This window comes from Labeo rohita, chromosome 19, assembly GCF_022985175.1.
Source record: "Labeo rohita strain BAU-BD-2019 chromosome 19, IGBB_LRoh.1.0, whole genome shotgun sequence".
NCBI classification, from domain to species: domain Eukaryota; kingdom Metazoa; phylum Chordata; class Actinopteri; order Cypriniformes; family Cyprinidae; genus Labeo; species Labeo rohita.
In genome coordinates this window covers 12,294,100-12,366,188 of record NC_066887.1, presented here as the reverse complement: position 1 = coordinate 12,366,188, position 72,089 = coordinate 12,294,100, and the positions used below count along the sequence as shown (strand labels likewise).

At 35.6% G+C, this 72,089-nt stretch overlaps 4 protein-coding genes across 11 annotated transcripts in view; 1 reads left to right on the top strand and 3 right to left on the bottom strand.

Moving 5' to 3' along the window:
* Positions 1–7,422: 7,422 nt before the first annotated feature.
* lratd2a (LRAT domain containing 2a) lies at positions 7,423–9,971 on the bottom strand. The gene has a single exon (XM_051137413.1). It carries the CDS (start codon positions 9,379–9,381, stop codon positions 8,572–8,574), a length of 810 nt encoding a protein of 269 aa, XP_050993370.1. The 5' UTR covers positions 9,382–9,971; the 3' UTR covers positions 7,423–8,571.
* A 2,389-nt stretch (positions 9,972–12,360) lies between these two features.
* Positions 12,361–46,966, bottom strand: fam91a1 (family with sequence similarity 91 member A1). Its single transcript, XM_051137389.1, has 24 exons — positions 46,696–46,966; positions 43,732–43,816; positions 43,358–43,509; positions 41,361–41,418; positions 35,887–35,954; positions 35,549–35,662; positions 35,095–35,185; positions 31,874–31,936; positions 31,563–31,669; positions 31,413–31,451; positions 27,875–27,987; positions 26,762–26,871; positions 26,481–26,590; positions 23,029–23,115; positions 22,582–22,711; positions 20,647–20,795; positions 20,115–20,249; positions 18,459–18,572; positions 18,286–18,358; positions 18,039–18,176; positions 17,638–17,745; positions 17,394–17,517; positions 14,202–14,271; positions 12,361–13,841 (listed from the first exon to the last, which is right to left on the bottom strand). The coding sequence occupies exons 1-24, from the start codon at positions 46,765–46,767 to the stop codon at positions 13,656–13,658; spliced, it is 2,496 nt and encodes an 831-aa protein (XP_050993346.1). The 5' UTR covers positions 46,768–46,966; the 3' UTR covers positions 12,361–13,655.
* A 1,857-nt stretch (positions 46,967–48,823) lies between these two features.
* klhl38a (kelch-like family member 38a) lies at positions 48,824–56,466 on the top strand. Its single transcript, XM_051137399.1, has 4 exons — positions 48,824–49,106; positions 49,826–51,182; positions 51,259–51,364; positions 52,865–56,466. Exons 2-4 carry the CDS (start codon positions 49,827–49,829, stop codon positions 53,152–53,154), a joined length of 1,752 nt encoding a protein of 583 aa, XP_050993356.1. The 5' UTR covers positions 48,824–49,106; position 49,826; the 3' UTR covers positions 53,155–56,466.
* A 4,592-nt stretch (positions 56,467–61,058) lies between these two features.
* Positions 61,059–72,089, bottom strand: part of spire1a (spire-type actin nucleation factor 1a) — a 60,607-nt gene continuing 49,576 nt past the window's right edge. For 3 of the 8 annotated variants that reach the window (XM_051137390.1, XM_051137393.1, XM_051137397.1), the window contains 10 exons: positions 70,512–70,681; positions 69,556–69,649; positions 69,298–69,440; positions 68,350–68,367; positions 66,987–67,013; positions 66,307–66,444; positions 66,084–66,154; positions 65,961–65,988; positions 65,487–65,632; positions 61,059–62,718 (listed from right to left, as the gene is read on the bottom strand). In XM_051137390.1, coding sequence (XP_050993347.1) covers positions 62,466–62,718; positions 65,487–65,632; positions 65,961–65,988; positions 66,084–66,154; positions 66,307–66,444; positions 66,987–67,013; positions 68,350–68,367; positions 69,298–69,440; positions 69,556–69,649; positions 70,512–70,681 — 1,088 coding nt within the window. In that variant the 3' untranslated portion in view covers positions 61,059–62,465. The remainder of the gene's footprint in view (positions 62,719–65,486; positions 65,633–65,960; positions 65,989–66,083; positions 66,155–66,306; positions 66,445–66,986; positions 67,014–68,349; positions 68,368–69,297; positions 69,441–69,555; positions 69,650–70,511; positions 70,682–72,089) is intronic. The other 5 variants (XM_051137391.1, XM_051137395.1, XM_051137394.1 and 2 more) reach the window with 3 other exon arrangements.

Sequence of the window (72,089 nt, the reverse complement as noted above, 5' to 3'; positions counted from 1 at the left end):
TGATTGAGCCAGCAGGTACTCAAGCTAAGAGTGATCCAAATACACCCATCTGAGTTCATTATAATACATATCCAGAATGAAAAAATAACTCATGGAGTCTGGATGATTGATAGGTGTGTTTGGCATTTTTATGTCACCTTATTACGCTCCGGGCCGTTTGTTAATTATCACCAGCTTTAGAAGTAATTTAATTCTTTAAATTCAGTGTCATTACACTGTTTAAACAGCAGTTCTGAAGGACAAACTCTAAAACCTTTAAAAGCTTTCTAGAACATATAGGCACTTTTTCATATGTCTACGATGTAGGCCCAAATTCAATCTACCTTTATAAAAAATGGATTGATGTGGTTTTTCTAAGACGGGGGAAAACAATATTTTATAAGTCCAGCAGTTGTTTCCATGTTCTTCTATGATAGCTTTTATGTTGCCGATCAAATAGGTTTTTCTTCTGGAGAAATAAGATAAATAATCAAACAGGCTTTCCCCTTTCTAGGATGTTCAAAGCAGAACACAGACAGTGGGTAAAAGTTAATTTTACTACATAGGCTGACAAAAATTACTTCATGACGTGTGTCTTTCATGTGGAAGAACAGTGGTAATTAAATACAAGATAAAATAAGCACTGAATTAATTAGTTTATATTCAGCCACTTTTTTGCATGTTATAATTATAGATTTAAATAATATAGTGCACACGCAAAATAAAAGTTTTTGTTTACATAATATATGAGTGTATACTGTGTATATTTGTTTGTATGTATATATAGACCCACATGCATGTATATATTTAAGAAAAATACTGTTTATATATTAAATATATTTATATATAATATAAATTATATGAATATAAATATATACATGTAAATACATGCAAATATTTTCAAAATATATACCGTATATGTGTGTACTTATATATACATAGTAAATATACACAGTACACACACACATTACGTAAATAAAAAAATATATTTTAGATGTGATTAATCGCGATTAATTGCTTGACAGCTCTAATAAAATAATAATAATAATAATAATAATCAAATATAAGATAAAATAAGCACTAAATTAACTAAAGTTTAGATTCAGACACTATATTTTTATTTTATTATAATAGATTTATAATAATAAAAAAATGTCAGATAAAATAAACACTAAATTAATTAAACAAGTTTAGATTCAGCCACTATATTCTGTATTTTATAATAATAGATTTATAATAATAATAAAAATGCAAGATAAAATATGCACTAAATTAACTATACAAGTTTATATTCAGCCACTACATTTTGCATTTTATAATAACAGATTTATAATAATAATAATAATAATAATAATAATACAAGATATAATAAACACTGAAGTAATCAAAGTTTATATTCAGCCACTACATTTTGCACTTTTTAATAGATTTATAATAATAATAATAAAATAGAAGATAAATAAGCACTAAATTAACTAAACAAATTTATATTCAGCCACTTCATCTTATAATAATAATAATAATAATAATAAGCCACTTTTTATAATGGTAGATTTATGTTGCTATTATTATTATTAACTACACATATTTCACCTGGAAGTGGTGCATTTTATGCACCACTTAACTCAAATCTTTTTAATTATTTCATTAGTTTAAATAAAATATATATTTAATTTATAATATAAAAATTTTAATAAAATATTTAAAGCACAAATCTTTATATTAAATTAGTCAGTCAGTGATTATTTTCACATAGTATGTCTAGTTGCAATAGCTAGTTCTTACAGAAATGCTTGATGGATCTTTATGTATTTCAAGGCAACTTGCCTCTAGATCCAACAGAGGTTTCATATTGACTGTCTCTTTTAGGACATAGTAAGGACAGATTAAAACATTCTGAAAGGTCTTGCCTTATTTTCCTGATAAGAGGCATTTTTAAAGTACAAAGCCTTTTAAATGAAGAAACAATGTGTGCACCCGTAATATTACAAGATGTTACTGTACTTAAAGTGTTTTGGCTGAGGGGGTTTTAAATTAATCTATTAGGTGAACGAATTGTTCTCATTCACTTCCAATGGCTTCATTCACTGAACAAGAGGCAGATGACAAATGTGCAAAAATTAGTGGTGACCGTACACAGTGCAATGCCATAAGGACATTACTGAATGTTACTCATAAAGACACTTACTTGTTCCTTTTCCAGAAAGAATCAGTATTTTTGAACAAACCGACTGAGCGAATGATTTAAATCAGTGGTTCTCAACTGCAGTCCTCGGGGCCCACTCCTCTGCACATTTTGTATGTTTCTGAATCTGACACACTCAGTTCAGTTCATGGATCTTTCTCCTAACGAGCTGATGATCTAAATCAGGTGCGTTAAATGAGGGAGACATACAAAATGTGCAGAGCAGTGGGGCCTCGAGGACTGGAGTTGAGAACCACTGATTTAAAAGTCTACAGAAAAGTTTCACAATTACACAATATTCACAAATGCTGCTGCCTATATGAGTTGTTTAAAAAAGTGTTTCAATTTAACTTGGAGACGAAGTTGGAGAAGTCTGTCAAAGCTTTGAAGCATGATACAGCAAGACTGTCAAACTGAGAACAAGAGCAGCTTTCAGAGAAATGACCAAGAGGCAGGTTACAACCCCCAGAAGAGCTGGAGGGTCTTTTTGGCAGAAATAGTAGAAACAGCCCAGATATCGACACACACTACAGCACTTCACAGATCAGGACTCTGAGAGTGGCTAGAAGGAAGACAATTCTGAGACCAACATTAAATCATGCCTGGAGTTTGAGAACATCTGACACCTTTTGAAGAAAAATTGTGGACTGATGAGACCAAAATTGAGCTCTTTGGCCTGAGCGTGAGGTGTTATATTTGGCACAAACCAAATACACTTCACAGGATCATGCTGTGGAGAGTTTCACCAGTATATGATCTTTGGAGAACCTGTTTCAGAGAGCCAGAGATTCACATGGTGAAGATTTTCCATCAGGACAATGACAAAAAAGCACAAAACAAAAAGTATAGAAGGATGGAACTGACTCGAAAATTCTCAAGAAGATCCACATCCAACTGGGAGTGGAAATGTACTTTTGTAAGTGGGAAATATGTTTTTCATTTCAGAGAAATCACTGTACTTCAATAAAAATTTATTTTTATGAGGAAGGGGCACATATTCTGTCAAAACACTGTATTTAAACACCTTTAATAACCTTGCACTTCCCAAATCATATTTGGCACATGAAATAAAACTCCCCCAAATATGACGTATGCTGAAACACACTGCAGCCTCTTGCAACAGGAAGATTCGTAAGTACAAGAAGTGAGAAAGCAAACTGACAGCAAGTAACTTCCTTCCTGCTTGTTATTTCAGTTAAAACTGAACTTACTGTAGCCTTTGAAGGAGAGGCCTTGTATAGTGTTACTACTGCAGGTGTTAAAAAGATGGTTGAGGCTTAATCTCGTACACTGAAATATTAGCATAATTTAAACATGGCTTAAAAAGGCATTTTGTAAAGCCCTAAGGATATCAGAGGTATATCATTAAAGGACACGCTCTTAGCTTGCATGGTAATTTGCAAGAAAACTGTGACTACATTTATAATATTAATTAAGTGTTATTATGAAAGGATATCGAATGCTGCAGACATTACAGCATAAAGTGGATTTACATAATGACTCAGGTATGAAGAGTATGATAATGAGATAATGAAAAGCAAGGAAAAGATTTTGCTGTGGTTAAATAAGCATGTTTGACAAAGTTGATAAGCTATTTAGACACCGACAAATGAGCTTCACGAGTTCACCTCAACCCAGGTCATGTGGAGTAAAGGTCTGCCAGATACCATGCAGCTATGATAAGGACACTGGGATTTTTGACACTGGACTACACTTTTTTTTTCGTGGGTGGAAACGTTTAGATTAAAGGAGAAGTCCACTTCCAAAACAAAGATTCACATATAATGTACTCGCCTCCTTGTCATCCAAGATGTTCATGTCTTTCTTTCTTCAATCGTAAAGAAATTATGTTTTTTTTTGAGGAACACTGGGATTTGATGAATGTCACTTTTTCAAATTATTTCAGTTTTTCATTTATTTATTTTAGATAATCTGCAGCAAAAGGACACTGGAATTTGATGAATGTGGACTACTCTTTTTAAATATTTGAATTATTATGTTTTTATTTATTAGGAAATCTATGCAGCTACAACAAGGACTTGATGAATGTAACATGATTACTCATTTTTAATTATTTTGTTTGAATGAACTACCCACGAACTACTTACTTTTATTTTTATTACTTATTTAATTTGCATTTTGTGCTATTGTGTAAATAGCAAGAGGCTACTTACAATAAGTACAAATAGCAATTAGATGTTATTCACACTAAGTGAAAATAGCATGTTTTCGTACCGACAGATGCTATTTACACTAAGTGCAAATGGCAATGGATTTACACTAAGTGAAAATAGCAGTATTTTTTTTAAGCCATATGTTACTTACAAGTGCAAATAGCTATAGATTTTTTACATGTTGTTAAAATAGCAGGTTTGTCTGCTATTTATATTACTTATTGCAAATAGTGGCAACTATCTGCACCTCAGTATTGTAGTACATTATAAAACAGTATGCATAACGTATTAAGTGTAAATTATAATTTAAATTCAAATTATTAAATGGATGCCATCTTTTTGGAAATAAAGCCCTCCCTTCACCTACCCTAACCCTACTTTATTTCCAACTTTTTGATTATTTCCTTTTTATTAAAAATAAATTCTTTTCTGATGTGATATCAGAAAAAAACAACTTGGCAAAAGATGGATTTGAACCTGGGCTTTACCATCTACACCACTGGAGCTGGTGACTGACATCTGTCTTTTGTAATGTTGACTAGCCCAATCACATGTCTGGTGGGTGGAGTTAGTGTAAATAGCTTCTGCCAACAAGGCGGGCTATTTGCACTTAGTGTAAATAGGCACTCCATAATTTTTTTATCTATACATGAAAAAGATAAGTGAATTAGATTAACGTCGTTGGTTAGAACCTTTTAAAAAATTGCTATAATTTTCAAATATGTTAAAGATCTTATTTAAATGTGAAAGTTCTCTTTAATACCCAAGGTCTATTATTATACTTGCGTAGCCCAAACCAACAGAACTGTTTAATTAAGAGGTCAATGTGTTGGCCAACCCTGGAGGTTGCCATGGGTTCCCTCAGGAATTTCTCATACTAATTCTATTCAGAGTTTTTGTACAACAAACCCAAAACAGCTCTACGGCGGAAACTGCTAACTATACACAGCTCAGCTGAAGGAAAAGGGCAGAGACCCGCACTCCCAGCACAAAGAGCAGTGTCACTGAGTCAGATCACATTCAAAACATCAACGACTAAGTGCTCATTAGGGGGCTGTTGTCTCAAGCTGGCAATAGTGTTGGCTTTCCAATGATTCACAAAGACTGTCTTGTTGCCTTTGTGGGCAGCCATTACTCACTCACAGTATGGCAGTTGTAATTACTTCCCTGTTTCCCAGCATCCCGTGTTTACTCAGAGTGGCCCTGTGGCAGTGCGATTGGGCTCGAATCATAAAACACCCTTTCCTCCTGTAACAAAACACGTCATATGCGGCGTATCTCAAAGGCAGGGCTCCTGTTCGGAGAGATAAGTCACACTGAGTTTCTGTGACATTGTGTTTCGACCCTTCAGATTGTCCATGCATTTCATGTCTGACCACCTGATGTTTTCCCATGAGCGAAGTTTGAGGTCAAAGTCTAGTTTGGATGAAGCATTTGCTTCATGATCTCATGACTGAACGGCTGTGAATTACCGCCTGTGGCATTTGTTAGGGCTCTTATTAGTTTCAAACCAAAGATATAAATTATTACCTACGTGGCATTTTATGCTTTGGCCTTTGCTATATTTTTTTTTAACCCAGCGATAGCAAACTGTTGCTTTCAGCTTCTTTTTCACAGCCTCACATCATCAAATTCAATTCACACACTCAGAGAAAATTGTATTAAAATTCACAAGTGGGAGGACAATTAGAGGGTAAGCCAACTTTGGCAGCCTTGCAAATGAAAGTCATGGAGAACTTGCAGGGTATTGAAGAGGCTCAGGATTAAAGCATATTCTGAATATTAAAACACTACATCAAATTATTCTTAAAACAAGCTCATGTTTTCACCTGTAGCTTTCTAACTCCACCATATTAAGTGGCCTCTGGTAATAAAGAAAAAGTTAAACATGACAACCAGGTGAAAAAAGGATAACTGTATCCATCTTTTTCCTGAGTAACCAATGAGCGCCGTCATGATGGATTCTAACTTCTGTTTGGATGTTGGCATGTTAAAACAAGGTTAAAAGATGAACTAAATTCGTTAAACCAAAACAGTTTCAATAATATAACTTCCAGACGCCTCATGTCATTTACCCACTCAGTAAAATTGCTTAAAGACGGTCACTGTGACACTGTAAATTAATGAAACTATGGAGAAACTATGTGCATTTTAAAAACCACTTTAGGTTTAACGTTACACTATCAGTTCAAAAATATGTTAATTTGACTAGAAACACCAGAAACCGGAAATGTTTGCACTTTAGGTATGAATCAGGGGCAACTTCGCGCATTCAGAAAGAATTACTAATATCAAAAGTAAAATGAATGTTCAGTTACATAGCAATTGTGTGTACGTTTTTTTACCTTAAAGTATCAGTTTCAAAATCATTCTGATGATATCCTGTCTTCTAATAAATAAAGAAACTTCTGTTTCTTTCCCCGACTTCCCGCCAAACTGTCTGGAAATAAGTAGCTTGATGTGAGTGTATTGAAATTGCGCAAAAAGGGCGGATCGCTTTACGGCAGCAACAAATGCAAACTTACAGCTATACTGTTAAATTTACGACAGTGAATTTCACTCTCTTAACTTTGGGGGGGGGGCTCCAAAGTCGCAATAATACACAAAACTATATACACTGTAAAAAACAATTTGTTGAATCAACTTAAAATAATTTGTAACCTGGCTGCCTTCAAATAAAAAAAAAGTTCAGTCAACTCAAAAAAAGTTTATTTAACTTGAAATGTTAAATTATACTAAGTGACAACTTAGATATTTGAGTTGAATCAACTTCAAATTTTAAGGCAGCTGGGTTACTTACCCATCTGTTAAGTTTAGCAAACACAAATATCTAAGTTGTTACTTAGTACAACTTAACATTTCAAGTTGAATAAACTTATTTTAGTTGACTGAACTTAAAATTTTAAGGCAGCAGGGTAACAAATTATTTTAAGCTGACTCAACAAATTGTGTTTTTTATTTTTTACAGTGTAGTTGCGTTAGAAATGCACCATAATGACGGTTTGTGCTGGAAGGGGAACAGCTATGACGAGATGGGCACATCAGCATCGCGTCATTTTTACGGACCCAATGAAAGAGCTAGATGTGAGGTCATGTTCTCAGAGCACTGTGTAATGATAAAATATGTTTTCAAAGCACTGTGTAATGATAAAAGCCAGAATAACAGAGAGAGAGAGAGAGAGAGAGAGGAGGGTAAACAGGTGGATTCAGTCACTGTTTACTTGCTGTAATTTAATGTGTGCCAAAACTTTTAGAAAGCAAGGTCCACATATGATGATTTATGGCTATTTTGCAACTCACAGAGAGCCTGATTATACATTACAGAGAACAGCTTACAACTTGAGAGGCAATCTATTAGAAAAACAATACCACCCAACTTAAAAAAATTTAATAACTGAGAAATTATTTCAATTTCAGAAGGAAAATTAACATAATTTGTCATCATAATATGTGATGTCAGATACCAACATATAGATGAATCTCACGAAGCCCGAAATTAAGAAAAAAAATATTTTTGCTAAAAGTAAATGATTCCTGCATTTATGCCCATTAAGATGTTTTTCATTGTAACATTATTTTTAAGACAATTTAGCAAGTTTAACACAGTTTCCCATGACTATAATTCAGCCTGCTTCTTTCTATTTTCATTATTTTCAATGCATTTTATTTTATTGAAAATAACAAATTAAAGATGTAATACTAGCCAACTGTATATGCAATGCATTTTATTTTATTGAAATCAACATAAATTAAAGATGGTAATACTAGCCGATATATATGTTCAAAACACTGCTGTAATGAGTCTTTAAGAACATATTTTTTACAGTGATCACAATAAGTTACAATGCTAAACATCTTAACCAATAAACCAATCGTGTGCTCTAAAAATGTAAATACGGGGACACCACAGCTGATCCGTTTAGCCATTACTAATATTAATAAAATTAATAATATTAAGGACACATTTTTGTTGAAACTTTTTATTAATTAAATGTATTCAGTGATATCCTTACGCTAAAAGATATAGTCCCTGATATGACATAACATCTGCTATGGGAGCGGCGCAGTGATATGATGAAGAGCTGATACTGTATCATAGAGTTGACCAGTCAGAATCTGTCCCAGTTCTGTCATTTTCTTTCAACAAAAAAATAATTTATGTTACGAACGGGTTTCGTGAGAATCACGCACGTGTTATGTTGGGATACATTTCTCTCTGCTACCTGTTGCACGTCAATGAACGTTCGCTTCACTTCCGCTATTGCTCAAATGATGCGCTAACTCCTGTATAACAGCCGCTTTACCGATCTGATCATTTCTTCTCTTTTCCATGATCAAATCCTCCAAACTCTGAAACTCCAGCACATGAAACTGTTTGTCAGGCAAGAAGAGCTTTAATCTGTACGGCTGTTTTCCTATCCGTATCTCCCCTCCCATTTTGAACTCCCGTTTGCCGAATTTGCACCAAGCGGCAAAACACTCCGAATTTCTCCAACTTAACTCTCTGTCTTTCGCGCCCACCTGCTCCATCGCGTTCTGCACCACCATGTCAGGACCGAGGGGCTTGAATTTGTACAGCTCGTTCACGATCCTGCCCCGCCTGCCCTGACTAGCATCGGTCAGGAAACTGTTCTTGACCTCCGCCCGGTGCAGGTGCACCACCTGGAAGTCCCCGACGTACACAGCCCAGTGCGGGTACTGACCGGCGGACACGAACTCCAGCACGTCCCCGGGCTTACATTTGTTCAGTAAATTCTCCGGGCTGAACGTCTCCAGTTCCGTAGTGTTGCTACTTCTCTCATAAATGCACTCGTCTCGGTGGTAAACCGCGCAGTCCAGCTCGTTGTGGTGCTTCTCTTCCTCCTTCTGCTCCGATCCATCGACATGCTGATGATGATTATCATCCAGTTCGTCGTCGTCGGTGGCGAAAATGTACGAGACCCCGATCCGCGGGCCGTCTTCCTCTGTGTCGAGTCCGTTAGGGTCAGTCGTGGGAACTTCGGCGTAACTTAGGTGTGACAGTTTGTCAACCTGGTTGCCCATATATGCCACTTCAGCAGCGGACAGATGGAGTGAAAGTAGCTCCACCTGTTACGAGCAGAGAGAGATGGACATCTGGAAGTAGATGCACTGCGATGCTCCGTCTGCGCAGAGAGTTGCTTACTAAAGCTGCATATGCCGGATCCCCGCGCATCACAATTACAGATCAAAACAAAGCACTTTATATAAGCAGAGTTACGTGTTTGGGACAAGTCAGAGGTTACATCCAGTCTGTATATCCAGTGATTCGTGTTGCTGCTCCAGGCAGTTAGTTAGCAGTCCTATCACACCTGAGGTTTCCAAGCAGAAAGTTCTTCAGATCTTCACTGACATACTGATGAAATGAACACAATGTTGCTCCGGCGTTCGAATAGAACGACAAGCACGTTATTTGCGTATTTACAGAAACGAGCGCTTTGTTTGTTTGTCAGAATTCTCTCTGTTTTGAACTGCACCTGTTTTGAACTGCGTGTTGCTCTGGTCCATCAGATGTTATGCGAACTAACAGGCAGAGCTGAAGAAAACCAACCACAGTCACACTTACGCTCCCTCATTTAAAGAGACATCGCTGGAAAAGCACAGCACAATGCAAAGCAGTTTAGACAGACATCAAGAATGTTTAATATCATACAGTGGCTCACTCACGGCTGTCCTTTTAACAGTGCTGGACCAGAACTGTAACTACAACAAACAAAAACATGCAACTTATGTAATAGGCTAATTATAAGAAGTAAAATTCATAATTACATATACATTTTGTTCAAAAACAGGAGTGTTGCTAGACCGTTTTACTGATAAAATGCAGAGATTACCATATATGAGATTCACGTAATAAGTACCGTAATATTTCATCAGTCAAGACCAGTGTTGGGCACGTACCTTTAAAAAAGTAATTAGTTATAGTTACTAGTTACTTCTCACAAATAGTAACTGAGTTAGTAACTGAGTTAGATCATTATGAAAGTAACTAATTACCAGGCAAAGTAACTATTGTGTTGCTTTTAAAAAAAAAAAAATAAAAATTACATATATTAAATAACTTGGATGACCCCAATATTAAATGTTAAATGAATGAAATTTTAATGAAATTAATTACAGTTTTAGTTTACTCACCAGACTAATATTAAATATCTGATATAATAATTATAATAAGCATTCAACTTTAGCCATTAGAACTTTAGTAATTAGAATAACCATGTATGAATGCATGTTTGTCATGTTGACTGAATTTAGGACTGGTGGTGATATTGTTTGTAATTTAGTGTTTCTATGAACGTCTTGTTACTACCACGAATTCTACTATTAATAACAATATTAAACACACTAAGGTTTAATGAGCTGCTGGGTTCATGAATATTAATCACGTTGTCTGCGTTCGCTCGAACTGATTTGCTGTAATCAAAACAGGGACGATAATATGTGAGCACCAGCCAATGAGATTGCTGTTTGCACATTAGTTCCGCCTACTACCGGAGAAACCGGCAGCTCTTAAAAGCTGAAGTATTCCAAAGGAGTTCCGTTGTTTTGAGAGGAAAATACAACAAAGAATATCGTTTACACGTAGCGCGTCAATTCTGCATGGTATAAGACTCTGTCGCTCTGTATGTTTCTTTGCGTGTGTGTGAGACAAAGTGACGGCTAGTCGTGTGCCTTCACACTAGAGTTTACAGCTCGTCAAATACAGGTACGCTGCGCATCCACTCAGATGAACTGAAAAATAAAATTATAAAAATATTATAATAAATAATAGTAACGCTGTATTTTATTCTCAGTAATGGTAACGGCGTTGTAATGTAGGAAACAGTAATTCGTTTGATTACTCATTACTGAAAAAATAACGCCGTTAGTAACTTGTAAAGTAAATTGATCAGAAGTAATGATAAAGCCATTTATGATGTTACAAAAGATTTCTATTTCATATAAATACTGTCATTTTCGTCTACAATTCAGCTTTAAAAACACAGGAATAAATTACATTTTAAAATATATTCAAACAGAAAACAGTTATTTTAAATAGTAAAAATATTTCAAAATTTTACACTTTTTGCTGGACTCTGGATCAAATAAATGCAGGTTTGGTGAGCAGAAGAGACTTCTTTAAAAACATTAAAAATCCAAAACTGGTAGTGTATATAGAATATAGAATTCGCCATCTGCGTACAGATTGTGAATGCCTCTGTATGTAAAGACAATTTATATCTATATATCCATAACAGTATCACAAAAGTATCACAAAAATCACATTTTTAAATGGAGGGGCTTATGCTCCAGTACTGATAAACAAATGCTCTGTTCACAATTGAGCTCTATAAATTTAATAATTCAGAATAAGAATTTTGTAAATAACAGTATTTAACCTTTTTCCAAATAAGTGACAAATTACATCAAGATATAGTTAAGTAATGCCAGTTTTGTTTTTCTACATGCACTGCTTAGAAACACAAAAGGCAACACAGAGAGACTAAAGTAGAAGGTTATATTCCTTTTGTACAATTTTATATTTCTCAGTGTAAAACTTTCATAGGCTGCAGTACATCTACAATAAAAATGGATAGGGTAGCCACCCGCTGTGTCAAATTTCCTCCCATACACACATTTCTTGAAATATTGAAAGTTCTGACTATAGTCACTGACCTAGTTTTAAAGAGCAAGTCTCCAGATAAAACCACTTTTAATTATTAAGCTACAAGAAGATTAATTATAAAATTAATGACAAAAAGTCAAACCACTACATACGCTGGCTTCACACATATTGTAGGACAGAAAACAGAGAACATCTCAACACGAATTGTTGACAGACATCATCAGATGCTTTTTTTCCCCTATGATGACATGCCCCATTTCAGGGCCTCACTGCCCCCTGGTGACACCCTGAATTTGTGTTGCTATAGTAATTACAGTCACCGGGGAGCCAGCCTGTCTGTAGCCGAACCATCAACAACCTGAAGAAAACCGCTTTTAAATGACAAACTCCATGCTGTGTGTGTTTTGTAACATATTTATTAGTACTTTCATATACTTTTTACATATTCGTTATGACATATACTTTGGAGAACGGGATGGCGTGAGGGGAAAATGTAACTTCTGTACTCATTTAATTACAAGAGCATGTTCACAGTCCCATCAAGTACACTACAACAGAGAATGCCTAAAATGCAGGGTGACTTTATAAAACTATCGTTTTTTTTTTTCTTTTTCCCTAACACTGTGACAGGGTCAGGCACAGAGCCTTGTTTCGGATCGTATCGATGCAGGAAGGAATGGAATGGGGAAATAAAGAGATGACGGCGCACAATACACACAACGAATCTACACACTCATCATGCAGCACCAAGATCTCTAACCGGTCTTCATACACCACTACCATAAGGTTTGTTTGGGGAAACACTGGCAGCACCCTCAGTAAAGGCGTGAGGGAAAAAATCAGGCCACTGAGGGGGATTTTAATGCTGTATTACTGCATATTCGCACAATAAACTCTAAACTGATATTCAACACATATATGATGACCTTGTTATCACTACTTGAATGTTGGTGGACTAAAGCAGATCGTTAGCCCAAGTGGGAATATGTTCAAACTGGCCTAGTGGAATAAATGCATTCAGTCATACAGCAGTCTAATGGGCACAAAGCAAATAAGGCAACAAAAACGTAAAATAATGGTAAAAATCAACATAAAACAAGTTGGTCTTTGGTCTCAGTGAAGCCGAAATGCTCCAGATTTGAGACGGACGAGATTTCCAGCTGGAATACTACCTAATAACCAAATAAACCATAATCAAGCTCCAACGAAGGTCTTGATTTCCAAAAAAAAAGAGAAAATCGAATAAACCTGAATGTCTTCCACAGGCTTTGTGCAAAACGTAAACCTCAACTCTGTGTTTTCAAACCCTGCTGATTCAGTCAAGTAGTTTTTGAGATTTTGTGCAGTGATATCATGCATCAGGTCACAAAACATGATAATACGAGTAGGGTGATTTCATCCAACCCCTGGATTGGTCCTATGTTTTCCAAGCAAAGTCTATATACACATTAAAAGGTCAATATAGGATCATTTGTAAATAGATTTTCTATTTTTGTAATTGGGTGAATGGGACTTGTGATTGAACCCGTCGGGACTTTGCTCTGGACGCTCGCATCCAGACGCGACGGGTGGCGGCGGCAGCGCTCGATGGCTGTGTGTGATTGAGTACCACAGGTAACGTGGTAACTCATGACATAAGCGATCAGAAGTGAGTGGAGTATGGTGTGGATCTGGGTTATTTTGAGCTGGTATTTTATGTGGGCTGATCTCTCTGTAGGGCAGAGATGTGCAGGGAGGGTGGCGCTCGGCCGCTCCACTCCTTCAGCTCGCCGTCCTTGAAGAGCAGGTTGATTGCGGGGAGGGGGACGCCAGACTCTGCCGGGGGCTGACTCAGGGGTCCCGAGACCCCGCTGTCAGGGTCCGCGGGCTGTTTTCCATCCTGTGAGGCACGGTGAAAAATAGTCAACTCGACACACACAGAGAACACCTGACAGTGAAAAAATACCACTTCTCGCCCAAGTTTATAGAGATTGCACTCTCAAACAGCAATTTCTAGCTGATGAAATATTTTACACCAGAACATAACTGTAAAAAAATTTCCTTTAGAAATTTCCATGACTTCGTAAGATTTCATTATGTTCTTGAAGGAAAGTGCCATTTTAAAACTTGCTGATGCTTTCTGGTTTTCCATGACTGGATAATACAGCTGAATGAAATCTTTGAAGTAAGACATTAGTACTGCTACTATGAACAAAATCCACATTATATTAGGAACAATATAAAATTGGTGAAGATTTACCTGGAATGAATGAACAAAACTGAGGACTTTTAACGCCAGTTTTCGACTGGAATGTAGCAACTCTTGAAGACTGCAAAAGAAACAGAGTGTGTTCTTTATTCATTAGTTAAATTTTAACATATTTTGTAATTAAGACTGTCAAAATGAACATGATTAAATATGTATAACGCTGATTAAATATGCTCAAATTTTCTGTTAATGACTTATAATTCAATAGGTCATTATGGAAGCCCGTTTCCATCACTGAATAAAAAAAAAAGGTAATTACCACTTTTCTCACAATTCTGACTTTTTCTCGCAATTGCGAGTTTACATCTTTTCTTTTTTCTTAGAATTGCGTCATACAAACTCACAGTTTCGACTTTTTCTTACAATTGTGAGATATAAACTTGCTATTCTGAGAAATTAAGTCAGAACTGAGTGATATAAACACAATTGTGAGTTGTAAAGTCAGAATTGCATAATGTAAACCTTATTGTGAGTTATGAAGTCAGAATTGTGTAATATACTCACAGTTGTGAGTTATTAATTCAGAATTGCGTAATACAGTCATGGTCAAAAATATTAGCACCCTTGCAATTCTGTCAGAAAATGCAACCCTTCTCTCAGAAAATTGTTGCAGTTGCAAATGTTTCGGCAGTCACGTTTATTTTTTTTGTTTGCATTGGAACAACACAAAAAAACAAAGAAAAGTAAAATCTGATACAATTCCACACAGAACCCAGAAAATGCACTGGACAAAATTATTGGCACCCTTAACTTAATTATTCGTAGCACCCCTGTGCAACCCTGAATCTCTACTGGAATTTTGGACCATTCATTTTTTGCAAGCTGCTCCAGGTCATTCAGATTTGAAGGATGCCTCCTCCCAACTGCTGTTTTGAGATCTCTCCATAGGTGTTCTGTGGGATTCAGATCTGGACTCATTGCTGGCCATTTCAGAACTCTCCAGCGCTTTCTTTGTAACCATTTCTGAGTGCTTTTTGAAGTGTGTTTCATGTCATTGTCCTGCTGGAAGACCCATGACCTACGTTGCGCCAAATTCTTTTGTAATCATAAGATTTCATAATACTGTTCACACAGTCAAGGCATCCAGTGCCAGAAGCAGCAAAGCAACCCCAAAACATCTTTGAACCTCCACCATGTTTGACTGTAGGGACTGTGTTCTTTTCTTTGAAGGCCTTATTTCTTATTCTGTAAACAGTGCCATGATGTCCTTTACCAAAAAGCTTTACTTTTGTCTCATCTGTCCACAGTACGTTCTCCCAGAAGGATTGTGGTTTTGTCACAGAAGTTTTGGCAAACTCCAGTCTTGCTTTTTTATGCCTTTGTGTCAGCAGTGGTGTCCTCCTCGGTCTCCTACCATAGTGTCCCATTTCATTCAGATAGAAAGTTAATCGTGGTTCTTTATTCACCATTCGAACAATCCTTCGTTGTAATTTTTCATTAATTTTGGTCTTCCTCCACATCCAGGGAGGTTAGCTACAGTGCCATGGGCTGTAAACCTCTTGATGACATTGCGCACAGTGGACACAGGAACATTAAGATCTCTGGAGATGGACTTGTAGCCTTGAGACTGTCTATGTTTTTCCACATTTTTTTCTCTCAAATCCACAGACAACTCTTTACACTTCTTTCTTTTCTCCATGTTCAGTGTGACACACAACACAAAGGTTGACTCAACTTTTCTCCATTTTAACTGGTTGCAAGTGTGATTACTATATTTCCCAAACCTGTTACTTGTCACAGGTGTGTCTAAATACAAATTACAGGAGCATCACATGCTTGAAAAGCAGTTATTTCTTACAATTTTGACAAGGTGCCAATAATTTTGTCCAGTCCATTTTTTGAGTTCTGTGTGAAATTTTATTTTAAGTTTGACTTTTTGTCTTGTTTTTTTGTGTTGTTGCAGTGAAAACAAAAACAACTCCCACTCTCACTACACATCATGTTCTCACACAGTAAAAAAAATACGTTTGGGGTGCGAAGAGGAAACCTTTTTAATGAAAATAACCGATCGTTTCGCTAGATAAGATCCTTCTTCATTGGCTGGGATCGTTTACAACCGCATTTGGGATCATTTGAAGCCGCATTTAAACTGCATTTTGGAAGTTCAAAATCAGGGCGCCATACCAGTCCATTATATACTGGTATGGAAATGTTTTCCTCAAAAAACATAATTTCTTTACGACTGAAGAAAGAAAGACATGAACATCTTGGATGACAAGGAGGGGAGTCCATTATCTGTAAATCTTTGTTTTGAAAGTGGACTTCTCCTTTAAAATGGAAAGCATCGCCATTCAAATCAGTAGGAAGAGTCAAAACCAATCCACAGTTTAGTAAATGTAGGCAACCTCTAAGTTATTCTTGACTGTGCTGTATTGACTGCTTTGATGTGCTGGAATACGGTAATGCATTGTTTTGATGCGTACATTTTTTCATGCCCCCCCCACCCCCTCACTTACGTGTAAAATGTCGCCCATGCAGGCAGACACTGTTTCTGTTTAAAATAGAGGCCAGTAGCAGACTATCACTGAGACAGGTGTGATTTCTCACACCACTATTTTAGTGTTATCTGTCACTGTAGTAGGTATAATAATATTAAAAAAAAAAAAAAGCTAGCAATGATAATTAATCTTGCCAAATGGGAACACTTTTTTTTTCTAGAATACACACAGAACTGGTACTCTAAGTGCATAATTATTTAAATATGCTTATTTATAGCATGTCTAATTATAACTAAAGCTCAACAAACTGTCATTTGTACAAACATGAATGTTAATTACTTCATTACAGCAGATTAATTATATCATTCCATTTAATTTAGTTTTATTTCTTGAAAAGGAACTGAATGAGGTATCTACACAAAACTACAAACATTTAATTTTATTGTAAGTAATCTATATATAACAAATAACATATCAAAATAGAAAAACATCTATTTAAACTGTAATAATATTTCATAATTTTGAATAATAACGTATTGTCCTTTGTCACTTTTATTAATATAGATAGTGGACGGAGGAAAGGAAATGATGGGATAAAGAGGTGGGACTGGGATCGCAAAAATAATTTGCTAGATTCATATTTGCTTTGCTAGACATCAGCTCAATATGCCAGTGCATGTCTGCAAACACAGTATTTTTGAACACTTATGCACGGTAAAAAAGGGACATTTGTTCAGGCTGTCACCTGTCTTTGCTGCAGAGTTTGTGGGAGACGATCCTCTGACACACTTTGCGGTTTAACTCAGAGCTAAAAAGAGGCATCCCGAAGCAAAGCTCCAGAGGAACCCATTCATCCTCACTGGACGACCCTGGAAGAGTGAACAATCAGGATTTTCTTAGCACTTCATACTGACTCAAATATCAGTATCCACAACACTTTTATAGCATGTTTTCTTCAAATGTTTCTGTCTCAGTCAAAGAACACCTACCTTCTATTCCCAGTTTCTTGCTGCCGTCTCCGTTATTCTCTTCTGTAACCAGCTCGAAAGATTCATTGCTTCCGTTGGCATCAAGCACTCCGCTAAGCTCAGGGTCTCCTGTGAGAAAAGCAAAGAGAGTGAATCTTATGTTCCTCTGAGACCTTGAATGTAGCATTCAGGTTTCACTCTGATTAGTGATGCAATCAAACATGTGGACTGCAATTAAAACATTAATTGAATTAGAGACCTACTCTAATAAAACACAGTGGTGAGAGTTCGAACTACTCTCATTCTAATCTAATTGCAGCTCTTATCGATACAGCCTGGAGTTGCTAATGATCAGCATAGGGGCCGTCATTATCAGAGACTGGTTAAATGGACAGCGTGGATTGAGAAGCTCTTTGCCCCACCGTCGGCGTCGCTGGGTCGTCTGCGATGTCTGTTGTTGTGATTGAGCATGGTAATGTAGCCACACTGGTGCTCCAGATCCACTTTGTCCCGTAGGATCTTAAGGGCTTTGTGCGCACACATATTGGAATACGAGAACTCTGGGAGAGGCAACACAAATCAGAGAAGTTAGAACGACTAGGCTTAACACATCTACAGTGAACCTAATAAACCTTAGGCCACTATATTTATAGCCAACTAAGACTTTACCTGCTTTAAGATCTTCGTCATCAAATGGGAAGGGGACATGGACAGTCTCACCGTGACCATGCATTCCATGACCCTAAAAACAGTGAGAGATTTTGATAAATCTTTTGATAAAGTTAGATATGGAATGTGTTAGATATGAGAACTCTTGGTTGTTCAGGATCTTCTTCCATTACCTGAATGAGCACAGCAGAGTGGGTGAGGGCATCATTCAACATTGTCAGCACGTTGGATGTCGGAACAACCCCGGGGTCATGACCCCATGATGTAATAAGCAGTCGGTCATAGGCCTGAGTAACATATCGAATGATTATTTAAGCGTTATTTTACTTTTAAAAATTTTCATATATTTCTATACTGTATATACACTACCAGTCAAAAGTTTTTGAACAGTAGGATTTTTAATGTTTTTTAAAGAAGTCTCTTTTGCTCACCAAGCCTGCATTTATTTGATCCAAAATACAGAAAAAGCAGTAATATTGCAAAATATTTTTACTATTTAAAATAACTGCTTTCTATTTGAATATATTGTAAAGTGTAATTTATTCCTGTGATTTCAAAGCTGAATTTTTAGCATCATTACTCCAGTCACATGATCCTTCAGAAATCATTCTAATATTCTGATTTGCTGCATTTATTATTATTTCTTATGTTGAAGACAGCTCTCACTTTTGATCAATTTAAAGCAACCTTGCTAAACAAAAGTATTAACTTTATTATATTTATAATAAAAGTAATCTTTCCCCCCAAAAAATTATACTGACTCCTGGTATAGTGTATAATGTTACAAAGGCTTTTTATTTCTTATCTCTGGATCTTTCTATTCATCAAAGAATCCCCTCCCCAAAAAATACTCAACTGTTTAAAACATGGTAATAATAATAATAATAAATGTTTCTTGAACAGCAAATCAGCATATTAGAATGATTTCTGAAAGATCATGTGACACTGAAGACTTGAGTAATGATGCTGAAAATTTAGATTTGATCACAGGAATAAATTACATTTTAAAATATATTCAAATAGAAAGCAGTTATTTTAAATAGTAAAAAGATTTCACAATATTACTGCTTTTGCTGTATTTTGGATTTTTTCCCCTTTTTGCAGAATTGCATTTATATAAAATTACATCAACTGAATATTTAGCATGCTTATGATGCATAAACTACCGTTCAAATTTTTGGAGACAGTATTTTACAGTAAAGGCAATTTGAGCAATGATGCTAAAAAAAAATTCAGCTCTGCTATCACAGGAATAAATTTACATTTTAAAATATATTGAAATAGAAAAAGAGAAGAGAATTTCAAATTGTAATACTATTTCACAATATTACTGTTTCATTTTATTTTTGATCAAATAAATGCAGCCTTGGCGGACATAGGCTTCTTCAAAATATTTTAAAAAACAAAAATATTTGACAAAGTTATTTTTATTAATGTATGGGTAGGGTGAGAAAAATAACAGAAATATGAAAATTAAAGAAACAAAAAAATAAAAAATATATATTTAAATAACTTTTTTTTTAGTTATTTAGTCTTTTTATTTTTTATTAATGTATGGGTAGGGTAAGAAAAATAACAGAAAAACTTAAATTAAAACAAATTAAAATATATGTAATTAATTATTAAAGAAAATTAATGTATTTAAAGGAATATTTAATGTAATAAAAATTGCATTTTATAATTGTATAATAATTATAATGAAAATAGTTACATATATATATATATATAATATGAAATATATATATAATATGAAAATGAATACAGAAAAGAACTGAAGCACAATACAGCACAAATGAAAACAACATAAATATTTGAACGCTGAGACCGACCTGGAAAATATCTGGCAGCTTCCTGAGCCTGGAGCCCTTAGACAACAGCAGTGACGGAGGGCCTTGACCAGTGACAGAGTACAGGTACAGTTTGAACCAGATGGAGCTGACCTCAGGAATAGCTGGTCCAATGTGCTGGAACAAACACATCAGACATATAACATAAAGCTACTCTAATAAACAAGGCCAATTTTCAACCAACAGCTCCTAGTGACAAAACACATAATACGAAGTTATTGTAAATGCACACCGCAACTTCTCCCCCAGGCCAAATTCTGACCTTATTTGTAAAACACAACTAAACAGCATGTAAAAGATCATTATGGAAATTCAGAGATGTAGTTGGTGGGTAGTGCTTTATACATGGTGCAACTTTCATAAAGAAACCCAGAGGCAAAGAAAGACCTATTTAGCTTGAATGATACTCTCAAGAGGACAGCGATCTGACTGCTCACTGAGCGCACACACAGTCTCAGTCCCAGCGATCATACATCCCTCTCTCTATGGGTCTGACTACAGTCTCCTGGGCTACCTGAGGCGTGCAGCTGCTGATTGGCCGGATCTCGTTGCTGAGTGGCGCCATGGAAACTAGCAGTTTGTAGTTCTTGTTCAACACACGGCTGCAGGTGGCAGGGTCCAATCCCAGCAGGCTTTCACAGCGGAGGAGGTCCAGAGGCAGGCCTGATGAGAAACACAAACATGCATCAGTGCCAACCAGGACGTGGGAACATGTGTCTACTTGTACCGCTCCATAATTGAAAGAAAATTTAATTTAATAAAGATCACAGTGATACAGTTGAAATAAGGACACTGATAATGACTTGTATTACCCAACAGAATTGTTTCCAGAAAACTATTAAGCAGCAAAATCTGCTTACAACACTCATGATGTTTCTTGAGCAGCAAATTAGAATGATTTTTGAAGGATCATGTGACACTGAACACTGCAGTAATGATGCTGAAAATGTAGCTTTGCATTACAGGAATAAATAGCATTTTTAAATATATTAAAAGAAAAAATTGTAATAATATTTCACAATATTACAGCTTACTGTATTTTTCAATAAATGCAGCCTTGGTGGGCATTAGAGCCTTCTTTCAAACACATTTAAAATTCATAATTGTTCTTTTTTTTTTTGGCATAATTGTTATTCTTTTTTTGAGGGGGAGGGCTTTTTGCCTTTAAATGTATCAATTATTAAGTGCTTTATTTCTGAACTACCAATTTTTTCTAATATAATATTTTTGCCGGTAAAAAAAAAAAAAAACAGTAAAATTCTGAAATATTTTTACTATTTAAAAAAACTGTTTTCTGTTTGAATACATTTTGAAATTTATTTTTTTTCCTGTGATTAAAATAAAATAAATATTAAAATAAAAAACTGTAATAATATTTCAAAATATTACACTTTACTGTATTTTTCAATAAATGCAGCATTTGTGGGCATTAGAGCCACCTTTCAAACACATTTAAAATTCATAATTGTTCTAGGTTTTTTTTTTTTTTTTGGCATAATTGTTAGTGTTTTTTTTTGAGGAGGAGGAGGAGGAGGAGGGCTTTTTGCCTTTAATTGTATCAGTTATTATGCGTTTTATTTCTGAACTACCAATTTTTACTACTATAATATTTTTGCTGGTAAAAAAAACAACAAAAAATTGAATATATTTTTGAAATGTAATTTTTTCCTGTGATTAAAAATAAATAAAATAAATATTAAAATAATTTTTAAATAATATTTCACAATATTACACTACACTGTATTTTTCAATTAAGCTGAGTAGAATTATTTCAGGTTTCTTTGATAAATAGAAAGTTCAGAAGTACAGCATTTATCTGAAATAGAAATCATTTTTAATATATTATAAATGTCTTTATCATCACTGATATTATTGATCAATTTAAAGCATCCTTGCTAAATAAAAAGTATTAATTTCTATTAAAAAAAAAAATACTGACTCCAAGCTTTAGAATGGTATAGTGTATAATGTTACAAAAGCTTTTATTTCAGATAAATGCTAAACTTTAGATTTTTCTATTCATCAAAGAATCCTGAAAAAACTGTTTTAAATATCATTAATAATGACAATAATAATAAAAATGTTTTTTGTGCAGCAAATCAGCATATTAGAATGAATTCATGGATCATGTGACACTAAAGACTGGAATTTAGCTTTGATCCAAGGAAAAATGACATTTTAAAATATATTAAAATAGAAAGCAGTTATTTTAAATAGTAAAAAAATATTTCACAGTATTATTGCTTTAGCTGTATTTCGAATGAAATAAATGCTTGGTGAGCAGAATGATGATGCAATAAAAGCAATTAAATTGTTGCTGAATCACTAAAAAGAATTTATTAGAACTGATTCAATTCAAAGAAAATGAATTTGTTGCAACAATATAAAATTGAATACAGAAATATTTGATTGATCGCTCAGGTACATTTCCTTACATACTAACACATACCTATATTTGGTACATCGGGGCCTTGATCAGGCGTGAGATCTTTGTTGTAGCGCAGAAAGAGTATTGTGTTCCTGAGGGTCAGCGCATGGTCAAAATATCTCTGAGCCTCTCCTTCAGCAGTGCTCTCAACCTTATAACATAAAAGCATCCTTATCAAGCTCAACACACAAAGACAGTCATTATGTCTGTGAGTGAAAGAACGTGCGCAAACAAGAAAAGAATAACTAAAGGTTGGAGAGATATTAAGGGAGAAATGCAATAGCCTTTATGCTTTTGTGAGCGCAAGAGATGTGAGAGCAGTGGCAAAGTGAAAACTGTGAGTGTGTGTGTTGTATAATCAGCCCCTGGCGGTGGCCCCTTTCTATTTCAATACAAGCACAGAGAAGGAGATTGTCTGTCCACTGTGTGTCCCTCAGCTTCTTTTGTGTCCTATAATAAGGGTATTACCTTCTCCAGTTCCATGAGAAAACTGTCTAGGGTCTCATCAGACAACTTCCCCACCTCGAACATCGTCACTGCGTGGCTCTTCAAGTTCTAAGACGAGAAACACCACATGAAATCCCCATATTATAGATGATATACAAAACATACTTGATCAAACCCTTGAGCATGACTCTTCCCCTAAGTTCACTAAATCAGAAGTTCTCAACTGGTTTAGCTTCAGGGTCCAGTTTTTCCACTGGAGTTCAAGTGGTGACACAACACAGTACTAAAACGGTTTAGTGTACAAAATTGAATTTTGATGGTTTCATGCTCTCGGCAAGTAATAATTCAGCACACTAAACACATTATGGAGGCCGCAAAACGGGTTGTGTCTTTTCAGCAAATGAACTCATATTTAACCTATTTAGAATTGCATTTAAGTCGTTTTTTTAGGATAAATGCATGTTACACAACCTGCACATATTGGCATCTCCCTTATTTGGCTGCTTCTACCAAATGACACATGAATTAGCATTAAAATACCATCGAAGACAGTTGTAGGGATGCCTGATCCGATATAGGAGATCGGATATAGGAGTTTCTGCATTTATCGTTAAAAATCCATACTGGCTCTTTAATTGTGCATTCTCCTTTTAACGCTTAGGATGTGTTCAAACTTGTCATGTTTGGTTCGATTAAAACAAATTGTGGTGCGATTTCTCTGTTAGTGCGGTTCATTTGAGTAAGCGCTGCCATCCGAACCCTGGTGCGCACCAAACGAACTCTGGTGCGGATCAAATGAAATATGAACGTAACACGGACCAAATACTTATAAACTAACCATAAACAAGGGAACAAGCAGTGTATCCAAAACAAAATGAGCAGAGGGCAAATGTGGAGCAATGAGGAGGTAAAGAGCCTTTTATGAGCTCTTTGTGAGTTAGCAGGTGGTGAAAATAAAATCAAATGAACGCAACAATGAGCGCACTTAGTCCAGCAGACGGCATTAGGAGTTTTCGACTTTAAGCAGCGCTCAGCAGACATCATTGAATGGGGATTTTAATATGTCATATACCCGCAGAGCTGCTTTAAGACAAACGCACCTTTTCCTTTTGTTTGGGGTGTTCGGTGAGTTCCGTTATGACATATATGTCAATCAAGCCTTTAGGTTTGGTATCTTTAGGTTCGCTGTCAAAAATGCCAGTGTGAATGCTAAGCAGACCAGGACCAAATGTATCATTTTCCTTTTTGGTTCAGACAAAATGAATCAAGTGAATCGAACTACAAGTGTACAAACTACAACAATTTACAGATAATGTACTCACCCCTTTGTCATCCAAGATGTTCATGTCTTTCTTTCTTCAGTCGTAAAGAAATTGTGTTTTTTGAGGAAAACATTTCAGGATTTTTCTCCATATAATGGACTGCTATGGTGCCCCAATTTTGAACTTCCAAAATGCAGTTTAAATGCGGCTTTAAACAATCCCAGCCAGGGAAGAAGGGTCTTATCTAGCAAAACGATTGGTTATTTTCATTTAAAAAAACAATTTAAATACTTTTTAATCTCAAACGCTTGTCTTGTCTTGCTGTCCATGAATTTTTGTATTTTGGCTCAAGACAGTTAGGGTATGTCGAAAACTCTGATCGTATTTTCACCCTCAATTCAACAAATCATAATCAAAATCATCCTTCATCGCTGCAGAAGTACCGACCCAGTCTTTGCAAAGTGAACATGCAAAGAAGATCAAACACCCTTAACTAAAAAAAGGTAAAACAGCGATATAGGGCGATTTTGAAGTTGAGGGAGAACATGAGATGGGAGTTTTTCGACACACCCTAACTGTCTTGAGCCAGAATACACAGAGTTCAGGCAGAGCAAGACGAGACGAGCGTTTGACATTAAAAAGTATATAAACTGTATTATTTCTATGAAAATAACCATTCGTTTCGCTACATAAGACCCTTCTTCCTCAACTGGGAGCGTTTATAACCACACTTGGGATCGTTTGAAGCCGCATTTAAACTGTATTGTGGAAGTTCAAAATTGTGGCACCATAGCAGTCCTTCATATAGAGAAAAATCCTGGAATGTTTTCCTCAAAAACCATAACTTCTTTACGACCGAAGACAGAAAGACATGAACATCTTGGATGACAAGGGATGAGTACATTATCTGTAAATTGTTGTTCTGGAAGTGGACTTCTCCTTTAACAAAGATTAATAAATGGTGTAATAAATGCATTGTTCATGTTAGTTAATACATTAACTTATGTTAACAAATGACACCTTATTGTAAAAGTGTTACCGGTAAACTATTTCAGTGTAAGCATTTTTATTCTAATACAATTTAGGTAAAATGTCAAAACTTTAACCCGTTTGGAGGAGAAAAAATTAAAATAAAAATCAACCCATGGCAACAGTTTAAAAGTAAAACTGCAGACTTGGAAACCCCGTCTGCAACCCGTTTTCAGTCACAACCCAACAACTTTGAACCACTACACTAAATATTATCAAGCACCTTTAAAGAGATAGTTCACCCAGAATTAAAAATTTGTTCCAAACCTGCAAAACCTTTGTTTGTCTTCGGAACACAAATTAAGATATTTCTGATAAAATCCGAGAGCTTTCTGACCCTGCATTGACAGTAACACAACTGACACGTTCAAGCCCCAGAAAGCTAGTAAGAACCACATTAAAATGTAACTCGAAATCAGGCATCAAAGACTGTCACAGAACAGAGGAAACTGTTAAATAAAGTCACTATTTTTGTTTTCTTTGCATACAAAAATTATTCTTGTAGCTTCATAATAATACTGTTGAACCACTGATTTTAACAATGGCCACATACACACTGCAGCTAAATTCGGTTACCAGTTCACCTTATACACCTTAATCGCGTCCTGTACACACATACTTCATATGTACGGGAGTGACAACCGCATTCGGCAACCGTATTAACTCCTGAAAAATACAGGTAGGGACAACCGCATTTACAGAAATTCTACGCAGTGTGTAGTTGTTAATGATGTATTTAAATGCGAAACGTGTCTTCATCTGTATGTGAGATGCAAGAAAATAACAGTGAAAGAAATCTGAACCTTAGCACATTTTGACTAAGGGCTAGTCACGAGCTCTGCGGTAATATGTCAGTGTTGCCAGATCTTCATAGAAAAACGGGACTCACTCCTGCATTTAAATGCAGTTGTCACTCCTGAAACTTGCAGTGTGTATGTGGCCAATGTCCTCACTACCTTTCTGGGCCTAGAACGTGTCAGTTGCGTTACTGTCTTTGCAGGGTCAGAAAGGTCTCGGATTTTATCAAAAATATCTTAATTTGTGTTCTGAAGATGAACGAAGGTCTTACAGGTTTGGAACAACATGATTTATGACAGAATTTTCATTTACAAGTGAACTATTCCTTTAAAATAATGTCAATTGTAAAGGAAGAATACTTAAATCTGTAAACGAGACACTAACAGGAGACAGATTTCCCATCATGAGGAAGGCGGTGAGGGTGGAGTCAAACAGGAAAGCGATCCTCTTAGTCGGGGCGGTTGGAATACTTAGACTGCTCACACTTGCGTTGTCTGGAAGACAGGGGAAAAATCAAAAACAGTCAATTTAATTCACATTATTATGATTTATGCACTGATCGAAGCCAGACTAGTGTTTAATAACACACTGTAGCAGAGTGAGTTAGTGTCTAACGGAAGAGTGGTAAGCTGTTTATGATTTAATGAATGCCTTTGTGCTCTCACCCTGGTCCTCCAGGCTGGTGGTGTCTGTATCAGTGGCTGAGGAACCTGCCTCCATCACTGGACTGCCACCCTCCCATGACAGCAGCATCTTCTGAGGGTCCATAGTGCCCCTGGCAAGCATAAGAAAACACTCAGATATAAAACAATAAAACATCAGACTAAAGAGACATTCACACAGCAACTGCTGGTCACATTATAATGAGATTTTTTTTTTTTTTTTACTAGCTATACATTCCCATTCTGATTAGGGCTGCATATCAACATCGATTTCCTGATTCAATTTGAACCACAATCACAAGCTCTCGATTCAATTCCGATTTTAATTTGTCAGTGAATTATTTGCGACAGTTACTTAACGCATATCATGAACTTTGACCAACACTAAAGGTTCTCTTTATTTTTCCTTTCACATTTTTTAAATATTCTAGCCATTACAGATTAGATACAAAGCTAATGTCACACACAGAGAAGGAGAGTATACAATTTTTCTGGATTTGAACTGAAGAGTTGTTATAATGTAACTATAAGGAATACACAAAAATGCAAAGGTTTTCCTATATGGAAAATTGATAAATAATAATAACGCATAATAATTATAATACAAAATGATTTTTTTTATTTGATTGTATTTTAAGCACTCATTAATTAGTATTATTTTACATTATTAAAATTAAAGTGTTATTATTTAACATGTTTAGCATGATGCAGAGATATATAATAGAGGTAGAGTACTGCATGTGCTAGATGTCAACAATTATCCGCCACTAACCCGGCGACATCTGCTAGACGTGAGGTGGCACAAATTATGATGGGCAGACATGTTCATGCATCAACCACAAATGCATAAATTAAAAGACCAATCCTAGGATTTTAGGAATCAATATTCAATTCATTGGAAGTAATTAATCCTAGTCATATTTGTGATCTGATTATGATAAATCCAGCAGTAAAAAAATGGTCACTATGACCAATAATACAGATAAAACCTTGTTTGTGTGACCAGGCCATCTGGCTGAGTTTAAGATTTCTAGAACAGCAAGAGTTTTGTTTGTCTTTCAAACGTGAGCCAGCACTAAAAGCCTATTCATCAGTGTCAGGTAGGCTTTCTCATACTTGAGTCTATTGACCGAAGGGGCACTCCTCCATGAGGGGTGCAGCTGGTCCGGGCTGATCACCTGACCCTTTTTGATAGCGAACCCCAGGCGACAATACATGGACACTGCATTCTGGAAGACAACAGAGAAAAGTCCAATATTCATTCAGCATTCATCCACAAACCAGCGGTGATTATTATCTACTATAATAGCACCCGTTAATTTACGAGGAAGTCATCCAGTCTCTGAATTATGTTTGGACAGCATCCACACACATCTTCATGAATAATCCATAGCGAAAACAGTTTTATAATAATAAACATTATCACAACAGCACTGCCAAAACACGATTTCCATCTGCCCTTTTCACCTGACAACAAGAAACAAAAAACTGGTGCATTCAACTGATTCTGCAGCTAGGCCAACTAAGCTAAGGTTATGAATACATATTCCCTTATTTTTCCAAAGGTTATTCTCTACATGGCCATAAGCACGACTCAGAACGGTTCTAGGTGAAGTGGAACAGAAAAGAAAATTGCGGTACTGTCACATATGAAGATAAAACTCTGTTAGCTCTTGAGAAAGATTGAATGGTACTGGAAAAAGTAGGTCAGGATTTGGGCTTCATACAGCCTTATACAATATTCCTTCACTGTATTAGAAATGATGTTGAAAATGAGAATTTGAATGTCACTGCACTGTATTTTCAGATGTGCTGATTAGAATTCTTACTTCAACATCAAGGAAGGCAGGGCCTCCTCAAAATATTGGATGAGAAAAAATGGTAGTACAAACATCAAAAACAATGCTAATGTTACAAAATCTAACATTAAAAAGTGAATAAATCACATGTTTTTCTAAAGAATTATTCACTGTGCAACAGCAACACCAGCAAGTAAAGTTAAAGCGGGATTCTTCACAGCGATGCCATAGAAGAACCATTTTTGGTTCCACAAAGAGCCATTCAGTCAAAGGTTCTTTAAAGAACCATCTCTTTCTTACCTTTTTATAATCTGATAAACCTCTTTTCACCAAAAAAGAACCGTTTGTGAAACAGAAAGCTTCTTCAGATGTTAAAGATTCTTTATGGAACCATTTAAACAAAAAAGGTTCTTCTATGATATCGTGAAGCACCTTCATTTTTAAGTGTGTATGCTGATATTTTTCAACCCATTTTGGCCGATAGCCGATACCGACACATTTCCTTTTGTTTGAAAACAACATCAAGTCTCTCCTGTGCGGAAATTATAAGCAATTTATTTTAAATTTTGGTTAGTTTTTAACAAGAACTTCTTTGTTAGAATAAAATAAACAATAATGAAGATTTTTTATAATGACAGTACATTAAAGCTTTGAAAATAACTATAAATAAACTATATATCAATCGCTACATTTTTTTAAATTATCTTTTTTTTTTTCAGAAAAATGCAGTAGTAAGCTTAACATTTTATTTTAAGGTTTACCATTTGTAGATGGTCTAAAGCAAAGAGTTGTAAAAATTCTGAAAGTCTTTTTGAGCTCATAATTGGTTAATATATATAACATATTCCACATTAATGATTAAATCAGCATACATAAAATTATTTAATTTACAAGTGTCATATTTGTGATTTTCTTATTCATGTAAGCTATAGCTTCTGACCTTTAAATCAAAACATACTCATGATTATATGACATGACTTACTGCTGTATGTAATCAGAGACACAGTCTAAATGTTATTTTACTTTTATTTTACCAGAAGTATGCCAACAGCGCCCCCTACGGAAATAAAACACCTTACAGATCGGGTATTGGGAACCTGGGGAGGCTGCCGCAGCTGCCACTGCACTGCTATTACTGTTTACTCTACCATAAACCGGACACATCATTCTGTACGTGCATTTTTAGATTAAATGCAGTGATCCAAAACAGTAAATCCAATCATCATTCAGGCCAAACTTTGCTTCAAAAATGAGCCACAGTACTGATGTGATCTAATCGATAGCACACCCTGAGGACATGTGAGTTATTCCTCTTATCGGCAAGATATATCGGCATAAAGTAAACAACTCACACACTTAGATATAAACACTTACATCAAAATAAGACATAAAATGGCCTGAAAAATGTATCTGTGTGAGTTTTTAGTAAGTAATCAGCTTGGTAAAAAATGTCTGTGACTGATATTTACAGAGCTTTAAAGGAGAACTCCACTTCCAGAACAACAATTTACAAATAATTTACTCACCCCCTTGTCATCCAAGATGTTCATGTCTTTCTTTCTTCAGTTGTAAAGAAATTATGTTTTTTGAGGAAAGCATTTCAGGATTTTTCTTCATATAATGGACTTCAATTGTGGTCAGTTATTTTTTAAAAACAATGACCGATCGTTTTGCTAGATAAGACTCTTCTTCCTCGGCTGGGAGCGTTTAGAGCCCTTTGAAGCTGCATTTAAACTACATTTTGGAAGTTCAAAATCGGGGGCACAATTGAAGTCCATTATATGAAGAAAAATCCTGAAATGCTTTCCTCAAAAACCACAATTTCTTTACGACTGAAGAAAGTAAAATATATGAACATCTTGGATCACAAGGGGGTGAGTAAATTATTTGTGAATTGTTGTTCTGGAAGTGGACTTCTCCTTCAATGACTGATGGTCCGAAAAAATTCAAAAATAGTTAAAAGTTAACTATTACAAAAAATAGCTGAACATAAGTTCACCAATTTTGTTTAAATTGTTACTGCCTTGATTTATTATTTTGCAATAAATGTACAATTCTTAAAACACTTACTTGATGAGCTTCATATTTGGCTTTACTAAACAGAAAAGTGTTTACATTGTTAATGTAAAAATACTAAATAGAATAGTCTTTTTTTTCTTTTTCTGATGCATAAATTGATACACTGAAAAAAGGAGAAGATAAGACAAAAAATTGGCTTGTTTCATAAATAAGGTCCAATGAAGGTATTTGGCTTCAGGCACATCCCTACTAAAAGACACAGTGTCTGCCCCGCATAAACACTGACGGGAATGGATCTATTCAGATATACTCTGTCATCATCATTTATTAAATGAATAGGTTTTCACTAATAGGATGACTGCAGGAAACATTTCATTCTATTTGTCTTAGCAAAATGTCAAAGAGATAATGAAAATGAACACTACCTATCTCGTGTAAAAATAAATTCATTGGTAAAGATCGTGTCCTTTGAGTCACGACAGCGTTGGCTTTTCTAATAAGGAGTTATGGATTTTCATGACGGATCTCATGAATAAGCTTGTTTTCCACTCTGCCAGATAGTGAAATGGGGCTAAACAGCTACAAAGGAAATATGTGAACACAATGGCTCAGTCCTCATTCTCCTCAGTCTGCATCATACATTCAAAGAAGGACTCATTTCATTTCACAACCCATCACAAGGCGAAAGGATTTGGAAAATTGCCTTTGCGGCGGCTGTAATTCCAGGACCGGCGCATCCTGGATTCACCGCCCTCCCAGTCACCTATAAAGGCATCATTTCATATCAAACATTCCATGTAAATGGCCTTCCATTTTCATCCCTGCATGACACGTACCTTCACCAGACCCAAGTCAATCTCCAGTACATTAGCCAGCTGAAATGACAAACGGAAAAGCTGTATAAGAGTCTCAAAGACAAGCAGAATCACTGATAAGAAACGAGAGGGCATTTCAAGTGCACTGCAAAGTGAAAACAGAATATGTACCTCTGACACATTAGTCTGCTCATCGATGGATACGAAGATTTTGTAGAGAAGCGTTTCGAAATAATCACCCTGGACTCTGTTCATGACAAACCCCTCAAGCGGCGGCACTGAAAATGAAAATCAAGAAGAGGTTGTGTGGGTGAACACTGTACCCTAAATGTTTTCTCTGCTATTCTTCCAAATGGATTTGTGATCATCCCATCATCTCTTTGATCAATGATTCTCCCATCCACTATTATATACAATCTGTGGCACAAGAAGAGCAAAATCCTTTTATAAATAAAGCCTCTTTGATAAACTGCAGTGCATACCTGATATACAGCTGTCATCTGATATGGGCACATCGAGATATATATAGCCCCGGTTGTACAAACCTAAAAAAAAAAAAAAAAAACAATTGAGAAGATTAAAAACATAGAAAGTTTTTGTACTAAATGTACCACCCATAAAAACACAGGGCTTTAGACTGCGACTAAATGGTGGCTTTTTCCAACCACTTTTCCTGCATGTGCGACTACATTTTTGTTAGAGGTCATACTGGTCCGAATTCAAAATTGCCCCACACTTTTGGATTGTCTGCTGCCATTATCTGCTGTGCATGGAAACCAATCTTCTGCACAGGCCAGTGGACAGCTTTCCGCAGACCAGTACAGACTGGATGTTACCGCAGTGACTAAGACAGTTTGGCTATGACGTTGTTTTTATTAATATTTTTATTATTACATTATTAATATAATTATTCACTCCAGAAATAAAATGTGCTAATAATTTACTCACCCCCATGCCATGTTCATGTCTTTCTTTTGTCGAATGAAAGTAAGGTTTTTGTGGAAAACATTCCAGGATTTTTCTCTATATAGTGGACTTCAATGGGGATCAACAGGTTAAAAGTCCGAATTGCAGTTTCAATGCAGCTTCAAAGGGCTCTACACGATAACAGCTGAGGAATAAGCATCTTATCTAATGAAACGATTGGTCATTTTCTAAAAAAAAAAAAAAAAAAAGAAAAAAAAAATGTAAAAAAAAAAAAAAATTGCACACATTTTAACCACAAATGCTTGTCTTGCACTAGCTTGGCAACCACGACTTCACACATTACATAGTCACGTTGGAAAATTTTGAAAGATCACACATGGCGTAGGTGGAAGTACCGACTCAGCATTTACAAAGCAAACATGCAATGAAAGTCAAACGCCCTTTACAAGAAAGGTAAAACAATGATGCCGGACAATTTTGAAGTTGGAGGAGAAAATGAGATGGAGTTTTTTTGCCTTACCTTTTTGAACCAGAGTACACAGACGAAGAATTACCCACGATTGACCTTTATAACGTGATTAACTAATGCATAATGTCGTAGACATGCATCGTAGTGCAAGATAAGTATTTGTGGTTGGAAAGTATATCCACCTGTGTCCAGTCCCATGTGCATCACTTTGCGTGTCGGAATGTTTGAACCACCAGATCTTACTTATTTAGACTTATTTAATTACATTTTTAAATAGCTAGTCATACAAGTAGTAATATGAAAAATACAAATTATTTCAGGAAAACTAAATATTTGCCATATGCATTTCATATATGTGTACATTATTCTATAACATCATATATATATTCATACTGGCATTTAATGCCAGTTTAATGGGGTAATTTAATTTATTAGACACTGTTAAGCTTTTATTTGTGCACTTAACATGAGTCGATCTATGGAATGTGTGGGGAATGTTTTACCCAACAGAGTTTCTTTCACAGGCTTCTGGCTGCTTTATTTTTTACTAACCACCAGATAGTGCTGTTTTCGACACTCAAAACTTTGAATCTTTTCCCGAAAGAGTCAGAGGAAATTCTCAGTGCTTCAGGAGGCATCATTTGCCTGTCACTACTGTCAACTGTTTAATGAATGAGTGTCACGTCCCGCTTCTTTACTTAGAACCGGAAGATGCTCCCACTTTTGACGCAAGGCCTCATGGGGTGTTGGAAACTTGTGTATAAATTGTTTTTTTTTTTTGGAAAATGACCAATCGTTTTGCTAAATAAGACCATTATTCCTCATTTGGGATTGTATAGAGCCCTTTAAAGCTGCATTAAAACTGCAATTTGGACCTTCAACCTGCTGGCCATTACTGAAGTCCACTATATGTAGAAAAATCCTGAAATGTTTTCCTCAAAACTGAAGAAAGAAAGATATGAACATAAATATGAACATGAATAAGACTTCGATGACATGGGGATGTGTAAATCAGGAAATTAAAATTTTAGGAGTGAACTAATCCTTTAATAAGTGGAGTTTTTACATTTTGTACCATTAAAACATCCTTTTATAGTGTGATGTGACCTAGGAAAACCCAACACATGGTAAAATTTTACCTTTTTTAGGTTTTGATACCATGTGAAAGCTGGGTTCAAGTCCTTTCCAAAACTGTTTATAAACTTATTTTGTTTATAGCTTGAACGTAACCAAAGTTATGGCTATCTTAAATTGGCTGATAGCGATGATTTTCAGGAATGGAATTTTGAGAAAAACGGGTTTAAAGTGAGACGGCTTTCACTTTTCACATTACAGATTTACAGAGAGCTGTCTGTCAAGTCAGGAGCGCTAAACTGCATCATTACACAAACAGACTAGCCTCTGTTTTCCGTGGTTATCATGGGCATAATCTCCAAATTTTATGTTTAGATAGCACGAATAACGCAGCCTACCTTGTAGTAAAAGTAGTAAAACAACTGTTTGCGCACTGTGCATTAAAACAGACTGTCATCGGACTCCTCCTCTTTAGTAACTTCATCCTCATCCCCGATCCTTCATCTCTGGATGTGAAATAGTCCGTTATAACATCGTTTAGGGCACTGACATCACCAAGATTGAGCAGATTGAGACAAGTAAGATCGGTTAATTGAGCAGCCGCAGTACTTCAGACTGCGTTTTTGCACTCCGCCATCTCACGATATTAAAAAATAATAGATACACCTTTATTGAACATGTTACGTGGTTTATTTTGAGGTTAACTGTTTTTGTGGTGTTATGGGAAAGCACCTCCACAGCACATTCTTAACATAAGAGAAAGACGCAGTCATGTCCTTTTGCTGCAATAAATCGCTTGAGTGAATTTCGCCGAGATATTTTCAGAGATGATAAGACAAGATGTTATGCAATAATAATTTAATGAAACCCTAATTTTGACAAAAAAAATGTACATTCAACCTATTTTTCGAATTTCCTGAAAAAAGTCACAGCATGACATCCGACGGGTTTTCCCAGATCGCATCACAATTATGCAATATCATTGGTAATTGCACTTTTTCTGTTGTTGTTTTTTTTGTTTTTTTTGAAGGATTGGTCATAAGTGCTACTAAATCAGTATGTTTCACCATACGCAGTCCTGAAAAAGGATGACATTCAAAGCAAAGTCGTCTACATTCCATTATTACATTAATGCTAAAATCTAAGTACACTGACTTGTATTCATGCATAGAGCATGACCACATTATTTCAAGAGGTTTTCTGAAAGACTGAAACTGTCTTAGTGACACTCACTCAGAACCACGTTGTACTCCATTGATCCAGCCAGCTGGGGTCCAGAATCTATCATCTTATCAATGGCCGTCTTTTCCGCCACAGAGCAGATCTGAAATAAACCCAGCACAAAAGCACTTAAGGCCAGAGGTATTTCACTCCAGTTACAAACCTTCAATTGAACAACTAAAAGAGACTTCACGCAGTAAATACGAGGGAAAATGTAGCTGTTGAGAATAATTAGTTTTTTTGTTTTGCTCATCTTTTTTAGTTAATAATTACTAACCGTTAATGATGTGGTAGAAAACACAGAACAGAGTTGCATCATAAAAGAAATATTAAATGTATAATTTCGTTTTATTCTCTGTGATTCCATTTCTTTTAAAAAATATGATTTCCTTTTTTCCATTTCCGAAAGCCTAATGTAATCTTATGAACAAGACTAAAGAAACATTGTTAAATGAATCCGCCTTACCCTGATGTCATCCTCGGTGATATATCCGGTCTGTACCACCCACCAAGGCTCTACTGTGATCTCCACAGGTTTTGCTGGCAGGAGATCCCGAGCCGATTTCCTCCGGAAGAATTTCTAGCCACAGACAGATGCTGCTTAGGCAACAGTGTGAGGTTATCGCCGTGTGTACAAAGCACTGCTCTCTATGGATTACATCTTTCATCTTCAAAGGCAGCAATGAAACCATCCAGATTTGAGAAACATCTAATGAACATCATGGTGAAATCCCAGAAGAGCTTCCATGGAAGTTAACCACAACATCCTAATTGATCTACAGATTTAAACCAAGAGCGACTTACTTTGGAAGATCTGCACTGGTTCATTAGGTCGATGTACTGGTTCCTGCCAATCCCAAGCAGCCGCAGACCTGAAAGGTCAACAGTTAGATCAATAAATACACTAACAGACGCTAACTAGCAAATACTTTAGGTATGGACCAGGGTCAGAAACTTACTTTTCCCATTAAGGGGCAATATAGGGGCATTTTTTACATTTGTGTCTTTAATGTCAAATACTTACATTTACCAAATTACTTTAAACAATATTTTAAACTGTTGTCAACAACAACAGACTGTTTAAAATTGTATAAATGATACAAGTAAAAAACAGGAGCAATATTATGACAAAAATATTATTGTAGAGTATTGCCCCTTATATTGTAATAATGGTTATTAATATTGATATAGAACACAATATAAACATTTTTTATTGCATTTTGGGAACATCATATTCTGGCTTCACAGACAAACATATCGATCCATGACGTTATAGTCTAGCATAAATTATGCAAAAGCTCCCTTTATAATCACTGAAGCTACAAAATTAATCTTTTATTTCCATCGTATCTGCACTGTGTTGTTTATGATGAGGGAATACACAAGCGTGCGCACTTAACAACAGCTCCGGTGTTTTCAGCGCTTACTAATACAAGTCCTTCTGATTGGCCATTGCATTCCTAAGTTCAACAGAAATGCATTTGATTGGTTATAAGGCTCAACGCTGCACAAAAGAGCCCGTAAAAGCAATCTGATGCATGAGCAAATCTAAATGTAATTTTTAAAAATAATTTTCATTTCTTTTCACATTTCATTTTAATTGTGACAGCCATGTTTACCTTTAGTATCATGTAATTGTGCAGGAGCATTTTTTGGCTCCTTTTTCTCAATTTATGGGGCATTTTTGTTCATTTTGGTGGCATTTTTGCCTTGTTAATTTCCAACCCTGGTATGGACACTGAATCTGCAATCTATGATCTATGACCCTGTTTATAGCAGGATCAGAAATGAATGAGGGCTAGGGGCAAACATTCAATATAAGGGGGGGAAAAAAAAACCCACACAATTACATTTAATTAATTATAACTGTCGCTATTAAGTCAAATGCAAAAATGAAAAGCACTGACTGCGACATTGTACAGTAAAAGATGACATTCAAGCAAGAGGTTAATTTCACAGTTTAAGACCATGGACAATTATGTAATGTAATGTAATTAATAGAATTAATATGCTGGCTATTTACATTATGTAATTATGTTGATACATTTGTCACTGTTAAGCAACATTACAAAATCTGTACATAAACATAAATGCCATTTCAGATGCAGCTTTTACTCCATCTTTGCAGTGTTAAGATGTTAATAAAATTGGTAACAGTCTAGTATTCTGATTGATTGAAGTAACTGATTAAATGTTAATATTTGGCATACAAGATAATTAAAAAAATGCCCTCATAAAGGTAAAAAAAAAAAATTGGAAAGGTTCATTTCTGAACCTGGTTTACACCTGGCATATCTGTTCTGTAACCATGTACTGGTATGTAAAAAAAAAACACTGTTGCTTCCAAATATTTTTTCCAAATTTTAACTCACCATTTTTCCTTTGCATTACATTGTAATTGCAAATTTTCCTTAAATTGTAATCATTATGATCATTGCCTTAATAGTGTTCATTCCTTCTGCTTTAATTAATTTCATTAACAGCATGATTTGTATTATCATAGAACTGTACATTTCTGCCATACATTCTGCCAGACAGTCAGCTCTGATAAAAAAATTACTCTTAATGTAGTTAATGTGAAAACATGTATCTCCTGTAAAGATGTTTTGAAATGATATGTATTAGGGATGGGCAGTATGACCAAAACCTTATATCAAGTTCCAAGTAATTTTATTTCACGGTAATGATATACATAACAATATAGCCTAGTTATTTTGCTTTAAATAACCTCTCTAATATGATAGCAAAATTTTTGATACTACAGAAGAAATTTTATAATTCTTGTCACCACTGTCAATATTTAAAAAACTAATACTAGGCTTACTAAAAAAAAAAAAAAAAAAAAAAAAAAAAAAAAAAAAAAAAAAAAATCAAGCTTACTAAAAACAAGTAAACAGTCAGTGATAAAATAAGAATAAGAAACTAATTACCAGCTACAGGACAAAAAAAATTTACAGTAGAACAAATAAATAAGAAATGTTACATACACTGTAATAAAATGTATAAAAACATCTTATTCTTCACTGTGTAAATTAAATATACATTTCTTCTTTTTAAACTTACAAAAGTGATTTAATCAAGAGCAATGAGATTTGCAATGAGACTCTCTTTTGTTCTTTGATTAACATGATTGACAGACAGCAGGAATATTAGACTGCTGTCACTTTAAGAGCTGCCCGGATCCAATATACTGTTACACGTTTTCTTTCTCAGCTGTTTGCTTTCACATAAGACTTACTCAAATGCAAGTGTGTGTATTTAACAGTTAAAGACTTATAAAGCAGCAAAACACAACTCAGTTTAATACTCCCGTGCTCTATGAGCACCGTCTTCACACCGTCTTGACAGTGCTCAGACACTTATAGTGAAATGAGTTCTGGTTGTGTTTTAGCATTATAAAATAACTTGTTTTTAAACTGCAATGCTTAAAAATGTGCTCAAACGACACAGCAACATCAAGTGAGCATGCATCAGCGATAGAGACCATAGTCCAAAATCTCTACTGGTTAATTGTCTCTACCAGTATACCGCCCACCTCTAATATGTATCATGAAAAGCACTATACAAATAAATTTTGGACTTTGGATGTACATGTATATATATGAAGCAAAATGGATAATAGACAAGTGATCAGGTGGCCCTACAAATGCTACAAATTCTATGTGGCTTACATGTGTTTTCGACTACCTCTGAAACATTTTGGACCTAGTTTACACCTCTATTCAGCGCTGACCACTTATGCATGTAATTGGTAGGACATCATGGATGTCCTTTAGTGTTTGGAGGAACCTCGGTGACTTTAACCTATTCCTCTATGCCCCAAATCCTGCCTTCCTGGGGCCTCAGCAGCCTGTCCCACACCATGCATACAGGCACAGGGGTCTGGGATCATTAGAGAAGGCCAGGCCTGACCGCGACGTGCCAGGCATGATGCCAAAGACTGTAGGGTGAGCTGTGAAGGGCAGGAGTGCAGCCTCTCTTCAGACAGAGAGATTAGAGTGAGAGACCCATGCACATCCTGCTGGCTACCTTCTGTCTACCCAACCCAAAGAACATGTTCTCTGAGATCTCTAAACTTGCACAGCCAGCTATTATGGGCCAATTACAAATTATTTGTTTCATAACGCAGTTTAATGATGTGCTATTATGCCAATGATTTTGTACCCAGATGCTTTAGGGTACAAATATATATAAGGCTGTACAGCCTTGTACATAATTCACTTTAATCTGTCCCTGCAATGCACATAAGTGTGTTGACATCAATTCCCCTAAGATACGCCAGCACATTTCTTTCAGTTGAATAATGACAAGACATATGGGTACATGTAATGGGTTTGTAAAATGCAATGATACTATACTTTTTTTTTTTTTTCCACAAAATTATATATGATGGTTTGTCTTCTTGTACTGCTTGTACACTGTTATATTGCTCCATCGTGATGACTGCAAAACTCATTTGCACAAATGAATAATCCAACTAGCCATATGAAATGCCACAGTCCAAAGTCTAAATACATTTTATGTCAGTGTCTGTCTATTTACACAGTATGTTACACTTAAACCTCAGACACTATTGCCTGCAGTGATATAAATCATGCTGAATACTGGGCACATACTGTGCTATTATAATATATTTAACATTCAATTTGAAGGGACTGTTCCATATATTTGCCATTTAGATAATAACTTTAGAACTTACACTGACTGAGGATTAACTGCATAATTTTTATTTTAAAATTTTAAAAAAGCATTATTTAATGTTATTTTAAAATGTTGCCATTTAATGTACCGTTACCATTGTAATTTAGAATTTTTATAATAATCATACTTCATACTTCATTTTCATACTGTAACATTTTCATGAACTATTTCATTTTGTTAAAACTTTATAACAATGTTCAATTTCTTATCATTTGTTAATGTATTAAGAATCATACACTACCAGTCAAAAAATTTTTAATGTTTTTTAAAGAAGTCTCTTCTGCTCACCAAGCCTGCATTTATTTGATCCAAAGTACAGCAAAAACAGTAAAAACATTAAATATTTTTACTATTTGAAATACCTGTTTTCTATTTGAATATATTTTAAAATCTAATTTATTCCTGTGATCAAACTAAATTTTCAGCATCATTACTCCAGTCTTCAGTGTCACATGATCCTTCGGAAATCATTCTAATATGCTGATTTGCTGTTCAAGAAATAATTCTCATTATTATTACGAATATTTAAAACAGATGAGTAAATTTTTTCAGGGTTCACACAATACCATTTGTGGAAAGAAATTATAGAAATTAATACTTTTATTTAGCAAGGATGCTTTAAATTGATCAAAAGTGATGATAAAAACATTTATAATGTTACAAAAGATTTCTATTTCAGATAGATGCTGTTCTTCTGAACTTTCAATTCATCAAAGAAACCTGAAAAAAAATCTACTCAGCTTTTTTTAACATAATAATAAATGTTTTTGAGCAGACGATCAGAATATTAGAATGATTTCTAAAGGATCATGTGACTGGAGTAATGATGCTAAAAATTCAGCTTTGAAATCACAGGAATAAATTACATTTTAAAATATATTCAAATGGAAAACAGTTATTTTAAATAGTTAAATTATTTTTAAATTTTACTGTTTTTGCTGTACTTTGGATTAAATAAATGCAGGCTTGATGAGCAGAAGAAACTTCTTTAAAAACATTAAAAATCTTACTGTTCAAAAAATTTTGACCGGTAGTGGGTATTTATTCCAGTATAATGTTAATTTCTACATATACCAACAAATTTTTAACATTTCAGTTATAAGTTAGGATTAGTTAATGTATTATAAATAAACATAAACTAACAATGAACAGTACTATATTCAAAAATATTAAGCTAGATATTAAAAATCCTGTTCATTTTTAGTTCATGATACCTCATGCATTAACTAATGTTAAGAAATGAAACCTTATTGTAAAATGTTACGCATGTTTTTATATTCATATATTTCACATTTTTAAATATAATTCTAATCATTATTTATGCCACACATGAGCAGCATTAATCAGTAAATGCATCTTTTGTGGTATATATTGCACTTCTGAAGAATTACTACAATAAAAACATTCATTAAAATATTTACATTCACTATTAGTGAGAGTAATTCTGTGCCACTTTATTCTGAGTGGGCAATGTACAGCCGTCTCTAGCGACTTGTGGCCTCGTTAGTGTGCATGAGCAGTCAGCAACAGTAACAAATAATGATTCCCAGCTCTGACAGAGAGAGAGAACAACTTACAGTCAGCAGCAGTGAAGTTGGGCAGGGAATCATAACTCTTCTCACAGTTCATGATGTCCTGAATGAAGAGGAAAGAGACTGGGTCATGCACTTCCAATCAAATGAAGTCCAATGAAACAACAGTTTCAGCTAAGAATCACAAATTCTGTCATAATTTAGTCTTCCTCATGCCTTTCAAAACCCATATGACGTTCTTTCCTTGATAGAAAAACAAAAAGAAAGCTGCTCTTCACCAGAGAATGCAAATAAATGACGACCATAGCTGATTTTCTCACACAAAACTATCAAAGAGCTTTAAAAAAAAAAAAAAAAACATTTGTTGTGTTTTTATTGTGAGTTTGACAGCCTGGTTCCCATCCACGTTCATTGCATGGAAGAAAGCTGCATTAAAGGGGTCATCGGATGCAAACTTCACTTACATATTGTTTGAACATTAATGTGTGTTGGCAGTGTATGTACAAATCTAACCTATAATGCTAAAAATCCATGAAGTGATTTTTACGTAATCTGTAAAAAATTCTCAGATGCTTGTCGGTGTGGCGTCAGAAATGAGTATAAGGTTTTTTTTTTTATGAATCTCCGCAATCACCTTTCCTAATAACGTGCTAGTTAACGATTTTCGCGGCTAAATGCGGCTAAAGTAAGCAATCTCTCAGAGCAAAAGAGAGAAGAGAGCAGAGCTCATTTGCATTTAAAGGAACAATCCATCAGAATGGGATGATTTTTGCAGAGCTCATTTTGACAAGGTAAAAAGGGTGTTGTTTTACACAACTACTGAGAATTTTAAGTATAAATTTTAAGTCTATAACATATAAGTATATTATAGACTTTTCATTAAGACCCTAAAGAATCATATCAACTTGTGGAAAATGGGCATCCGGAGATACTGTTGTCTAACTTACATCCCTGCTCCGGCATCGAAACAATGGAGGTCGTACTGTTACAGCTGATCTGAGGTAAGACGCTCATGTCAATGAACTATCATGGGAGCGGCCTCTGTCGGTGTGACGCCAGGGGGATATTATTTTTACAGATTAACTAAAAACCGCTGCATGGATTTTTATCATTATACGGTAGATGTGCACATACACTGCCAACACACATTAATGTCCCAACATGTGAAAGTGAACTTTGCATCCGATGACCCCTTTAAAACTTCTTCTTTCTCAGAGGAAAGAAAGTCATACACGTTTGGAATAACATGAGAGTGAGTAAATAACGATAGTGAACTTTCTCTTTGAATGCTCTCAGCACATCAGAACATATATTCAAAAACTAAGAACGCTGGTAAATGAATTTGCTTAAGTGACACCAGAAGACAGAAACCAGACACTGTTGTTTTATATAATAAAATATGGTAAGCTGACACTCTGCATGCGTCATTTACAGTAATCCTCATAAGCTCAAACAAAATACAACTGTATAATAAACGTACCTGTCTGAAACATTATCAGAATGCAGAACTTTTACTGTAATGAGCATAACAAAAGCAAATAATACTAGTAAACAGTTAATACTTCTCTATCACCTCTATCATTAAAGGAAGAAAAACACTTTCAGAGTAGATCAGTAAAACACTGAATGCTTGGATGCCATCCCATGTCTACCATATGTTGTGACTCTTTTCACAGAATCAGTGGTAATATAAATAATAAAGAAGTGCTGTTTGAGAAAATTAAATTAGTAAATACTTTAGAGATGCGGCCGTGGGGCTTACATAGGTAATATGTGACCCTGCAATAGCCAAAAATACATTGTATGAGTCAAAATGATCGATTTTTCTTTTATGCCAAAATCATTATATTAAGTAAAGATCATGCTCCATGAAGATATTTTACAAATTTCCTACTGTAAATATATCAAAACTTAATTTTTGAGTAGTAATATGCATTGCTAAGAACTATTTTCTCGATTTTCTCAATATTTTGATTTTTTTGCACCCTCAGATTCCAAATTTTCAAACAGTTGTTTAACAAATTCAGGTGATTTGAGCGAACCTCCATGATGCTGATGTAGTAGGAGAAGGGGGTGACCCGCAGACCCTTGACCATGATGTCAGACAGGTGGTAGGGGTAGAGCATCAGATGGTCCCGGCTGTACTTCAACAGCTCTTCATAATACTTGCGTTCATCCTTCTTCACATGCCTGACTGTTAGAGAAGAGGTTTTTGACAGTGTTGTGGGACACTAAATCAGGGCAACGGTACTCATTATTTCAGTGTAATTACATTTGCTGACAGCAGCTACAATGAGGTTGCTGGTCTGGCCAGAGTGAAGTGAGAAACACAAATGGCTCGGAACAATGTCAGAATGACAAATAGGAGTTGTGGAAGAGAAAAGCAATGGATTTTCTTAATTCATCTAATTCTTACCTAGGTTATTGCGGAAGCGAAGCTGGTTTCGGATACTGTATAAAAGAACCTGCTTGTCATATTCACGCTGCGAGTTTCCCAGACTCTATGAATAAAGCAAGAAGACAATTAAAACACTGCAATTCCAGTGGACAGAATTATGCAGTGTAATGTAAAAAACACAATGTTTGGCATTATGTGAATGTGAATTTGTGTTTGTCTGATTTTAATGTGAAAGAAACATCAAGTCAATATTCAAAAAAGTCATGTCCATATGAAAAAAAAAAATTAAATGTGATAAAATACTTCCAAAGCCACAATTTCTACGCTGTCCACATTTATGATACATCCCAATATTTCTACTAAATCTCAACATTGGTCTTATTTATCCCTTTAACTCTTTGATACATAGTTCTGTTTTTCTATACTTATAATTCTTCTATGCTATTTTATATTGCAGTGGACAGGTAACTCTCAAAAAATCTTTTCTGAAATAAAATAAATCAATTCTACATATGAATAAATAAACAATAAATAAAAACATACACATTATAATTTAAATTTTTCAATGCAATATTGTACTGTATACGCTACCAGACAAAGGCTAAACAGTAAGTTTTTTTTAAAGAAGTCTCTTCTGCTCACCAAGCCTGCATTTATTTGATCCAAAGTACAGCAAAAACAGTACAATTTTGAAGTATTGTATAAAACTGTTTTCTATTTGAATATATTTTAAAATGTAATTTATTCCTGTGATTTCAAAGCTGAATCATCATCATTGAATGATCATCATTACTCCAGTCACAAGATCCATCATAAATAATTCTAATCTGATTTGCCGCTCAAAAAATGTATTATTATTATCAACGTTGGGCAAGTTACTTCAAAATGTAATACATTATATATTACTAGTTACTGTCTTTTAAAAGTAATTAGTTATATTACAATATGACTTTCTCTGAATTGTAATGCGTTACACTACTTTTAAGTTACTTTTGAGTTACTTTCACCAAAATATCCACAGAAGTATGACTAGGCATTATAAAATACCAAAATGTAGTTTATTGCTGCTCATTATAGTCGAGGGTAATGAGGTATGTCAATATAGCATAAAATTATAAAATCATATTTAGATAGGCTACCGGTATGTAAGTCTACATTAACACTACTTGTAGTTTAGGTAAAAAACAAATAAACACAAAACTATTATATTTATAAATAATGCCGGTAAATAAAGCAAATTGTTATAATGTTCAACAGGGGTGATTCTAGGATTTTCATTTTAGGGGGGCTCAGCCCCCAATGAGGGTATAATAACAAATAAATAAAATAAAAAATGTTTGACTAATAGGGGTGGTATACTATACTTATTGCAATATTCCACTATATTGTATAGATAGGTATAACGTTTTATTACTGAATAAGCCAAATACAAGTCTTTCTGATCTCACACACACGTTTACTGTACAAATACAAAATTTTACTGTTTGCATTTCTAGTACAAGCCTCTTTCCTTAGCTGAAGTATGCAAACATCTTTGCCACATGCACTAGAAACAATTGAAAGTTAAATTTTCAAATGAAAATGGCAACAGGATCGTTTTATAAAGTATGCGTTAATGTGCTTCATTTTTGCTGGAGCGATGAGGGGTGAACACAGCGAAAACGTAGGCTACAGTAGATGCGTCATATTCTGAGTTAGCTCAGAGTTTTGAGAATCTGTTTTTTTTGTGAGTGAGATGAATTAATGCATGTTCACATTTAGTCTAGAATACAGTAACATCATGTTTACTCCCAATAGGAGACTTGTCAATCAATAAATAGGGGTAACTGCTGTTACTGCTGTTACTTATTTGAAAAAGTAACTCAGATATTTTCTTAGAAATTCAAATTCAAAAGTAATGCGTTACTTTACTAGTTACTTGAAAAAAGTAATATTATTACATAACTTGCCTTAACCCCAACACTGATTATTATGTTGAAAACAGCTGAGTAGACTTTTTTCATTTTTTTTGATGAATAGAAAGTTCCAAACTACAACATTTATCTGAAATATGAATATTTTGTAGCATTATAAATGTCTTTTTCATCACTTTTGATCAATTTAAAGCATTCTTACTAAATAAAAGTATTAATTTCTACAATTTCTTTCCCAAAAAAAAAATTCTGACTCCAAGCTTTTGAATGGTATAATGTTACAAAAGCTTTTTATTTCAGAATCAAAGAACCCTGAGAAAAATGTTTTCAGCTGTTTTAAATATTGATAATAATAATAATAATAACAATAAATATTTCTTAAAGAGTAAATCAGCATATTACAATGATTTCTGAAGGATCATGTGACATTGAAGACTTAAGTAATAATGCTGAAAATTTTGCTTAGATCACAGGAATAAATTATGTTTTAAAATATATTTAAATAGAAAGCAATTATAATAGTAAAAATAGTTTTTGCTGTCTTTTTGGATCAAATAAATGCAGGCATGGTGAGCAGAAGAGACTTCTTTAAAAACTATTAAATATCGTACTGTTCAATTACTTTTGACTGGTAGTGTATATTATTTCAAAGCACGATGAAACATTAAGATATTTTATTCCCGCATGCTTTAATAATTCATGCGGTCTCCAAGAGAATTTTAGAAGAAACATCTGAAACAAAGTTGACACAAAACATGCACACATTACATAATGCAATGAATAATTTATGTACAAATAGGCATTTATTATTATTATTATTAGCCTTTTTATATCTACTGATGTGCAACTTTTATGCAGAGGAATCTGATGACAGTAACTAAACGACAGTGATGATGATAATGATGTGTGTATGTTTCCAGATGACTGAATGAATGAGATGAATGACAGAATCTCTGGAAATCATGCTGATGCTGTGAATTATTATGCAGGTAGGGCAGGCACTAATGGGAAAGTCGTGTCAAATGGTGTTTGTGTCCGCTGAAGACATGTGAGCTGCGTGTTACTGTACCTGTTTGACATTTGCTGGCAGTTTGTTCCACGGGTAATTCTGCCTGATGTGAAATTCTACGTCCGTATTCATTGCTGGACTCGAGCTCCACGGTTATTCAAACAGATACTCACGGGCTTTCGGGTAAGTCCGAGATGACTGTACCCTCCCGGTACTTATTCAGTAATAAGACACCGTTAGGCAATTAAATGTCTCCTTTATGAATGTTATTTTAGCCTTGACAGTGAACGTCCACTTCCTTGTTGTATTTTTAAGCCAGCCTTCGTCACGCTTCTGGCTATGTACGTCACTTCCGCTCAGCGCGTGACGAAAGGGGATTAGTTTGAAGTGCAGAACAGTAGTGATGGGAAATCCGACTCATTTTTGCCTGTCGGTTTTTGACGGTTAGAAAAACTGATTCAGCGGTTCTTTGCCTGAACATCACATCCCTATTATCCAACAAATCCATATGGAGCACACATCGCTGTGAAAGTTATATTAATAAGGATTTTACTGTAATTTCATGTATGTCATTTGAGTTTATTGCAGGTATGAGTCGACGCATAGTGTTTCAGAACCTAAATACAGATTTAGATTTAGTCCCGTCTTTTTGAGTTGGTTCAACGGAATCGTAAAAAAGATCCGACTCCAATGAACGATTCATTCGCAAGGCATCGCTGCAGAACAAACATTAAAACGCGTTGCATTGAAATATAGTAAGGGTGTAACCAAAAGAAACCGTGATGGCATAAAACGAAACTCACATGCTATCTTTGCCCACACTTTATTATAAAACTATGATGAAGCTTTTGATACAAATATCTTCTGTTTGTGTTCAAATAAATGCATTAACCACACCTATGTCAATGTCACTAGGTAGGAAAGCAGAGCAGTTGGCAAAACAAACACAGCTGTGTGCATCAAAGGGAAGAGGTGACATTACTAAAGATGATGCTCCCTTGCTGACATTCCAGACTCCATGGCATTCTGGGACTGTCATATAATCTGCCTAGATGCATGTTTGTTTTTCTTTCCCTCTGCAGCAATCTAAACATGACAGTAATTCATCTTCTACCAGCATGCAGCTGGGAGCTGATGATAGGGCTATAAGGAGTATCTGCACCAGTATCTACAGTTCAGTTTGTCTGATATGTGTTTTTTTTTTCATTTGCACGTTTGCTGCCCTTTTCGTTTTCTTTTATGTTGATTGTGAACGTTAGTATAAGGCAATTGATTGCTCACTATCCATCTTATTTTTCCCATAACAGCAGGCACGGCCATTTGTACATTTTATGGGTCTTGTTTCCGATCTCATCCGCGTCCAGCAGTTTTTAGCTGTATGAAACAGCTAATTTTGCTGCTTGATATTGCAAATTGGTGCGTCTTAATATATTATTTTAATGTCTTGAACACACTGGTTTGTGGTGTAAACAATTTTACAGTTTAATGCACGGCTAACGAACCAGAAGTCTTGCCAAAAGTCTTACTTCCACCTTGAAGAATAAGGTGGATAGGACTTATTTTCACACTGACGGAAATATATAAAAAGATATGTTGAGAAACAGGCTTTGCAATTCCCACTGATCATTTTTATTTTGACTTTTCATAAGTCTCTATGTAACATAAAGCCTGTGAGACTAGATAACACAAATGAAAGGTAAAAAACAATACATTTTTTATTCAAGAAACCGAAAACCATGATTTGACACATGGGCAAGATATTAAAAAAATCTAAAATCTTCAAAAAGTCTTGAAAACATCCAATACACCACAAGAACCGCAAGAATTAGTGTTTTAAGTACATTAACAAACATTTAACAAGGTTAATGAATCCATCGGGGTATTTCAAAATGAAACACAAAATTGTCATTTCAGTACAAAAAGATATGAAGCTAAAACCTTTTACATAAAAGAATAGGTGTAATATCTTAATAGGTGTTGTATTGTTGTCTCCTCCTTAGGCAAGGCAAACCAAGGTAACCGGGCATAACAGTTCAGCTGTTCACCGTACTCATCCTAGCCATCAGCACTGCACTATATTTACCAGCTTCCTGGGTTACACAAGCCTGCCAAGGGGTGTGCACAAGCCCTCGACCCCTTCCTCTGTCCTCCGGATAAGCCGGGTTCTCTGTCACTGCCATAGAAAACATACAAAACGCATGGTGCACGGCCTACCACTGTGGGAACAAACAAGGGGAGGGTCACATGTGAGTCCCGGACGACAGGAGCCCCCCAGACTATTCTAGGTAACTGGAATGTACACAGCGACCTCATGGCAAACTCCAAACTTGAGACCTCACGTCTTTCTCCATGCCACTTTTGACTGTGTCGTCTCTGAGAAAGAAATCCAGGAGAAATGTATTCGCTTTTATACTGCTGAACTGTGCCTGATTCAGTTCAGACTCATCGACTTGAGTGTAAAGAACAAACAGGTGAGTTCAAGAGCTACTTTGAAAATATCTAAAACAGGATTTAACTGAAGAAATGTTGTAAATTCTGAACATTTACTTTTAAAAAGTAGTTTACCTCTTGTAGGTCTTGAATTGCTGTAATGCAATGCAAGTTTACAGCAGTTGTTGTTACTGTCATTTTCACAACTGTACTGGCGACTGAGAGTCCACTGTCTATTTTAAAGTCTTTTTTAAATAAGTGCAGCTGAAATATGATATGGTGTTTTTTATCTTTGGGGAATACTTTCAGCTTTGTTGTGGTGTCTCAGAATGCTCTTTAATAACAAGAAAATAACAATTAGCATCCCAAAATAGACATCAGACAGGCCCATGTGACCTGGAGTGAAATAAAATCAGTAGCTGTCTCTGGGGTGATTAGACGACTTAGCGTTGATAATAGCCCCATGAAATGTCCTCGTCTAAATGGTTAGGCTGTCAAGGGCAAACTTACCGAGGGGATCAGAAACAGCTGGCAAGTGATACAACGGTGTTGATAAACTTAGCTTTGATAGCGAAATGTAGCCAAGCATTGCACATGGATGCATTAAAATGATTTAAGGGACACTGGAACAGAACGCTGTGACCTGGCACTAAACACCAAGGGTGATAAAATAGAGAGAGGGAGCGAGGAAAGGGAGGAAAGGTTGCATAATGACTGAAATGTAATTTGAAAGTAAACTCTCAATTCTTTCCCTTCACAGCATGGCTAGTACATCAACAGAGATCTTTCAGTTTAAGGACCAAGAGCTTCCTGCTCACCTCCTGTTTCAGTTGAACATACTGAGGCAAGAGCAGATCTTTACAGATGTGATCTTGTGCACTGAAAACAAGGAGATCCCATGCCACAGGAACGTCTTGGTTTCAAGCAGCCCGTACTTCCGAGCCATGTTCTGCAGCAACTTCCGGGAGAGTAACCAGGCTAGGGTGGACTTGAAAGGCATCGCGTCGGAAGTCATCGAATGTGTCGTGGATTACATCTATACTGGCACCATCACCATTTCTATGGAGTTGGTGTTGCCCCTGATGCAGGCGGCCTCCATGCTACATTATGGGAGGCTCTTCGAGGCCTGCTCCACTTTCCTACAGGAGCAGCTCAACCCGGAAAACTGCTTGAGCATGATCCGGCTCTCTGAGATCCTTCATTGCGATAGCCTCAAGGAAAGAGCCAAAGAAATGGCTGTGCGGTGTTTCTCAGATGTAGCTGCTTCTGAAGACTTCTGCGAACTCTCCCTTCCCGAGTTAATGTGCTACCTGGAGGACGACCGACTCTGTGCGGAGGAGGAGCAGGTTTTCGAAACGTTACTTGCTTGGATTCACCATGACCCTTTCTCCCGAAGAGGAGCCATTCATGACCTCTTCAAGAAGGTTCGGTTGCGGTACATCCATCCGACGTACCTCTTCCAGTTTATCGCCAACGATCCGCTCGTCCAGTCGTCTACATTGTGCACCGAGATCATCGAGTCTGTGCGACGTCTCATGTTTTCTGTAAGCGCCAAATGCACTCAAGAGTTGAAGCCTCTTTGGACTACACCACGTCGCTACACGTGCCGAGAGACTTTTGTGGTAGTTGGAGGCCGGAAGAACAACGAACAGACGTCTCGAGAGGCGCTTCTCTACGATGAACGGACACAACGGTGGCAGTGGCTTGCGAAACTACCTTTGCGACTCTACAAGGCGGCATATGTGTGTATTCACAGCATTCTGTATGTGGTCGGTGGCCTTAGTCTTAGTTTGGTTTCTGGAGACAGTGCAGTTAGTGCCACGGTTTATACTCTCTCACTAAAGACCAACCAGTGGAGGACTGCTGAGCCCATGTTGGAGCCACGTTATGCTCATCAGTGCGTCTCGTATCTTCACTTCATCTTCGCTCTTGGTGGAATAGGGCCGGATAAGCAGATCTCAAATACGGTGGAGCGCTACAACAGCATGTTTAATCAATGGGAGGCAATGGCGCCGATGCCCACGGCGGTCCTACACCCTGCAGTCGCAGCCAACGACCAGAGGATTTACGTGTTTGGAGGCGAGGACGCCTTGCAGAATCCAGTGAGACTGATTCAGGTAACAAAAGTCATTCTGAGAATGGGCTTCGTTCAAGGTGTTATCCCACATGACAAATGCCTTTTGTCTCCACAAGGTTTATCACATATCACGCAACTTGTGGTCTAGACTGGAAACCAGGACAGTGAAGAATGTCTGCGCACCTGCTGCTGTGATAGAAGACAAGATTTATATTGTTGGAGGTGGGTAAAATTGTAATGAAAAAATATGGAAAATCCCATTAAAAAAAGATTTACGTTGCTTAAAAAATCCACATCGTTTTATACATATTTTGGACTATGGGGAGCAGCCATTTTTTCGATTATCTGTTGCTATTTTTACCAAGACACAACTCGGAAAATAAAATACTGATACTGATGCCACACTGTACAGCTTCTTGGTTGAACAAGAGAAGCAATGTAAGTCTTCTCTGCTTTTCTAGCGATAAGAAGAGGAGAAAAGAATGGGAAGATGCCTGTGGATGAATAACACTTTCTAAAGACTTGCGTCTTTGTTCTCTCCACTTTAGCCCTGATGCCTTTGAGGCTTTTAGTAGACCACAGCTACTGAAAGAGCTTACAAACGGCAGAGACAAGAAACGCTAGATGCCATCCTAAACATGCTGACGCCTGTCATAACGCCACAGCCACTGAAGGAGTTTCTCAGTGTGGATTTCACTCGATATCCGGGGGCATTTAGACTCCTTGTGGGAAAAAAATGATGGTACAACATTTGGTTTTAACTTATGCTTATATCCATTGCCACCTGTAAGCTCTTTCATTAGCTGTGGTCATAGTGTAAGTATTTTATTTTCCGAGTTTTGTATTCAGAGTTGTGATGAGGTAAAAATAGCAACAGGTAGCGCCAGTAGCTCACTGTGAACATTTCATGTCATCAAAATAATGCCGCCCCACATAGTCCAAAATACGTATAAAACGATGTGGATTTTTAAATAACATAAATCTTTCATGGATTTTCTCTTACATATTTCAGTAAAAGACATTTATGTTATATTAAGCCATACAAGATTCCCTTTAAGGCCCCCCAATACTCACAACAATATTTGAATTTGTTTTAAAAGTTATTTTAATCTGTGGGAACTTCTAGTTTCTGTGAAACTGTTTATTTAGTATTATTTTAATTAATTTTAAGTCATCTTGAGGATCACTTCCCAGTTTGGTGAGTCTCCCTAGTGGGCCCTGTGAACCCTTTTTTGAGAACCAGATTGAATTTAGTTAGTTAACTGAATACACTAGGAATATGAATAAACTCAGACTGAATGATTCCACTCCTTTGGCCTGTATGATGACGAATAATTGTTTCTCTACATCTCTATTCAATCTAAACCTCATTCACAAAATGATTAAATAATACAATTCCACAAACTGGTTACCTCGACATAAAATCACATTTCTTCCCCTACAAATCTAAATGTCATGAACAAATTAATGAACAGACATAAAAACCTCAAAGCTAATCTGTTCATGAATCTGACAAATGTTGTTGTTAACATTAAGGTCAAGATTAACCAGAGCATAATAAATAGCGCAGCATTCAATAAATGTTTAGATGAAATGTAATGACATCTGTGGTCAAGAGAAAAAAATCTTTCCTTTTGCTAGGATCACACAGCAATCCATCCATGAAACATTATGCATCATTTGATGAGCTGATGCATTAATTAAACAGCTGTTTATTTTTAGGATACACAAGAAGAGTGATTGCCTACGACACCAAAGCTAATAAGTTTGTGAAGTGCACCAACATGAAGGAGAGAAGGATGCACCATGCAGCCACAGTCATCAATAACAAACTCTACGTGACTGGAGGACGTTTCCTCAACGCCCATGATGTCATCGAAGACTCAGACTGCTTTGAGTGCTACGACCCTAAAACAGACGTGTGGACTTCTAAAGGATCGTTACCATACAAACTGTTTGATCACGGCTCACTTTCGCTGATCTGCGTCTCCAACCGCCCCAACCCACCATGACTGCTCAGAGAGCGCAACACCTCGGCTTGGGCGTCCTGTTCGCTCCCTTGCTCATTAAGGGAAATGAAAAATATGGAGCTGGAAACCATCTGAGGAAGGTTGCATTAGTTTGTGGGTTGAGTACATCTCAGCTGTGGCTTTGATGGTATGCTGCTGGTGCTCGCCAGCATCTGTGCCGTCTTAAATCAAAAGAGATTTGAGCTGGCAATTGCAAGTGTCACAGTGGACCTCAGGGAGTGAGCCCAGGACCTCAGAGCAAAACGGCAGACTTACGCAATGTACAGCTGTCCCTGCAGAACTGTGACCTGAAAATCTTCAGACAGATGTTTCTTGTCATGATCTCCTCTCTCAGAATGGCTTAAGCGGCCAAATTTTAGTGAATACTGCCTTGTTAGCCTGAATTTAATTGGAATCCAGGAGATATGACCATCTTTTTAGTCAGTGTAAAATCTACAAGCATAGGGTGTTTGACTGTTTGATGAACTAATTGATGAAGTGAAGAGAACATTCCCTGAGAGCTGTGATGTGCGGTCAGTTCTATGTAATTAATGAAGGCCAAAAACGAACCTAATGGATCATGAAATGCTTGATGTACCATGGACGCTAAAAGTATGTGGACACCTGCGTCTAATTAACATGGTTTACTGTTTCTGCTTCACACATATAACTAACAGATGCATAAAATCAAGCATACAGCCATGCAATCTGCTGAGATGAACATTTTCAGTATGGGGCCTTTTCTGTTCCAGCATGACAATGGATGCATTTTGGGGTTTGGAATGTGGAAATTAACTGGGTGAACTTTTACAGATGCACAAGGGTGATTATATTGAAATTAAATATGCTTTTTCAATTTTCATTTGCTCAGCAAAATAAAATGAAATCAACTGCAGCAGTGGTTCTTAAAGGGATAGTTCACCCAAAAAAATAAAAACTCTGTCATTAATTACTCACGACGTTCCAAAAACGTAAGACCTTCGTTCATCTTCAGAACACAAATTAAGATATTTCTGATATAAAAGCTTTCTGACCCTGCATAGACAGCAACGCAACTGACATGTTCAAGGCTCAGAAAGTTAGTAAGGACGTCATTAAAATACTCCATGTGACATCAGTGGTTCAACCATAATGTTATGAAGCTACGAGAATACTTTTTGTGCTCAAAGAAAACAAAAATAACGACTTTGTTCAACAATTTCTTCTCTTCCGTATCAGTCTTCGACATGTATTCATGAGAGTATCACAACCCATGCGTGTGGTGCTGCTGACGCAGGAACCAGTGTTTTGACATAGAACGTCTTGTATATAAGTAAGGCTGGGCAAAAATTTGCAAGTCATCTTCTCTGTCGAAATCTTCAGACATGTTTACAAAGACAAAAAAACACAGTTTTATGTACATTGTGCGTCTTCTTCTGCTTGTAAGCAAAGCACAGCGCATCTGGGTACGTCAGACGCACCACATGCATGCATCTACATGAGGGTGAGTAATTAATGACAGAATTTGAATTTTTGGGTGCACTATCCCTTTAACATTCCTACTGAAAAAAAACGGCTTTAAAATTGTTTAAATGAAGTTCTTAGCAATGCATATAACTAATCAAAAATTACGTTTTGATATATTTACGGTAGGAAATGTACAAAATATCTTCATGGAACATTACTTAATATACTGATGATTTTTGGCATAAAAGAAAAGTCGATAATTTTGACCCATACTATGTATTTTTGCCTATTGCTACAAATATACCAATGCTACTTATGACTTATTTTGTGGTCCAGGGTCACAAATAGGCTGAATCTGCAGTGGTTGGAAGATTCAAGTTGTAGCTCTCTCAAAGAATTCCCAGTTTATCAGGTGTAATTACAAGTTCTACGGGGACCTGAACCCTTTTTACAAGTTGGAATCTCATAATTACGATACTAATGACATTGCGTGAATGCAACTTTAAATAAGGGAGACATACAAAATTCACATAGCGGTGGGTCCCCAGGACTAGGATTGAAAACCACTGGCCTATACCCTGATAGCATACGCACATCATGGAGATGTCCATTTGACATCTACATTTACATCTGCAAGACATATTTTTAAGAGTGTTTGCTCATTTGCAATATGACTATAGGACGTTTCCTATCAAATGTCAAATAGATGTTTATTAGATGTCTTTAAGATGTTTATTATTTAGAATGTATGTAAAACTGATATCTTAAGGAAAAAGGAAGGAAAGGAAACTATGTGATGTGTGGCTAAGTGTGGTGACCCATACTTGGAATTTGTGCTCTGCATTTTACCCATGCAAGTGCACACACACACACAAACACAGCAGTGAGAACTGAACAAACACACACACCAGGAGTAGTTGGTAGCCCATGCTGCGGCGCCCGGGGAGCAGTTGGGAATTCAATGCCTTGCGCAAGTTGGTCACTCCTCCCACCTACAGTCCCTGTCGGACCTCAAGACTCCTACTCAAACCCTGCCAGACCTCGAGACTCGAACTTGAACCTGAGACTCAAACCCGCAACCTTTGGGTTACGAGTCCAGACCACGACTGCCTTAAAGATGTCTGTCAGATGTTTGTACACAGCAGATGCTTTCCAGATCAAGCGATCTTTAATAGACATCTTGCAGATGTACGTGTGCTCTAGGTCCTGTTTGAGAACCAATAAACTACCACATTTCAACAATTACAATTCCAACTTTAGAAAGCCCCTTGCAGCAGTGTTTGCTAGTTTTCGGGTCATGAGGGCCATGTAACACAAAATACAATTTTATAGTGGTTTTTTTTTTTTTCAAGTATTAAAAAAAGAATAATTTTTAAAATACCAAAAAACTAATTACTGGGTTAATTATTGCAGAAACACAGTATTACAGTCTGTGAAAAATTAATCCAAAAATTAATCCATAACACTAACAGGGTTATTAACATGGCATGTCTGTGATCCAGTATATGTTGTTTTTTACACACTGATTCAAACTTAATTCTAAACTAAACTATAAATAAATGTGATTAATTCAAATTATGTTTAATGGAAAAACTTAGGATTTGATTTTTACCTGACGCTGCTAGTTGACAATTGCCTTCTGAGCCTTTTCTGTGACCAGAATATATTGCTTGATTTATTTTTTTCGTCTGATAACAAAAAGGTCTATATCTTTAATAAAACTTGTCAAAACTTTGTCAATGGACAAAACAAACTAGGTGACTATGCTATATATAATTATAATTACAACTAATATATACATATACACGCATACACACACACTGTATTAATTATTATATAAATTATTATGTAAGTGACATATCAGTAGAATTTTAGTACAATAAACATCATTATTATTATTAATAAACAGATTTTAGTTTTTCAAAGAAAGTGTTTGTCTTATTTCACATGTTTTTTTTTTATAACAACTGTATTAATCTCTCTCAGAAATCAAACACTCTCAGAAATAAAGATACAAAAGTTATCACTGGGGTGGTACTTTTTCAAAAGGTACATGTTTGTACCTAAAATGTCTGTTTTGGTATCTTAAGGGTACATATTAGTACTTAAAGTGTACATATTAGTACCTAATAGGTACAAAAGTGTACCTTTTTAAAAGGTACAACCCCAGTGACAGCTTTTGTACCTTTATTTCTGAGAGTGCAGGCTGGTTAAATAGCTTGTCAGCTCTTCTTATGTACACAGAAAACCCTAAGCAAGACAAGTTCTCCTGCAATATGGGGGAGAAAAAAGATATTTCTTAAGATGAAATACATGAAACAGTGCAACGTCGTGCAAAAGGCACAGAAACGACCCATATTTTACAAACATAATAATATGGAACACAGTGTAAACACACACATCGTAAATTAATCAACTGTGGTGTTCACATACTTTTGGTCATGTACAGTATTTTGTTTCTTATTTGCCCTTTGTGGCAAAAAAGCTTTGATGATAAAAATGGATTCATGCCTGCTGAAAGAACAGGACGTGCTTGTTAGCAATGATTTGTGTTTGCTGCATTATGTTGATCTCAAAGCGCAGTGCTTACGGTTTGAAGAGGCCGTCTTGTCCGCAAACTCCATTATCAAATAAAAAACATGGGCTTGAAGAGCCTTGACATCACTTAAGATACAAAGGACTAGTTGATAGAGATTCATTCAAGATGTCCATGGCCTCCTAGTATTTAATGCTGCTTGGAAATGGTTTACTTTGTGCCCGGAGACCTTACCTTTGATGATTAAACTGAAAATTAGATATATAAGGTTGTTTTTCTATTGAACTGGACAACTGAATGAAAGCAATATTGAAGGCTTTCTAGGCTATTCATTTCTAAAACTGATCGATTCAGCTTAGTTTTCACTGCACTTTGTCATTTACAGGACACGACAAGAAGTAAACAACTGCATACTGAGCATAACAAAGGGGCCTGACCGCGGGAGAGGTGGCATAATCGGATGCACAGCTGGTCTCGAGCTAAAACTCACCACTAACTTTAGCCACAAGCTTTTAGATAGAAAGTACACACCTCCAGCGTAGATAGCCCTTGACAACTGTTGTCATGGGAACCACCAATCAGATTGCAGGACAGGCTTGTTTTGGCACCATCTTCTCAGTATACAGTCCACTTTCATAGACTTACAGCCAGGAATGTGCTTGCTTGTAAATGAGTGATCTGTGTAATTAGTCTTTATGAATCAAATCTTAAAAAGTTTGACTTGATTAAAAGTAAAATTGCACATACTGGACATATTATGTTGTTGTGCAGTTGTATTTCTGATCTGATCTTCATGAGTATTGCCATACCTGAAATGAAAGAAAATAGTTCATAAAATATGTATTTTACAAATAAACTAATATTTTACTACATTTTTCACAGACATTTTACACATGTTCTGCTCATGTAATGGAAAAGTAGCTAATGTCAAAGTGCACAATGAAGCATTTTATGTCACATATGTAGGAAAAAAGGTTTGTTGCTATCTACAGTCGTGTTTACCACACAACAGTGGAAAAAGAACATTTAATAATAACTATTTTTTTCTCTTTTTTTTTGAGAGATCACCTAGTGGAACACTTTTTTGTACCATTACAGAGCAATTATGTATGATGACTGTTCCTATTAAGTTGTTCAGGAAGTGTAGAATTACCCGGAAGTTTTTAGTCAGATGTTCAAAGTGGTGTTTTTCTGCCCTCTAGTGGAGAATTCAGTTCCTGCAAAATTGTAGCACTAACGTTCACTGTTATTTAGATGTCAAATGCCAAAATCCATAAGGTTTTTTTTTTTTTACTTAAACCCAAACGTCCAAGACTACATCTACAAACGTCAAACCCTACAATAGGCATTTTCTTACCATGTGCTGAAGAGGGCGCCCATGGGATACACTACATTTAGGTTCATCCATGGTTTTTTGGTTTTATTTGTAGTAAAACCATGGTGAATTTTCGTAAGGGAAGGACTTATGCTTCTTGTGTCTGAACAATACAGACAAATATGAAAACTGTGCTTTAGGAGCTTATAATATGAGGCTATAATGTTAGCATGATGTTAGCTCTAAACTGCTGGATGAAACAAGTTTGTTAAAATGGTAGAAGTGGGGTAAGATGAGCCAGTGGGTCACCCTTTCTTGTGATTATAAAGTATTATTTTACTGTAGTTCTACATTATATTTCATTCATTTTACACCAAACATGATTTAGATTTTGTTCTTTGTTTTGAACTTTTGTTCCGTAAATTTTAAAGGCCTTGTTTTGAATATAGGCCAATGAAGTTTTTATGAAGGTCAGTTGCAGTCTGTTTTTTTTTTTTATTCTTCCCCAGATAGCACATGTACATCTGCAAGATGTCTGTTAAAGATCTCTTGATCTGGAAAGCATCTGCTGTGTACAAACATCTGACAGGCATCTTTCAGATGTCAGTTTTACATACATTCTAAATCATAAACATCTTAAAGACATCTAATAGACGTCTGTTTGACATCTGATAGGAAACATCCAATAGACATATTGCAGATTAGCAAACACTAAAAAATACATCTTGCAGATGTCAAATAGACGTCTCCGTGAAGTAGGCTATGTGTGCTATCAGGGAGGCCTTGTTTATGAAAATTGGCTACTGAAGTTTTTATGAAGGCCAGTTGCAGTCTGTTTTTTTTAATTCTTCCCCAGATAGCACACATACGTCTGCAAGATGTCTGCTAAAGATCTCTTGATCTGGAAAGCATCTGCTGTGTACAAACGTCTGACAGACATCTGTAAGATGTCAGTTTTACATACACTCTATATCATAAACATATTAAAGACATCTAATAGACATCTATTTGACATCAGATAGGAAACGTCCAATAGACGTATTGCAGATGAGCAAACTACATCTTGCAGATGTCTTGCAGATGTAAATGCAGACGTCAAATAGACGTCTCCGAGATGTATGTGTGCTATGAGGGTCCCCAGATAGCACACGTACGTCTGCAAGACATCTGTTAAAAATCACTTGATCTGGAAAGCATCTGCTGTATGAAAACATCTGACAGATGTCAGTTTTACATACATTCTAAATCATAAACATCTTAAAGACATCTTATATACTTATTTGACATCTGATAGGAAACGTCCTGTAGACGTATCACAGATGAGCAAACACTCTGAGAAATACATATTCCAGACATAAATACAGACATCAAATAGACATCTCTGTGATGTATGTGTGCTATCAGGGTCAGTTTGAACTTTTTGTTCTGAAATTTTCAAATAATTTTAAAAACGCCTTCAGAGTTGTGAACTATGTTTAAATAAAAAAGTGTATATTTTAAGAAGTATCCATCCATCCATTCTACTATCCAAACCTATAAGTCCTTATTAGGGTGTGGTGAGCTGGATCCTAACCCAGCATCTTGAGCCACAGGTGAGGAAACCTCTTGGATGGATGGCCAGTCCATCACAAGACTCAAATAGATTTAAAAAAAAAAAAAAAAAAAAAAAAATTATTGAATTTCTTTTCCTTTGATATAGCATGAGGTGAAAATGTTCAGTTTCACCCATTGGCACAATTTAACTTCATGTGGATTAATTTACCCCTCAGTGGGGGTAAATTGAGCCAAGAGACCACTTTTTTGGAAAGCCATATTATGAAAGCAGTTTATTTTAAACCCAAAGTGATTATTCCCAAGGATCCACCACATCCTGAAATTTATGTACATAATGTGCTCAGTGTAAGTAAAAACTGGCTCAACTCAACCCGCTCTCTTCTACTTTTATTCCTCACAGTATGTTTTAATATGGCGCTACCTGTATTCCTCCATAAGTTGCACAACAATTACATGGCTTTAAAGGTTTCATACTGAGGTTAGAATATGTGGAGAGGTTTACATTAATTTTAAGCTTAAGCACATTTCATAATTTGTCATTTAAACTGCTGGTATCATTAAATAACATCCTCACAGAATATATATGACCCTGGACCACAAAGCCAGTCATAAGGGTAAATTTTCTTGGATAGGCCAATATTTGGTTGAGGTACAAAATCTGGAATCTGAGGGTGCAAAAAAATCTAAATACTGAGAATATCACGTTTAAAGTTGTCCAGATGAAGTTCTTAGCAATGCATATTACTAATCAAAAATTACGTTTTTATATATTTACGGTAGGAAATGTACAAAATATCTTGATGGAATATGATCCTAATATCCTAATGATTTTTGGCATAAAAGAAAAATGGATCATTTTGACCCATACAATGTATTTTTTGCTATTGCTAAAAAATTTACCAGTGCTACTTAAGACTGTTTTTTTGGTTTTCTTTGAGGTATTTAACTACTGTCCTAATAATTTTATGATATAAATGTAGGCACAAAATTCTTTATTGGCATATCAACTGAAGTCTGATGAGTAATGTGTAATAATATCAAATGCAATTTCAAATATTCAAATTCAATGCTTTATTTATTGGCAATCCATTTCTTATTTAAAAAAAAAAAATCAGATTTTATCATGCACACCAATCATTCTTTAGAGGAAGGCAGTATAGTCAGTTTTGCACAAAACAAAAGAACAAGTCAACAGGCCTGTATACCACTGCAGTGCATGTGTATTTATAAGTGTATTTTTTAAATAAAGGACAAACAGAAACATTCCTTCCAAAAACCCTGACATGACTTCGGTACCTTCATATTTAAAGTCTCCTAGGGTGTTTCATTGCACAAAATGGGTAATAATAATATATTTAATAAACTTAATTTACAAAGTTTTAAGACGTCAAATTAAATATGCAGCTGAAAAATAACATTAGTTGTTGAGTGAACATGAAAGCAACATTTGACACTGAAAAATAAAATAATCATTAATAATATAAATCATAGCTTTATAACAATAGAGCCTATTTTAAGTAGATCAGATGAGATTCGGATATACAGCATGTACATGAACACATCCTACAAAAGTCACTTCCTATATAAAAGAGAGAACCGGCTTCCCCCTTCGGGCCGTCACCATCTCCGGTAAATGCGATTTGACTATGTACATCAGGTCCAAGACACATATTGCTCAGATAGTGGAGATTTGTTTGGCACAGCCGATCACTCCTTTAAGAGACACCACTTCTTGACGCTCATCTTTGACTAAAATCTCAAAAACACTGCCATCAGACAGGAAAAAATAGAAGTACTCTTTGTAATTATCTAAAACGCCATTCGTTTGGACCGTGTCACAATCACAGCAGCAATTTTAACAAACAATAAGAAAAACATTTGGTAAGACTTGATCTTGAATTGATGTGGAGGCTGAATAAATCTACAGTCTCTTGGTCTTTCAGCAATCGACTAGTCCTAAAAGGGAAAAACAAGTCAGTTTGGATGCCTATTTACATTTAGGCTGATCATTCAGCAACTATTTACATACAATTGAGCTCCATTGAAAAATATACATTCAGGCTTTGTGCCTTTCAGTGATCAAAGCAGCCTCGCAATTTCTTTTTTCACACTGTCATCTCATTAATTTCATTCAGCGTCATCTCGGATTCATTAGAGAAAAGCTGGTCAAAATAAATTTAAAGTGTGTTAACTACATTCCAAAGCTTTAATCACAGAAGAAACCTTTTCCTGAGAAGGCTGGTGCTTAAGGACTCATGCTGGAAGAGGGACGGTTTTATTCCTTCACCTCTGGCACTTTTTAAATGGGAAAGAAGAGGTATTGAAGGTACGTTACAAAGCTAACAAAAGAGGCCGTATTTTTAATATGTAACACAAGCTTTTTTTCCGTCTGGCACGTTCGCGACAGTGAGAACGGGTTTAATGGGAAGGACCACGCCGTGACAGTTCCAAGCACTTTGGATCCTAAACCTCTTTGATAGTTCGTTCAGACGGCTTGTAGTTGGAAGAACTGGTGTTGGACATGTAGACGGAGTGGGTTCTGCGGTGCGCCAGACGGGCGCGTTTGGTGCTCAGGTTGCGCCTGCTGTTGCTGATGATGTCATGGATGAACTTCTTGCAGTCCACGCAGACCTCCATGGTGCTCCAGTCCTCTGTGAACTGCTCTGGCAGCTCCAGCTCATCTTTGGAGGATGAGTGCTCGCCGTGCTTTAATGATCTGAGAGGAAGCGTCACAAGAAATGATCTTAAAAGAGAAGTCCACTTCACATATAATGTACTCACCCCCTTGTCATCCAAGATGTTCATGTCTTTCTTTCTTCAGTCGTAAATAATTAAGTTTCTTGAGGAAAACATTTCAGCATTTTTCTCCATATAATGGACTGCTATGGTGCCCCGATTTTGAACTTCCAAAATGCAGTTTAAATGCAGCTTCAAACAATCCCAAATGCGGTTTTAAACACATTAAAGAGTTCAATGTGTTGAACTCTGTGTATTCTGGCTCATGACAGTTAGGGTATGTCGAAAAATTCCCATCTCATATTCTCCCTCAACTTCAAATCGTCCTGTATCGCTGTTTTACTTTTTTAAGTTAATATTTCAATCATTTAAAGGGACAGTTCACCCAAAAATGGAAATTTTGTCATTCATTACTCACCCTCATGTTGTTCCAAACCCGTAAGACCTTCATTCATCTTGGGAACACAAATTAAGATATTTTTGATGAAATCTAAGAGCTTTCTGACCCTGCATAGACAGTAATGCAACTGACACTTTCAAGGCCCAGAAAGGTAGTAAAGAAATCTTTAAAATAGTCAATGTGACGTCAAGTTTTCAACCAAGTTATAAAATGGTTGAAAATTCATTGTTTTTGTTTTCTTTGTGCACAAAAAGTATTCTCGTAGCTTCATAAAATAAAGGTTGAACCACTGATGTCAGATTGACTATTTTAACAATGTTTTCACTACCTTTCTGGGTCTTCAATGTGTCAGTTGCTGCAGGGTCAGAAAGCTCTCGGATTTCATCAAAAATATCTTAATTTGTGTTGTGAAGATGAATGAAGGTCTTACGGGTTTGGAACAACATGAGGTGAGTAATTAATGACAGAATTTTCATTTTTGAGTGAACTATCCCTTTAATGGCACAATTGCTTTTCTAGTAAAATTAAAAAAAAAAAAAAAGTGCTCCAAGTAAAACTTTTTTAAAAAGGGATTCAAGTTTTTTTTGTAAAAAATGATATTGTGATTATTTCGTTATATATTGAACTGTGATATGATACACATTTCACTATATAGCTGAACTTTAAAGTGACCTCAATTCTCTTTTTAGTTGTGAGCGTCTCAGTTTTAGGTACCCAAATAATTTAATAATAATAACAACAGTTGTGTTATTATTAGTTTTATCTCTAATTATAAAAAATTAAGACAGACACATTGTCATTGTGAATTGCAATTATAGTGTAAAATTTGTTTTATATATTTGTAATATAACAATTTTATTTTACTATAATACAAATTATAATACTATAATTTATGTCCTAAGTTTTTCACTTTCAAACATTTAAAGCAGGGTTATTACAGTTAACTAAAACCATAATAAAATAATTTCCATTACTTTAAAAATAAACGTTAACTGAAATGAAATCTTTTATAATAAATATTATAATATGATGTTATTTCAGATAGTTGCCAAAGCAACATGTTCATTTTCATTTTGTTTATTTTAATGTACTAAAATAGCTACAACAAAATAGAAATAAAAAAATAAAAGTTCTATAGACGCATTTTTAAAAACTAATAAAAATGACAGAAACGCACAACAAAATCACTAAAATTAAAATGAAAACAGAAAACACAAACATAAAAACTAATTCAAATATTTAAAAAAAAAACTGTATAGTATCTTAATGATACTAACATAACATTGGTTCAAACCATTGAGCTTTTAACAACATTTCAAATTTAAGCTTTTAATGTTAAATTTAATTCATTATTAGCTTTTCATCAACTAGTGTTACATTTGGCAGCCATTTTTAATTCAGTCTTAGTCTTAGTCCCATCTCAAACGTATGTTTTACTTATATTTAGTCAACCTTTTGCTGTTTTTGTTTAGTGAAGTTTTAATCGACAAAATGTCTGGAGCATTTTAGTCTAGTTTTAGTAATTGAAATCTTAGTCATGCTGTATAATTGTTAAACTGATAAAAAAAAAAATATGAAAGGTTTATTCATATTTTTATTGTGTTAGCAGTATTTTTTAGTTATTTTTACCTAATAAAATACTTTTTATACTTTTTAACTTCAAATGCCCGTCTTGTCTAGCTCTGCGTGAACTCTGTGCATTCCGGGTCAATACAGTTATGGTATGTCGAAAAACTCCCATCTCATTTTCTTTTCCAACTTCAAAATCGTCCTACATCGCTGCAGAAGTACTGACCCAGTGTTTGCAAAGTGAACACGCAAGAAGGATCAAACACCCTTACAAAAAAAAAGGTAAAACAGCGATTTTGAAGTTGGAAGAGAAAATGAGATGGGAGTTTTTTGACAAACCATAACTGTATTGAACCGGAATGCACAGAGCTCACGCAGAGCTAGACAAGACGGACATTTGAGGTTAAAAAGTATATACATTGTCAATTTTGTTTAAAAATAACTGATCGTTTGGCTAGATAAGACCCTTCTTCCTCGGCTGGGATCGTTTAGAGCCATTTGAAGCTGCATTTAAACTACATTTCAGAAGTTTGAACTTGGGGGCACCATAGAAGTCCACTATATGGAGAACATTCCTGAAATGTCTTCCTCAAAAAACATGATTCCTTTACAACTGAAGAAAGAAAGACACAAACATCTTGGATGACAAGGGGGTGAGTACATTATCCTACATTTTTGCTTTCTCCTTTAACACTATCATCAACTCACAAACCCCCGGAAACTCCCTTACGAACCCTGGTACGAATGATACACTCTCGCTCAGCGTTAGTGAAGCTCACCTGCGCTGAAGGCTGTGGCGCTTGAAGCTGGATGTGGAGGAGGGCTTCTCTGTCGCAGACGATGACGCAGACTCCTTTTTAGGCAAGATGCTGGGACCAAGAGAGGAAATGGGCAGGCTGGCATGGGGCTTGGAGGGCAACTTCATCTGAGATGAGAGGATGTGAGATCATAAGCAAACTGTTAAATGCACACTAGTGTTCAAAAGTACGAGGTCAGATTTGTCTTTAAATAAACTGATAATAATAATACATGTTTCTTGAGCAGCAAATCAGCATATTAGAATGATTTCTGAAAGACCATGTAACACTGAAGCCTGGAGTAATGATGCTGAAAATTCAGCTTTGCATCACAAGAATAAAAATATTTTAAAACATATTTAAAATACAAAACATTTATTTTAAATTCTAATAATATTTCACAACATAACAGCTTTTTTATCAAATAAATGTAGCCTTGGTGAGCATAAGATTTACCTTCTTACAGCACTGTGAACAAACAGGCCTGTGAGGAAAAAAAGAAGAAAAAAAGATGATTCCCCTGCATATCACTACTTTATTTTCTTCGTTTAAAGTCAAAAAATTAAAATCTCCACCCACCTCTTACAGAACTGGCAGGTGTAGGCCCAGGTGAAGAACGAGAACTTCTTCGTCCGACATGAGAAGCAAAGCTGAGAGGAAGAGTTACACAATTAAACACTTACACACCTAGCATGTTCAAAACCTAGTGAGCTGCCTACACAGACAGCATTTTTAGGCATCATGTGCTCCGAACAAGACGACAATTCCAAAAGTGTTTTGTAAAAGTGAAGAGTAAACTTACCTTTCCTTTCTTTAGCGCATTATAGACGTCTTTATATTGCTGGAACTTCTCCAGCTCTGCTTTGACAAGAACCTGTCTGATATGCATCACCTCCTCTACGGTCAAAGTCAGGCACTCGACGGGGTAGCAGAACTCCTCCTGAAACAAACATACCACATTCACAAACATGGCAAAGGATACACTGTATATTTAAACATGCCATGCTGTCACACCCAAAAATGAGCAATGGAAAACTATAACAATCATCACAACGCTGCATGGTTACACCTCCTGCCAAACATAACAAAACCCACAACACAGTGGCGATGGACACAGAGCTGAACATTTAAATCATTAATGTGGAATGTTAAACTCTGTGTTTATGTTGTTATGCAAGTTTCACTTCTAAAGGTCATGTCTTGTATGCAAAATTTGCATATAAAGATGAGTGGAAATATTCATGCTCTGTGCTAAAACAATGCACGGCGCCCCAGGACTAGTCCTTACCCAATTTAATAGGGAACACTGATTCAAGCACACATAAAAGCCAATACACATCTCTACTTACCTTTTACCACCTTAGCTACCATTAAAAAGACAAATCATGTCTTGTGGACTACATAATATGAGACTCTTATTGGCTTTTATGCTCTTTGTCACCCAGTGTTAGTATCATTAATATGCAGTTTGATGGGACATACCGCACGACCGCTGCCTAGTGCGTGAGCCTGACCAAAGAAACAACATAGCTTTTATTTGGCATCTGTCAGAAAATAACTGCTGTATAGTTTCTAATAATATAATATAAATAATATAATATAATATAAATTCATTTAATAAATTAGTTTAGTAAACTTTTTTATTATTATTATTATTATTATTATTAAATGTAGCATTTTTAGATATTATCTAAATATAACAAACTCTAAGCCAATACAACAAAATTAAAAAAGGACAAAGTTCAGACAAAACTATTTTAAAAAAGCAGACTATAATATAATATAATATAATATAATATAATATAATATAATATAATATAATATAATATAATATAATATAATAATATACAAATTAAGTAAATGTATTATTATTGTTATTATTATTATTATTATTATTAAATATGACTGATATATTTAATAATATAATACAAATAATATAACATTATACTATTAATATAATATTATTATCAAAATATAACAAACTCTAAGCCAATATACATTTTTAAAACAGGACAAAGCTTAGACAAAACTATTTTAAAAAAGCAGACTGCATATCTTTAATAGAATAGAATAGAATAGAATAGAATAGAATAGAATAGAATAGAATAGAATTAATGTAATTAAATAATTAAGCAGACCGAATATCTTTAATAGAATTTATAAATGATAAATTAATTTATTTATAATAAATAATAAATATAATAAATTATTTAAATTAATATCATATAATATAATAATATAACAAATATAATATAATAGGTAAACGTTATTAGTATTATTATTATTATTACTACTACATATAACAGATTTAGATATTATTATCCAAATATAACAAACTCTAAGCCAATATACATTTTTTTTTAAAAAAAGGACAAAGTTCAGACAAAACTATTTTAAAAAAGCTGACTGGATATCTTTAATAGAAGTGATAAATGAAAAATATATTAAAAATAATGTAATATAATATAATGACCTGCTATCTCTACATTATCCTATTCTCAAACCGTCTTATCTCAGTCTTACTTATCTAAATCTAACATTGTTTGAATGATGCACAAAACTTGTGCATCATTCAAAAGGAGGAAGTTTGTTGAAAGAAGCAGTTTTTCCGATCGATCGTAAAATCATCTTGATGACTGGTAACTGAGGTGATCTAAGTGTGGGCCATTTCCTTCAGCAGCTTTTCCTACTGCCCATGCAACATTGTGCAACATGCACACATGAAGCAACCACCCTGCTGGAAGACTGATAAAGCCACTGCAGATGAAACAGTGATGAAATGACTCCTCCAACATAATATAACAAAACCTGTGGACATGACAATGTGGAATATGGTGTGGTTTACCTTATTCCCCGAAGACAGCTTCAGCGTAAGACAAGAAAAGGAAAACAGAGCAGTTACAGCTCCCTATCTATACTGCAATAAAACTACAGTAACACGCACTATCAAGAACCGTTTAGGAATCATTTTCCTGTAAGAGCTCTATGATAAGCAAATTTACAACCGTTCAAAGACCTAAGAGGTTTTGCAATCAACACTGGTTATAGTCCGTTTACACAGGAACAAACAGCATGGCTAAATCTGAAGTAGCCAGTTGTTCATAAATGAAGCTTCATGTAAGATTTAATCAAATATGTGACCCTGAACAACAAAAACCAGTCATAAGGGTCAATTTTTTGAAATTGGGATGTATACATGAACTGAAAGTTGAATCAATAAATTTTCCAATGATGTATGGTTTCTTAGGATAGGACAATATTTGGCTGAGATACAACTATTTGAAAATCTGGAATCTGAGGGTGCCAAAAAATAGATGAATATTGAGAAAATCCCCTTTAAAGTTGTCCAGATGAAGACCTTACCAATGCATATTACCAATCAAAAATTAAGTTTTGATATATTTACGGTAGAAAATGTACAAATATCTTCGTGGAACATAACCTTATACATGTGCTACTTGTGGACAGGCTGACAAACTTTCCAAAAAAAAAAAACTTCACGGCCCTCCTAGCTGCTGTATGCCATAGATTAGCCTTTAATTGACCTTCTGAATTGAAAATGATAGCACAAGTTCTCCTGTATTTTTTTCTCTCCACACTTAAAATCTGCAGCGCTGCAGCGCTGGACAAAATCAGAATCTAATTATACTTTCACAAGACTCGGGACAGTTAAGTGTGACCACAGCCTGCGGCCAATTGACTGCTCAACACTAAATTACCCTCATTTACTGTCCCATTCAACAAGGAAAAACAACTTTAGCATGAAGCTAAAGGAAGGTTTTGTTGCATTTACCAAAGATTTGGAGTTCTGGCGTGACGGCGGCAGGAAAGGCCGTACGCTGGTGGGATCTTCTTTCTCTATGGAGTGCCTCCTCTGTGGAGCGATGCGTTTGTCAGGTTGAGGGGTGGAAGATATGGGCAGGAACTGTGGAGGAGCTGGGAAAAGACAAAATAGAAGACAAAAATTGAGGTGAAGAAGAACTGGAGAGTCAGTGACAGGTTTTGTTGGAGTGTGAATAAGAAGTTCTGGATATTTCCTGTCGGTTCTTACTTTTTTTGGCAACGACGGACTCTGGAGATGTGTCCTCAACCAGTGAGGCAGATACGCTCGAGCTGCTGTCAGACTTCCGAGTGTTTTGTTCGTCCTAGAGTAGGAAAAAGAGACGGTTAAAGGTGACATACGAAAATCTGACATTTTCTGCGTTTTAAGTGCTATAATCGGGTCTCCAGTGCTTCGATCCAGAAAATGTGAAAAAGGACAATACAGCAACTTTGTTTTGGCATGTGAAACAACTAGCATGTCAGATTTCGCTCCCCCTGTGATGTAGAAATGGGAACTTATTATAATATTACCACCCTTTAACCTGCTCCCGCCACATAGATCTAATACAAACATGCGATTTCTTTTCCCAGCTGTTTACTTTCATAGACATAACCGACTGTTTTTGTAATTCATGTGTTTTTAGCATAAACTTCTGTGTATTTTACAGTTTAAGTGCAATAAGACATAAAAGAGAACTTAGTTTAGTACTCACATGCCATGTGACAGACGCTTTGTGTGTGTGTGCTTCAGATGTGTGCGTTTACAAAACCCTATGTCAGAAGTTTAAACTACTATGGCTTTCAAACGCATGGTTTCAGCACGATAGACATGACAATCGAAACCACACAGATGTTTTTTTAGCAGAATATCTGAGGTAGGAGCTGTAAAGGCACAGCTCTATTCTGGAAAAGGGGGCGGGGAGCAGCAGCTCATTTGCATTTAAAGAGACATGCACAAAAACAGTGTTTCTGCTTCCACTCAAAATGGCCATTTTCAAAATTCTATAATAAATTATCTATAGGGTATTTTGAGCTGAATCTTCACAAACACATTTTGGGGACACCTGAGACTTATTACATCTTGTGAAATCAGGCATAACAGGTCTCCTTTAACAATTTCGCCTGAAGTCTTCTTTAACGTTTCAGCAGGGTTTTTGCAATACAGAAGATATAAAACACACTTACATCAGAGTCGGAGCTGTCGAGTTCGGCCAGCGTAGGTGCTTTGAGCAATCTTTTTCTCTGGGACAGCGGCTGACCTCCGGCTACGCCGTTTACAGGGCTCCGAGCTGGCGACGTGCCGTTGGCCAGGGATAGCGTGCTGACAGCCAGCTTTCGGGGTCCATCAGGGATGTCTGTGTGTGGATGGACATTATGGACATCAAGCACTAATCGGGACTGCAAAGGCTTACACGTTTAGAAAACAAGGCTTTGTTTACACTGCAGCCAACTACGAATTGTTTTACACATCTACAGATTACTGACTGCTTGCACTGTCAATTTGGAACTGATGAAACTGGACCTGTACTTTCAGAGCAGTTAATAACTGGTATTTCTACATTGGTTTCCACAGTAATGACTTCTTAGCATGATGCTAAGAAATGTTCCTCTGCAACAGCTGAGAACTTTCCAAAGTGGAAAGTGAGGACAAAAACTGGAGGTTTTGGTGCTGATCTCATAAGGTGGATGAATTATTGTATTTCATGGATACACTGTGAAAACAAATGGTTCACTCACTTGTTTTTCAAGTGTTTACATAGCTCACTATTAGAAAAAATTCAGACACGGCTAGTAACACAACACATTTTTCAAATGACTATAAAAGAGACTTCAAATCCAATCTGACCATTTAGGCTCACATAAGCTAAATTCTGTTGGATTTCAACTCACATATCTAATGTGGTTTGAATTGCAAAAACAGATGTGTTTTTTATGAAGACTACAAATGAACAGAGTATTTTGTATAAACCAAAACAACAACAGCTTTCCTGAACAAGCCATATGTCGTAAGTTATTGCACTTAGCAACAGTTGGCCTAAGTGGAATCAGGGTGAAAGATTATGCACAGCAGAATATAGTGATGAAATTACATAATACTGACGTCCACAGCAATAAAAACAGTGTAATTCAGTAAATCTATTATTAACTATTATTTAAATATTTCTTATGCTGCAAAAAATAAATAAATAATAAAGAAAATAAAGAAATCATATATATATTTGTTAAATATTATAATTTATTATTTTTAATTTAATATATTTTAAAATGTAATTTAATTCTGTAATGATAAAGCTGAATTTTCAGCATCATTACTTCAGTTTTCAGTGTCACACAATCTTTCAGAAATCATTATAATATGCTGATTTGCCGCTCAAGAAACATTTATTAATATTATCACTCTTCAAAACACCAGTGCCGCTCAATATTTTTGTGGAAACCATTTTTTATAAGTATAAAGTCCAAAAGGACAGCCTTTTTTAATAGCAATATTTTGCAAAAATCAATAATGTTATAAACAGAATAAAAGTAAATTTCTTTCCAAAAAAACTTTTATCTAAATAAATCTCGGTGGCGCAACAAACTAAAAAGTTTCATACAGACTTAAACTACACTGCAGTTCAAAAGTTTGGGGTAAGTAAGATTTTTTATATTTTTAAATACTTTTCTGCTCATCAAGCTGCATTTATTTGATTAAAATTACAGAAAAAAAAATAGTGAAAAAAAATAACTTTAAAATAGTGGTTTCTATTTTAATACCCTTTA

What these genes read in the sequence shown, in the direction of transcription:
- lratd2a (XM_051137413.1), bottom strand. Translation starts at nt 9,381, where the DNA reads ATGGGCAACCAGGTTGACAAACTGTCACACCTAAGTTACGCCGAAGTT.
- fam91a1 (XM_051137389.1), bottom strand. Translation starts at nt 46,767, where the DNA reads ATGAATACGGACGTAGAATTTCACATCAGGCAGAATTACCCGTGGAAC. An exon ending in GGAGTACAACGTGGTTCTGA is followed by an intron (nt 31,937 to 35,094) that starts GTGAGTGTCACT and finishes TTTTTTTTTTAG; the next exon opens with GTTTGTACAACCGGGGCTAT. An exon ending in TTGACTTGGGTCTGGTGAAG is followed by an intron (nt 27,988 to 31,412) that starts GTACGTGTCATG and finishes GTTGTCTTCCAG; the next exon opens with AATGCAGTGTCCATGTATTG.
- klhl38a (XM_051137399.1), top strand. Translation starts at nt 49,827, where the DNA reads ATGGCTAGTACATCAACAGAGATCTTTCAGTTTAAGGACCAAGAGCTT. An exon ending in ATCCAGTGAGACTGATTCAG is followed by an intron (nt 51,183 to 51,258) that starts GTAACAAAAGTC and finishes TGTCTCCACAAG; the next exon opens with GTTTATCACATATCACGCAA. An exon ending in CAAGATTTATATTGTTGGAG is followed by an intron (nt 51,365 to 52,864) that starts GTGGGTAAAATT and finishes GTTTATTTTTAG; the next exon opens with GATACACAAGAAGAGTGATT.